Source organism: Podarcis melisellensis (genome assembly GCF_964234715.1).
Source record: "Podarcis melisellensis genome assembly, chromosome: 17".
Taxonomy (NCBI): Eukaryota; Metazoa; Chordata; class Lepidosauria; order Squamata; family Lacertidae; genus Podarcis; species Podarcis melisellensis.
In genome coordinates this window covers 37,836,484-37,894,049 of record NC_138534.1, presented here as the reverse complement: position 1 = coordinate 37,894,049, position 57,566 = coordinate 37,836,484, and the positions used below count along the sequence as shown (strand labels likewise).

At 47.0% G+C, this 57,566-nt stretch overlaps 1 protein-coding gene across 6 annotated transcripts; it reads left to right on the top strand.

The window, feature by feature from the left end:
• Positions 1-29,755: 29,755 nt before the first annotated feature.
• Positions 29,756-56,908, top strand: ZNF384 (zinc finger protein 384). Of its 6 annotated transcripts, XM_081894154.1 has the most exons (11): positions 29,757-30,129; positions 33,569-33,639; positions 33,729-33,969; positions 35,387-35,717; positions 39,211-39,333; positions 47,598-47,822; positions 48,405-48,587; positions 49,426-49,504; positions 52,533-52,691; positions 52,871-52,972; positions 53,009-56,908. In XM_081894154.1, the coding sequence occupies exons 1-11, from the start codon at positions 29,835-29,837 to the stop codon at positions 53,273-53,275; spliced, it is 2,076 nt and encodes a 691-aa protein (XP_081750280.1). In that variant the 5' UTR covers positions 29,757-29,834; the 3' UTR covers positions 53,276-56,908. The 6 variants fall into 6 exon arrangements, with proteins under 6 accessions (XP_081750282.1, XP_081750280.1, XP_081750279.1 ...); XM_081894153.1 differs by having other exon boundaries at positions 29,758-30,129; positions 52,871-56,908; XM_081894157.1 differs by lacking the exon at positions 29,757-30,129 and adding an exon at positions 31,590-33,072 and having other exon boundaries at positions 52,871-56,908.
• Positions 56,909-57,566: the final 658 nt, after the last annotated feature.

Sequence of the window (57,566 nt, the reverse complement as noted above, 5' to 3'; positions counted from 1 at the left end):
CTGAAGCGCCTGAAGCAGACTCCAGATGAATCCACTCTGGCTCTGGAGATGATTGAGGACCCATTGCCTACAGGTGCGCCTCTCCCAGCCCTGTCAGGGGAAGTTGAGCCTCCCCCTGGGTCCAGTAACCCTCCAGCCTCTCCTGAGCTGCAGAGGCTCAGGGCAGAGAGGCGGAGGGAACTGGGTTCTCTCAGGAGGAGTGCTCGCCTTAAGGCCAGGAGAGGCGGGTCACCTGTGGGCCAGGACCGCCCCTGGCCTCAGAGAAGATAAAGGCCAGTCAGCCCGGTCCCAGGTTGCGGGAGCAACATCGTTGGTAACCTGTTCCTGCCAGCACCCAAACCTGTTCTTCCAGAGTTCCCGACCTTGCCCGGCTACTCGCTTTGGACCCAACTTTGCCCTTGGTGGAAAGTCTACAGACCCTTGACCTAGGACCGGACTCTGACCACGCCTCATGGTAACCTCCCCCTGGGACCAGCACACATAATTTCTCTGCAGGTCTGGAAGTAAAATTGGAATTGGAGGAGCTGAAGGTTGACAGCATGCTGTAGGTGCCCTTTCTTCCACTTGTCACCTGTCTGCATGTCCAGTCGCAGAGCCATTTCCTCCCGAAGAGCACAATATTATGATTTTTTGTAAAGAAAAAGAAAGGGGAGGAGGTTGGGGCTGCTTGGTTGTCTGAATTGACCTATGATGGAATAATGTGACTTATTTTCCTTTAATGGAGCATGCACACTGATTCAGAACTGGTAAGTACACACATCAGTGCTCAAATGGTGGTGAGAAGTCCCTGCTTCAAAATGTCTGGAAATCTTGAGGGCTTGGAAGAAGGTAGAGCCTACTGGGCTATGTCCTGTGTGGATGCAAAACTTAGGAAGCTGTGCACACCCTGAAGTGCTAAACCCCTTGCAGCGGGGACTGCCAGTGCCAATTCTGCTTTTACCTTACAGCTAAAGGCCAATTGTTTGGTAGTGCTAGGAACACTCTAGCAGGAAGCAGCCATGTTCCAACATGCGGAACACTTCAGTTTGCCATATGGTAACAAGAACAATTAATCTGATGAAAATATAGATGGAGAAACACTGCCAAATTTATACTTCCCAGCTCATTCCTTCATACTACGTTTTGCATGGGCTCTAGCTACAAGGATAAATCTCAACAGAATACCTTGTTCCTATTTTATGCTGAGGATCTCATCACCTACCGAAATAGCCTTCAAAGCGTTTGCTGATTTGAACGTCTTCAGTGCACTTTTGTCAGGTGATCCCACACACAATCTTAGTGTTCATTAAGCAGCCATTGATTATCTTTTCAAACAGTGCCTGTTCAACGACAGCGCAATTTGGAACGTTAGAACGCCATTTGTTACTATTTGAAAGCATTACTTCTTCTGTCGGTGAACTGTGTCTGTGTGCCAACAAATGGGTCACCACGTGCAACAATTACATCTTCCCATTTTGCAAGATTGCACGTGGCTCTTTCTCACCATAGCTGTGAGAAATAGCTGGAAAAACCATATATAGTGGCACCTCGGGTTACATACGCTTCAGGTTGCATACGTTTCAGGTTACACACTCTGCTAACCCAGAAATAGTCCTTCAGGTTAAAAACTTTGCTTGAGGATAAGAACAGAAATCGGGTTCCAGCGGCGCGTCGGCAGTGGGAGGCCCCATTAGCTAAAGTGGTGCTTCAGGTTAAGAACAGTTTCAGGTTAAGAACGGACCTCCGGAATGAATTAAGTACTTAACCCAAGGTACCACTGTACATAGGATACCTAAAGCACAGTATGATGTGTTTCTTGATTGCTCCGCTGCAGAGAACCTGGAAGTGCCAAACATATTGAGAGCGAAGCTTGGAGTTCTTTTACTATCTGAGGTACAGATGGGGAAGCAATTTGATTTGGTTTGCATTTTAATGCAGACCAACCAAATTTGCGCTTCTCTGAATTTTGCAGTGCAGAACTCCAACCCAAAAACCATGCATAAAAAACTGTGGCTATTTGGGGAAAGTGTGCACAGAAATGCATATGTTTGTTAAATAGTATGCAAAACTGCATTGCATCAGGGAGGAGTGCTTAAGAATAGAAGACAGGAGGAGGAGACAAGGAGTTGGAGTAGTTCAGATCCTGACGGCCACAGGGGAAGTCACTGGCGGAGCGTGAAAGGCAACAGAAAGCAAACTTTTTGAGTTTCTAGTCCATGGTCTCTCCCAGCTTCAGAACCACTGCTACATCTCCTTACCAAGGGCGCAAGGGAGCCTAGGTATGCCTGTGGTTGGATCTAACCTTTTCTCTCCATGTTGGCAGTGCCAGGTGAGATAACATGTTCTTACGCAGTAGCCCTGTCTCTTGTCATCTCTGCCCTTAACCACACTCTCCATGCAGTAAGAGAAGCTCTGAGAAGGAAGCTTGCTGAAGATGTATAGACAGTCCCCATGAGCTGTAGCCCTGGGTTCAGCAGACTCCTCCCCCCCCACCCTGCACCTGCCTCCAAACTTTTCCCCCAAGTATGGGCAGGGTGTGGGCCAAAGCTGGCTGGGCATGTGACAGCGAAACAGGACTACCGGGTGCAATTCTGCCCCCACCCCCAGTCCCTCCACAAAGTTCAACTTGCGTGGAGAGACACAGCTGAACAGGGTCTTCAAAAGGAAAGCAAAAAGCCATTGAGACCAGTGTTAGTAAGGCTCAACTCCTTTCGAACAGCCCATGAAGAAAGCAGGTAGGCAAGAGATTGCAGGAATAATCATAATAATAATTAATAATAATTTATTATTTGTACCCCGCCCATCTGGCTGGGTTTCCCCAGCCACTTTGGGCGGCTTCCACAGAGACCAAAAATACACTAAAATGTCACACATTAAAAATTTCCCTTAAGATGTCTTCTGAATGTCAGGTAGTTGTTTATCACTTTGACTTCTGATGGGAGGGCGTTCCACAGGGCAGGCGCCACTACTGAGAAGGCCCTCTGCCTGGTTCCCTGTAGCTTTGCTTCTCGCAATGAGGGAACTGCCAGAAGGCCCTCGGCGCTGGACCTCAGCGTCCAGGCAGAACGATGGGGGTGGAGACGCTCCTTCAGGTATACTGGGCCGAGGCCGTTTAGGGCTTTAAAGGTCAGCACCAACACATTGAATTGTGCTCGGAAACGTACTGGGAGCCAATGTTGGTCTTTCAAGACCAGTGTTATGTGGTCTCGGCGGCCTCCCCCAGTCACTAGTCTAGCTGCCGCATTCTGGATTAGTTGTAGTTTCCGGGTCACCTTCAAAGGTAGCCCCATGTAGAGCGCATTGCAGTAGTCCAAGTGGGAGATAACAGGAAGATGTTCTGTGCACCTGGCAAAGGTGGAAGGGACATAGCAGAAGAAGGAGATTAAGGATTACGAGTCATGGTTAGAAGCCAATCCCTATTTGCCAGTTTTTAAAACAAATCTGTAAGATGCAATAAACATGGACATTGATGATGGCGTGGTACGAATGACATCATTCCAGTGTTAAGTTTGAGCATCCACCCCTTTGGGTATTTGTACCATTAGCATTGCACTGCCAAATATCCTGGGAAGAGGCTGATGAGGGCCTTGTGTTCTCTGCCGGCAATTTCCAACGGTGAGAAATTGCACGGTCCTTATAAGGCCTCGGCATGCGTTGGGGAACAAGCTTGGTGTTAAAGATGCTAAGCACAGCTGCATGTAAATGAAACACAATAAAACACAGCGAATATGGACGTGGTGAATAATTCAGACAACAAGCTAGCTATAGAAATCAATCTCATTATAAATTGCATCGGAGGGGGAATGGAAACACCGTCGTGCTTAAAGGATATGAAGGCGGTAAAGTTAAACACTCGAGTGTTAGAAACGGCAACAATTGAAGCGGCTTTTTCAACTTTCCTCCTGCCCTCTTTGGCACTTAGGAGGCACTTTAATTATTTTACCACGTTCCCTTTCTCCAAAGAACCTTCTCTCATTTAGAGCTCGAGATGAAGAGAGCTGAATGAATGGTTGGCTCCTCGATATTCTTTCTTCCGCTCGTCATTGTATACCTGGCCTCAGGCCTTATTTATCACACACCATGCAAGGCCTGCGCTGAATACAAAATTATCCTTTGCCTCCTTTTTAAAACAAAATTTGTTTTCATGTGCCAAGCCCTGTAGTGCCTGGGCACTTCACAGCATCTCCTTAGATCATGGCATCTGGAGAAGAAGGGAGCCCCTCATCATATCAGAATGCTTTTACTATGAGTCGAGTCCCATCGGTTTGCCATCAGCAGACACTGCAGGGAGAGTTTTGGTCATGTTTCTGGTGTCTCTCTGTGGGAATCTCTGAACCAGGAGCCTCTGAAGATTCATGAAACCACTGCCAGTACATTGTAGGAACTGGCAAGTTCCCCTGAATGTGGTTGTTGGGATTTTGACAAGACAAGCCTCTTCAATGTATATTGTGGTACAGTGGTATCTCTACTTACGGACGTGATCCGTTCCAGGGTGCCGCTCGAATCCCGAAAAGTTGATAAGTAGAGCACCACTTCTGCACATGCGCGTGACGCAATAGAGTGCTCCTGCGCATGCGTGAAGTGCGCAGAATGATTCTGCGTGTGCCCGCGTGGAGAAACCCGAAGTATACACTTCCAGGTTTGCCATGTTCGCAACCCGAAAATCTGCAACATGAACCTAACGCAACTAGAGGTATGACTGTATTTAGGTCCTTCAGGCAGGCAGAGCATCCATATTAACTGTTTGGATTTGTTCTTATATGCAGGGCCGGCACTACTATTGGACAGAGTCAGGTGGCAGCTCTTGGAAAGCAGTGGCAAGATGCTGGAAGACAGGGCAGTTTGTGCTACAAGCCCTTCCCTCACCCCCTAAATTAGTCTGCTGCCCCTCATGTACACACCCTCCAAGTGTCCTGATTTTCCAGGGACAGTCCTGAAATTATTGAAGCCATCCTGGCTTCTGATTTGATCCCAGAATGTCCCTGTTTTCCCCACCAGTGCTGGGTTCGGGGAGGAGGATCAGCTGGTGCTTGTCCTGGGCGATGGCGGTGGCAGCTGCAAGGGAACATCGCATTGCTTGCTCATGGCTGCTGCTGCTAGACTCCTCCCTTGGGCAGCTCGTGGCAAATGGTGGAGAGCCGGCAAGGAGGAAGAGGAGAAGCTGTGGCTGTTGAGGCCCAGCCCTGCATGATGCGCCAGCTCTGAGGGGGAGGCAGAGGGCAGGAAGAGATAGTGAGTGGAGTGGAGCACAAGGAGTACTGTACTGGTTTTAAAAATGCTTTGTGCGCCCACGTCTAATTTTGCCCCTTTCTAAAATTTATTTATTGGTGTGCGTGTTTCTTTTTGTAACTCTACAACAAAATAAATTGGAATTGGAATTAAGGGGTTTTCTCAAGACGGTGGAGGGCGATTGTGCTATGTCCCGTTGGTGAGGTGGGACTCGCCCTTCTCCTGATAGGAAATGGAGGGAGACAAAAAAAATGGAGTGGGTTGAGGAGGGTCAGTTGGAAGGGAGTGAGAAATGTCCCTATTTCCATCTGAGGAATGTTGCAGGGTGTGCAAGAAGAGCGGAAGATGCCAGTGCTGGAAGAAGAGGCAACTGCCAATCTGGCTGGCATTTGTGCACAGAGCGGGAAGCGCCATCTTGTCTGCCTCAGGCAGCAAAATATCTTGAGCCGGTCCTGTTTATATGCATCTGTCCTTGGCAAATGTAATGCCAGTGGGCAGACTGGCAGTAGAAACCAGGCCAGGCTGGATCTTACAAATCAGTCCAAAGAGACACTGGTATAGTCAAATCGAGTCCATAGCTACTGCTGAAAAACTGTATTAGAGGGCCAATTTAGAAAAGACTCATCTTCAACTACATGGCAAAAAGCATATTATATATTTATGATGACAGCAGTGCTCCAATGCCTCCTGTGAAATATGCCACAATTTGGAATTTTTCATAACTTCTCAGCTTTGTGAGAATATCATAAGGCCTCCAGGACAATATCTGGATACACTATCTATAAACAAGACAAATCTTTTAAAAAATTGTTGCTGACCCTCAAGACCAATAATGGTAATTGTTTTTTTCTAGCGGTTGTGAATGAAACGACCCAAATTTGTGTCTGTGAGTGTTAATTTTCATTCAACTGTATTATTATTTTCTTTATTTCTTAACTCTTGTATGTCACTGAAGTACATATTGTTGATTAAATAAATAATTTTAAAAGCATTTAGAAGACAGAGAGAAAGACACACTGTTAGAGCCTTTCCAAGTGTAACTGATGCACAGTCCATTTTTGCCATTTGGGGTCTATACCCTGGGTGTTGTCTTTGTCCATGGAGTTTTCTTGGCAGGGATACTGTAGTGGCTTGCCGGTTCCTGCTCCAGGTGGATCACGTTTGGTCAAAACTCTCCACTATGACCTGTCCATCTTGGGTGCCCTGCATGGCATAGCTCATAGCTTCTCTGAGTTATTCAAGCCCCTTCGCCAGATCCTGAAGCTGAGACTCCAATACTTTGGCCACCTCATGAGAAGAGAAGACTCCCTGGAAAAGACCCTGATGTTGGGAAAGATGGAGGGCGCAAGGAGAAGGGGACAACAGAGGACGAGATGGTGGGACAGCGTTGTCAAAGCTACCAGCATGAGTTTGACCAAGCTGCGGGAGGCAGTGGAAGACAGGAGTGTCTGGCGTTCTCTGGTCCAGGGGGTCATGAAGAGTCGGACACGACTAAACGACTAAACAACAACAACCCCGGGTGTATTGTTTCTTAATGTCCCTAGCTTGACCAGGTCGTTTTCCATAGGCTAGCCCAGGAATTCCTGTGCAGCTGGTATTCCTTCCTTCACATCCCAAATACTCAAAATCCCACCACTTATTAATTTCTAGGGTTTAGGGAGGAGACCCTCCCTTCTAAATCTAGAACAGTATTATGGGCTATACCAAAGCATCCTTTGGTACATTCAGTCCTTTTAAAAAAAAATCTGACCGTGCTGCATCTTTTGAACAGAAGGAACTGGGAACTAGGAGTCAACATCAACGTCATTGAAACCTCCAGGGGTACCAGTACACAGATCATGAGACTCCTGATTCAGATGTTGGCCTGTCCTGAGCTTGACAGTGATGGAGCCCAGAAGGCCTATTCTTCCGTCATTTCTTTCTGTTGCTTCCCTCCCTCCCTCCGGCTCTGAGGAGGCTCTGATGTGGCCCAAATAACTAGAGGGGAGAGATCAGGTCAGAAGCCCTGCTGTGGAAGGAACCGGAGCAGCCTGCCTGAGTCATCCTCTCTGTAGCAGCGGAAATCTCTGCTCAGCAACCTGCTCGGATCCTGCCCCCAACTTCTGCAGAGTCCTGATGCTGGAAAAGAAATGTCACCTCCAAGGTTGATCTATCAAGCACAGGAATAAATTACATTACATGAAGAGTGGGGGAAAGTGATGAGTATTCATGAATATTCAGGAGGCAATTCAAACAAGCCCAATTAATAAGGAAATTAATTACCGAAGTGATTGGGGCTGCCAGTTTCTTTTATTTAAATGCACCAACAATTGCCTCTGCATGATCCATCTCACTCGTGGGGTGGGGGTGGGGGTTGCTGCAGGAAAAACGAAGCCCCATAATCCCATTTCTGTTTGAGTTGTCAGAGGTAGGGCAGTGATGGGGCCTGGCAAGGTGAGGTCTCTTGCAACAAATTTGGGGGTACCATTAAAGGGAAGCAAAAATATTTGTGTGTGTGTTTTTTTGTTTTGCTTTTTAACACCACAGTGGCCACCTTTTGAAATTACTGCTTCAGGCCTTAAGATGTTTTGGTCCATGTCTGGGTTGTGACCCGATCTGTGAGCTATGTGAGGCTGTGCTTCCCTGCATCAGACTTGCTCCATCGAAGGTCTTATACAGGGAATGGAAGTGTGGGTGGGTGGGAGTGTAGAACCCTGTATCCTTCAGAGCACCTCTTTTTGCCAACTCTCTGGAGCAGATGAGAGGGACCTTTGCCCCAGCAAACATAAACAATGACTAGGGATGACTGGAGTTCTGGCTCAGCAACATCTGCGGACCAGAGCTTCCCCACACCTGCCCTGGAGCCTTTAAAAGAAATATTACAAGAAATAAGATGTCAATTGGAACAAGAGAGAGAAACACAAAACGGACAAACAGTAGATATGCAAACCTGGGTGGTAGGGGCATGAACATCCTTTATCCCATGCCTTGGTAGGCTTGAGCCGGCAGACAGAAATTAGGGTGAGGACTTCCGGGGTGGTGCCTTTTTATAGCTTTTCTTAAAAAAAAAAAAAACTCCCCTGCTTTTGAAAACTGTGCGAATGTTTAGGATAGTAAAGATAAAGGGACCCCTGACTGTTAGGTCCAGTCGCGGACGACTCTGGGGTTGCGGCGCTCATCTCGCTTTATTGACCGAGGGAGCCGGCGTACAGCTTCCGGGTCATGTGGCCAGCATGACTAAGCCGCTTCTGGTGAACCAGAGCAGCACACGGAAACGTCGTTTACCTTCCCGCCGAAGCAGTACCTATTTATCTACTTGCACTGGTGTGCTTTCAAACTGCTAGGTTGGCAGGAGCAGGGACCGAGCAACAGGAGCTCACCCCCTCGCAGGGATTCGAACCGCCGACCTTCTGATCAGCAAGCCTTAGGCTCTGTGGTTTAGATGCCACCCGCGTCCCCTGTTTAGGATAGTAGGAAAGGATATATTGAATAAGCATTATTCTTCCTTCACTCACACTAGTAAGTGATGTAGCAGAGCAGATTCCCCTCAATATAGCTGGAAGCTAGTTTGCAGATTCGTTTGAATCTCTTAGTTAAGATTATTTCCTGGTGTCCCCTTTAATCCCTCTTAAAAGAATAAAGACACAAAAAGCTTACTCACATTTTAGTTCACAATTTGGTCCCTGAAAGGCAGGCTTTACTCAGTAGTTACACAAAGAAACTGTGAGTTCATCTCATATGGAGACTGACCTCATGTGCTGCTGGCTGAGAGCCAGCAGACAGCAGAATTACATTAATAGAACAAAATGGCAGCAGGAGAACAGTAGGCAAGAGAGCAAGCGAAGCAAGACAACAGACTGAGAAAATGGCTGCATGATGGCTCTTTTATGGAGTCAGCCACACCCATCTCCCAGGTCACATGCAGGGAGAAGATGCTCCAGACCAGTGGAACAGGAAGTTACACTGACTGGGTGTGTCCCTGCCTGGGCCCACTCTGGGGAAATAAGGAATGTTGCATTTGACTGTACCAATGGATTACATCCCACAAAAACAAGGGGAGTTGAAAAGGAATCAGGCACATGACTCAATATCGCCCTAGCCTGGCACATGTCAGGGGACCAGAACAGTTCAAGACTGTCTTCAGCATAGATAGTTCCATTTTGGTTACATAAGGATTGGTCTCCGATGAAGCATCTGTGACAAAGACCCCAGAGGTGATGTGCTTCTGAATGCTGGTTGCTGGGTGTGCGTGTCAGACACAGCAAGGGAGAGCTGCTTCCTTCTTGACCTGCTTTTGGACTTCCCAGAGCATCTGACAGTCTATTGGGAACAGGATGCTGCACTATTTGGGCCCTTGGTCTAATCCACTTGGGCGTCATGGATGGGTTGGACGCAGAAGAATGGTGGGAGTAACCTGCTGGGGAACCCTCAAGGGAAGAAGGCTCGGAGCCTAGAGATTGGTGGTGGGACAATGGTGAGTGGTCACAAGGGAGAAGAGGGAGAAGACTGGGAGGAGGAGGTGTCAGAAACTGAAGAGGTAACAAGGCTTAGTGAGCTGGGGGGAGTCTGGGGCAGAGAGCAGTCCAGAATCAGAGGCAGAAGCTGAAGCAGGATAATGGGATGAGGGAGGCCAAGAGCCAGAGATAAGGGAGGCTGGCAAAGAGTCACAGGTGTCTCCCCCTCCTGCCGCAACAATCGCCCCTTTCAGTGTGAGCCAGTGTGGTGTAGTGGTTAAGAGCAGTGAACCCGTAATCTGGTGAACCAGGTTCACGTCTCCGCTCCTCCACATGCAGCTGCTGGGTGACCTTAGGCCAGTCACACTTCTCTGAAGTCTCTCAGCCCCACTCACCTCACAGAGTGTTTGTTGTGGGGGAGGAAGGGAAAGGAGAATGTGAGCCGCTTTGAGACTCCTTCGGGTAGTGATAAAGCAGGATATCAAATCCAAACTCTTCTTCTTCCCTTTGTCCCAGAACCAGAAGAGGCATGAAAAAGGCAGAGGAGAGGTTGATAGCAGGCAGGTGCAGTCTCCAACTGCTTGGGAAAAACCTGGAGAGGAGGGGGCTGTGAGGAGGTGGGGACTCTCAGTCCCGGCAACTGATTTTCATGGGGGAATGAGACCACTGGGGATGAGATGTTCTGCTCATTAGGCCTGACACTCAGTCACATCTGTGAAGATTGTGTTTTTGCTAATAAAAAGTTAACTCCATATTTGAACTGTGTGATTACCAACCGGCATGCTCCTGTAGCACTGGGATCTTTTTTTGTTGGGCTCAAACATGGCTCTACACAGCTGCTCTGATTGCAATGGCAGTTCCTCTACCTCAGTGTTTCCCAACCTTGGGCCTCCAGATGTTTTTGGCCTACAACTCCCATCATCCCTAGCTAGCAAGACCAGTGGTCAGGGATGATGGGAATTGTAGTTCAAAAACAGCTGGAGGCACAAGGTTGGGAAACACTGCTCTACCTATCCTGTGTGACCATGTCTGTGACAAAAGGATGACTATTTGCCTGCTGATGATGATGATCATGTCTGGACTGGCAAGGGATTCACACTCTTGTCTGAGGAGGGGGCCAGAGGTCATGCAGTAGGTATTGGTTGCTGCTTGTGATGGCCTGGGACTCGGGGTCAGACTTGGAACCAGAGGAGACTCAGTCTGCACCGGATCCTCTGCCTCAGGCATCATCTGAACCAAGTCTGGGGCCTGATCCTGAAGAGTCCCAGTCTACACAGGTTCCCCTGCAACAAGCACCAGCTGGGCCGAGTCAGGGGCCTGAGCCTGCCCTGGCTCCAGATGTGGGGATGACCTCGTTGCCTCCAGCTGGGCCATCACTTACAGCTGCTCCACTACCAGTTTGGTCAGGGGAGGCTGAGGCGGCCCCTGGGTCTAGTAACCAACCGACGTCTCCCGAGCTGCAGAGACTAAGGTCTGAGAGAAGGAGAGACCTGAGTACTCGCAGGAGGAGTGCTCGCCTTTGGGCAAGACAGGGAGGTGAGTGACCGGGGGATCAGGACCAGCCGTTACCCCAACAAAGATAAAAGGCTGTCAGACTAGCAGTGCTACAAACCACTTCATAACCCAGGTTGCTGGAGCAACATTGCTGTATGCTAGATCCTGCCTGAGATCCTGTACCTGTCCTTGCCTCGTGTCCTGCCTTGGCCCTGTCGGACTGCCTCCCAGTGGAACCTTCGGATTCTGGACCAGCGTTTCATGGGTTACCCCCAGGCCCAGCACACTGCTCTCCAGGTGATTGTGGGCATTCCCATCCAGCTAGCTAACCTTGTGGACTGTGAGTGGAGTCTAGGCCTATACTGGATCGCATGGCATAAGTGTGGCACTCTCATTGCCATTGCACCTTGACCGGGACCTCCTTTGCATGGGGTCATCCTTGGTGCACAACATTTCATGGAGGCACTTCCAAGGATGCTGTGGAAGTGGGAGCTGACGTTGCTACACTGGGGTTTGTTTCCTCAGTTATTGTTTTGCTTTCTCCTTTGATGCTGAGAGTGCACAGGATTGTAAATGCATGGTGCCAGCACTAGCTCTGGCATAGCGACTACTGGCGCAGCCAAACATAGGACCAGCCTGTCTCTTATAGATAAGGAAGGCTGTGTTGAAGGCAAGGAAGTAGGAGGAAAGCTGCGGTTTGATTCTTATTATCATACAGAAAAAATATGGATAGCTTGAAGTTTTTCTTCTCTAGAAGATACAGGGCTGTTAAGCAGGGTGAGGAGACTGCCTCGGGAGACGTATTTTGGGGTGTCATTAAAAGGCAGTAAATGGTCGACCATTTACTTTATTGCATTTTTACCACCCTTGGAGGTCTCTCCTGCATCTTCTCACTCAAGAACAAGAATGTCAAGGACTGTCTGTGATTTCATGTTTGGAACATCAATCTTTTCCCTATTTTAGTGGGGAAAGAAAGCGAAACCAAAAACCAGCTACCTCTTAGAAGAAGGCTTTTATCCACATGAAGCTTTCCATGAAGCATGGTCTTTCCTTCAGAAATGTAGAATTGTAGAGTTGGAAGGGAGCCAATGCTCATCTAGTCCACCCCCTCTGCAATGCAGGAATCTCGGCTAAAGCATCCGTGACAGATGGCCATCCAACCTCTGCTTGAAAACTTCCATGGAAGGAGAGTCCACAACCTCCCGAGGGAGTCTTTTCTACTGTTGAACAGTCAGAAAGTTCTTCCTGATGTTTAGTCAGAATCACCTTTCATGTTACTTGAAGCTAATGGTTTGAGTCCTTCGCTCCAGACCAGGAAAAACAAGCTTGCTCCATCTTCCATGTGACAGCCCTTAAGATATTTGAAGATGGCTATCATATCTCCTCTCAGTCTTCTCTTTTCCAGGCTAAACATACCCAGCTCCTTCAACCATTCCTCATATGGTTTGGTTTAGAGACCTTTGATCACATTGGTTGCCCTCTTCTGCACATGTTCCAGCTTGTCAACATCCTTCTTAAATTGTGATGCCCACAATTTGTGGTGTCGTATACTGTATACCTAATGATCACTTTTCCTTATTTACAACTGATATCCTTCAGAACGTATATACATGCCATGGGAAATCATTCTAAAACAATAAGACCGTTCATTTGCGAAATATTTGTCCAATGGGTAATTATAGTCATCCAGTGAAAATCATTTAAAAATAAGAATATGAGTTCATCCACAGTCTTCTCTGAAATCCAGCCTCCGTAGTTCCTAGCACTAATTAGGTTTAATTGGTGCTAGGAAATATGCAGAAAATGTCTAGTGTTGCTTTACAATGGTTCGATGAGAACAACCTTAATCTTAAAACTAACATGTACTCTTGTTATATTATTCCTCCCAAAGCCTTGAATTAATTGTTTGTTTCTTTTTTCAGACTTTTTACTGGAGACAAAACTTAAGATTGCTAATTTAACATACATTCATGCATGTCAAGGACGACATAGAATCGACTGGAGGCAGGCAGTTTTTAAGGCCATGCCTAGGCCATTGTTTCCCAACCGGTGTTCCGCGGCACACTAGTGTGCCGCCGGACGTTGCCTAGTGTGCCGTGGGAGGGAGGCGGGCGAGTCGGGCTAATCCTCCGACGAGCTCCACCTCCAGACCCATTGCTCAAATCCTTTAACCCAGGAGGGCGGGGAGGGGGGGAGAAAGAGAAAAAAGAAAGGGTGGGAAAAAAGAAGGGGAAGAGAAAATATTTTTTTAAAAAAAGGAAAGAGAGGGAAAAAAGCGAGGGATGGAGGAAGGGGAATAAACAGAAGGGGAGGACAATGAAGAGGGGCGGGGCTTGGCAGGCAGCAGATAACTGGGGAGGGGGGCGCGGCTGGCGGCGGCTCAAGGCAGGAAGGGAGGAGCTGCCTCGCGGAGAGTCTTGGGCTGCAGAGATTTCCCGATCAGGAGCGCGGGAGGCCACGCCGTGGATGGGAATCTCCTCCTCCTCTTCCTCCTCCTCCTCCAGGAGAGAGGGTGATCCGCCCCACCGAGTCGGGCGTGCTCAAGCGTGGGAGCCTATAGTTAGAGCTCAGCTCCTTTTCTTGCCTTCCCCGCCCCCCCACGGAGCACATTTTCCTCGCCCCCCCAACCCCCGCATGTAGAATAGAAGCCCTCCAGCCTCCACGGTGCACAAACTCTCCCCTCTGCAACGAAGCGCTTTGTTGCATATCTTTGGTGAGGTTTTTAGGCAGTCTTGGTGCACCTTAAATCAGCGCTAATTGCGCCTGGACGCAGTATTTACTTCCGAGTAGGCCCCCTTCTCCCCCCCCCCCGGTAGCACCTGACGTTGCTATTCGTATCATCAGGTTTGTTTGTTGATAATTTAATTGTTTTAAAAGCATCATGCTAAAGAGCTCTCTCCCACCCCCAGACCCTTGGGCAAAACAGAAACACACACATACACAAACACAGAGATTGAGCCCTGCAGGTTTTATGAAATGAATGGATTCTGAATGCCTGTTTCAGTGGCTTGTCCGCCTTAGGCTGCTGGGCCAGACCCCTGTTACACGGTGCAGTCCGTAAGCTGTGAGCGCTGCTACCTGCCGCCGAGACCACGTAACGACAGTCTTGAAAGACCTACATTGGCTCCCAGTACCTTTCCGAGCACAATTCAAAGTGTTGGTGCTGACCTTTAAAGCCCTAAGCGGTTTCGGTCCAGTATACCTGAAGTAGCGTCTCCGCCACCATCGTTCAGCCCAGACACTGAGATCCAGTGCCAAGGGCCTTCTGGCAATTCCCTCACTGTGAAAAGTGAGGTTACAGGGAACCAGGCAGAGGGCCTTCTCAGTAGTGGCGCCCGCCCTGTGGAATGCCCTCCCATCAGACATCAAAGAGATAACCATTACCTTCTATGCTGTTACTATTTTTTTATTTTTTTTTACATAAGTAAAAAGTGACCTTTCCCCATCTGGCATGGTGGTGTGCCTCGAGATTTTTTTCATGAAACAAGTGTGCCTTTGCCCAAAAAAGGTTGGGAAACACTGGCCTAGGCTACCATCTTAAAACTGTTTTAAACTTTGTGAAATATTCTGTTGAGGGAACTAAGGATCTTTAGCACAGCGTACTCGGCACACTTGCCAAACTACGCTTTCCAGGTTTACTTAAAGGTTAGGCACAGCAGCTGAATAGGTATAAAACCAAAACATTTATAGCATAAGACAGCTAAAATTGGTTGAAGAAAGGCGTCATTTCCTATGTTGTACCACTATATTCCCCCAACCTTGTGGTCTCCAAATGTTCGGGACTGCAACACCCATCTTCTCCGATCTGTAGGTTTTTCAAAATAATTTTAAAAGAGCTCCAAAACCACTATGGGGACAAAAGAAGGTGGATTTGTAATGGCACAGGCACAAGCCAATCGGCGCTGAGCATAGCCAACTGATTGGTTCTGCAGAAAAATACAGGCTTTTCTCCCGCTCCTCCCAAGACTTTTGTGGGAGGGGTTCAAGAGACTCCCATAAGGGGTCTCAGGGTCTGTTTTAGGGCCTCCACTCTAGCTTGCGGAGGCAGGCTCTGTGCCACATACCCCAGTTACCAACTGGTCCTGTGCCATTGTGAAGCAACTGCTACGTGGTCGACTTCAACAGGCGCACTGGGGGGGATGTCAGCCAGAAGGTGCGCTGTCCAATAAACAGATCCTTGCCCTGAGCCATGCAAACCACTGACACACAGTAGCCAATAAAGTTGTGGCTCCTGTTACACCCATACACTGACTTTTTGTGCTATTTCCTTGCATCCCCACAGTGAGAGATTTAACTGCATGTGGCACAAAAAGAGAAACCTGTGTTATAGGAAAAACTGCTCCCTTACCCATATTTTTAAAATGTATTTTTATTAAAGATTTTCTTGATTTACAGAAGTATGTGTAATGTCTCTCTCTCGTATTTTTTCCATGTAACATTTTTACAAATCAGTTTCATTTGTTGAGATATTAGGAAGAAGAGGGGGAGGGGGGAGATGTTTCTATTTTACTTAATATATGTAGGATTTGGTGTCAGCGTTGCTTGTGCAGGTTCTCTGCTGTTCACTTGTGTTCCTTTGGTGGTGAGAGAGGTTGGGGTTGGCCTCGGGTGTGGTTGTTTGTTTGTGGTTGGCTGTGGTGGTCTTTGTTTTCATGTGTGAGTGGGGTGGGTGGGTGTTTTGGATCAGGTTAGCCATATTGATTCGTATGCTGTTGGTGGATTCTTCTTGTTGTCTTGTTAGGCTGTGTATGTGATACAGGGGAGCCTTCTTGGGGTGAAGGTGTCTTCTTCTATTTGTCCCCGTGTCAGTTTCAGTTTATTGGTTAATTTTTCTAGTAAGGCTGTTTCCCATACTATTTGGTACTATTGGTCCATGCTTACTCCTGACAGGTCTCTCCAGTGTCTGGTTATGGTGTTTCTGGCTGCTGAAAGTAGGTGGGTTATGAGTTCTTTGTGGTGTAAATGGGTATTATTGTCTTGGAAGATATTTAGTAGGGCCAATTCTTGGGTGATTTCTCATACTTGCTTAGTTATTTTACATATTTTCTCATATGGCTGTTATCCAGAATAGTTGGATTTTGGGGCACTCACTCCCTTACCCTTATGGTGTATTCCAGAGCCCATATAGAGTCCTTAAGGAGAAAAATAACAGAGGCCAACCAGAGTATATTGAGAAGCAAAGCCTGATCTTTATTAAAGGAAAAGTAGATAAATAGGTACCACTCCGGCGGGAAGGTAAACGGTGTTTCCGTGCGCTGCTCTGGTTTGCCAGAAGCGGCTTAGTTATGCTGGCCAAATGACCCGGAAGCTGTACACCGGCTCCCTCGGCCAATGAAGCGAGATGAGCGCCACAACCCCAGAATCGTTTGCGACTGGACCTAACGGCCAGGGGTCCCTTTACATTTTAAACTGTTGCAACAGGGTACCCACTCACCACACGCAGAAGGGAGGAGAACCCCGAACAATGGTGTGCAAGCCCCTATATAGACTTTTGAAATTGCTCACCCTGTAGCCCAAGACCACCACCTCAAAACATCATACATACATCACAGAAAGAGGCGGTCTCCAGCAGAAATTTGAGTGTTGCTTCTCTCCTGTCTGCCAGGATACCTGATAATGCTTTACTTGATTGCATTTTCTGGGTAGCCTGGCCATTCCTTGGAGATGGTAAATACTGAGTTCCTGAATCTCTTACACATATTGATAGTGTGCTCAGCTTAACAGATACTTGCCAGACTGCATTTGAAAAGGGAGGTGTAAGCCCCTATAGTCAAAAGACAATTGGAAAGCTTTTCCCATTTCCTTCCTCCTTGCAGAGAAATATTTGAGGTCAATTTGGGAGAGTCAAAATGGCTTCAGGATTGTTCTCCTGTACTATTTCATTTTTATTTATTTTTAAAGATTTTTATTAAAGTTTCAAAAATTATATAAAAACAAAACAAAACAATAATACAAACAGACAAAAGTAAAAACAAGTATAATTTCAATCCCTTATTTACTTATAATTTACTTCCCCGACTTCCTCATACCTCCCCTTTCTGTATTCCAATTTCTAATTTATTAATTCAGCAAATCCTTTCCCTTAATTTTCATTTAATTTTTGGCCTTTCTTTTCTTTTTACTTATCCATTACAGCTGGAAACCACGTAATTTCTAAACCAACGTCATTCTAACATTCATTAATTTTGCAATATTTCTTAAGATAGTCCTTAAATTTCTTCCACTCTTCTTCCGCTGTCTCTCTCCCCTGGTCTCTGTTCTCCTGTACTATTTCAGACCCATGGTTTATATACAGTACTTATGTGTTTGCCTTGTACATTTATGAACGCTTATTTTATATTTGAGAATTAGAATTCTTATAACACCGGTGAGGAACATGGCAGCCATTGTGGACTTTCCTGATATGAAGTGGTTTGTAGCACTGCTAGTGTGAGAGAGAAAGTGGGTGTCAGAGGAGGAGCAGACACGAGCTGAGAGTCTTAAGGTTCTAAGAAGGACAGCAAGACAATTGGTGCCAGTAAGACAGCTTGCAAGTCTAATCCAAGGGCAAACCAGCACCACAGATTGAGGCAGGTTTATTTTCTCCCCTGTGAGAACTGTGGTTCTAGAGCAGAGGAGCTAGGAAACTGGAACTGGCGCAGAAACTCTTCAGCAGCCTCCCCAAGCAACAACCCCTAGGTTTCTTTTGGGTGTAGCTGTGATGGTGGGATAAAGTGTGATAGGAATTTCGAGGTCTTAGATATATGGCAATGTTCATAACCACATGTACATAGATCAGCACAGGAAGACCGACCTGAAGCCTTTTTGATTCCTAAACTGAGCAAATGTTTTCTCTGCAAGGTCAAAGTGGAAAAGCCTCCCCATTGTCTTTTCCTTCACAAATCCTGTCTTAAGGGTATGTCTGTGTTTGAATAGGGTGTGAGCCTGTGACCTGGCCCAGGAACTAAGCATTTATCATTACAAAAGACTGGCCAGGCTCCCCAGGCAATCCAATCAAGTAACCTGCCAGACAGGAGATAAACAAGGACAGGAGAAAAACAACATTCAAATTTCTGTTTTAGACCGCCTTTTCTGTGATGTAGGTGTGATGTATCTGAGGGGTGGTCTTAGGTTACACCCCTTCTGTGATGTATGTATGATGTTTCTGGGGGTGGTCTTGATCTACAGAGTGGCAATTTCAAAAGTCTTTATAAGGCCTTGCGCACCATTTTTCTGGGTTCCTCCTCTCTCCTGCGGGTCAGGGGAGCACCCTGTTGCCACAGATCAATAAAGATCAAGCTTACTAGCTGCTTTGCTTCTCAATATTCTCTGGTTGGCCTCTGTTATTCTCTCCTACCAATAGGGAACCTACGTAAGGACTCTATATGGGCTCTTGGATACCCCATAAGGGAAAAGGGCAATTTTTGTTTACAACAAAAGCCAACACAAATTTGTAGTGTAGATATGCCCCCAAGTGGACTTTTTCAGAAAAGTGATGTGATGACGAGGCAGCATCTTCGCTTACAGATCTTTCTGGCGAGGGGGTTGGGGAGAAGACAGCACACAGTTTGGTAGCGTATAGTGCATTCTTTCACGAGACAGACAGCCACGGGGATTAAATATTAACATTCGCTGGCCCTATGATGTAGGAAATGAGCAATAGAAGGTAGAGCTTGCCCTATGTAGATGCTACTGTTAATGTTTATGTCAGAGAACTGCCATCAGAGCCAGAGGGAGAGGGAGGGCTCCAGAGGGATTCCGGAGAGCGTCCCGGGAGGGAGAGAAGCAGCCCATCTTCTGGGGAAGGAAATCAGCGTAGCACCAGTGGAGAAGGGGGGCAGATGGGGGAATTGGCGAGGTGGCTCCATGACTCCTCGCCGGGGACCAGCGGGGAGAGCACGGGTCCTCCGCTGCCCACACCCTCCCTGCGCAGAAGGCTTCTGCGCAGGGAGAGTAGGCGGAGACTAGGCGTCAAAGAGCTTCTTTGCTGGAAGAAGTTCAAGAAACACCCACCGACGGATTCTGCCAGCGATTGAGACAGCCACGGGCGAGTGGCTGTCCGGACAGAAAGGGTTCACTCAGGCAACCCAGCCAGGTGTGGCGCCTATTTACGCATGAGCAACTCCTAGAACCATTACAGTTTAGCTCGGGCTTCAGGCAGAAAAATGCAAAATGCAGCATGCTCTCAAAATGGAGAGGTGCCAGCCACTGCTACACCGGTAGGACATCCGCCTTATCCAGTGCATCATTAGCCCTAGAGGGGAGGACAAGACCACACAACCAAAAAATAGTTATGAGTTTGGGAAGCAGGTTGTACGCTGAAGACCCTCCTAACCCCCGGATCTCGCAAGTGTTAAAATATAAGCCAGGTTCGCTTCTTGGTAAGGCGATCACCCAGGTGATGAGCCATTAAGGGGAACAAAGGAAAGGGGCTCTGGGCGAGATGGCAAATGGGTGGGGGGTCCTCCCCCAACTTGTAGGCAGTTAAGAGCGAGAGTTGAATTTGCTTGGAGTGACGTTAGCTAGAAGAAAAGCAGCAAGCTGGGAACAGAGAGAGAGAGAGAGAGAGAGAGAGAGAGAGAGAGAGAGAGAGTCATGACTGAGTTCTGCGGCTATGGTCACTGCCACATGCCTCCAGGGAGTGTCATTCTATACGGATGATATCACTGCCCCAGGCAGCCCAGAGTATACCTGGCAATGACAGAAACAGATCACCCCCATGCTTGCATCAAGCACGCAATTTGTGGGGTGTCAGCATGACATGTCAGAATGCCCCAAGGCAGGCTGACATCATGTGTGTATTCTGTGGGGCATGTATGCATGGTGTGCTGATGTCATATGTCCACGGCCCCCTCAATCGCGAGAGCATGAATGGAGTGAGGCTTCCACTGAATAATTGCGACTCAGCCAGGATCACTCAGATCTAGTAAAAAGAGAAAGGTACCCCTGACCGTTAGGTCCAGTCGGGGACGACTCTGGGGTTGCGATGCTCATCTTGCTCTATAGGCCGAGGGAGCTGGCGTTTGTCTGCAGACAGCTTCCGGGTCATGTGGCCAGCTTGACTAAGCCGCTTCTGGTGCTACCAGAGCAGCACATGGAAACGCCATTTACCTTCCTGCCGGAGCGGTACCTATTTATCTACTTGCACTTGGACGTGCTTTCGAACTGCTAGGTGGGCAGGAGCAGGGACCGAGCAATGGGAGCTCACCCCGTCGCAGGGATTCGAACCACTGACCTTCTGATCGGCAAGCCCTAGGCTCAGTGGTTTAGATGACAGCACTATCCACGTCTTAAATAAAACTCTCTTTTTTTGCCTCAAAACTTTTTTTTACAAAAGAGTTAGAAACCTCTGCAATATCTTTTGTGACAGGTTCAAGATGATGTGCTTCAGTTATGTAATATGTAGCTTAGCTACAAAGGGATTGATAAATATCCACACTTTCCCCCCTTCTTGGTTAAACACTGCAGGCAGTCAATGTCATTACTTATTTGTCTGCAAATCTGAAAACAAAATACAAAACATTAATCATCTGGCTGCTTTTGAGCAGAGGTTTTGCAGTAATAGTCTGGTAATAAATTAAACTGCAGATTTATATATATAGATATATAGCTAGACGTATTAATAGTCAATATATAAAGGGGCTACATGCTAACTTTCTGTAGTTAAAATATATCAGCTCTTTGCTTTTAATCTAAAATTTATGCATTTTCTTCCTCTTCCTTTATCATCTCTTTTGCATTTATTATGGTGAAAGGCAACAGCTTTAAAATATTGATTATGACAGCTAAGGAAATAAGCCCATGGGAAGGTTCCTTCTAATATCCATCATTTTCTGGCTTATGCTTGAAAAGAAAGCTATTTCCTTTGCAGTTCCCCGATTGTTGATATGATCAAAATTCATTCATCTTCATCATCTTCATCTTCTTCTTCTTCGCTTGTGACCTGGGGTTTGCCTCACTTCTCACAAGATAAACTTGCATTTTATTAAAAAGCATTTGCTTCTACCACTTCCCCCTTTTGATGTTGGTGAATTCATACATAGAGACTGATTATAAAACAAAAGCAAGTAAAAAGCTGCTCAGTTCTGTTTATAACATTGTTTTATATAATTGTTATTCTGTAATTTATTAGCTATAGATATATAATTTATATAATTGTTTTATATAAATCAGGTCATCATTTTCATTTCACTTTTAATTTGTATACTGCCATTCTATATTGCAATAAGCAAGGCGGTTCAAAAGCTGAAGAAACAACAAAATAGCAAAGATCACACCTGTAAGAACCTGATCCAATACAAAAAATAACTTTAAAATAGACAACGTATCAAAGCAAGCAATATTCAATAATCCATTAGAATATACTGTATTTTTTGCTCTATAAGGCGCACCAGACCACAAGACGCACCTAGTTTTTGGAGGAGGAAAACAAGAAAAAAAATATTCTGAATATCAGAAGCCAGAACAGCAAGAGGGATCGCTGCGCAGTGAAAGCAGCAATCCCTCTTGCTGTTCTGGCTTCTGGGATAGCTGCGCAGCCTGCATTCACTCCATAAGACGCACACACATTTCCCCTTACTTTTTAAGAGGGAAAAAGTGAGTCTTATAGAGCAAAAAAATACGGTAATAGTAAACAGCAAAATCAAAGATCAGCAAATAGTAATTAAACATTTATTCATGTTGTCACGGCCACCCAGGACGGGTCCCAGCTCACAAGAGACCTCACTCCGTTGCAGTTTATTTACAGGAAAAGTTTATTGAAGATTTCTGCTTCTCGTACAGTTCAGCATCGTGGCCGTACGTCTGTCACGTTAGACCGCTGAAGTCCCCTCTGACTCCTCCCCTCTTCCACACCAACTTAATAGCCTGGCTCTAGACCACCTCTTCCTCTCCTTTCTTTTCCGCAGGGTCTTCCTGCCCCCCTGGGTTCCCTCTCTCCGTGACTCGCCTGAGGCTGAATCCTCTGCCGCCTCTTCCCCCCTCCTTCTGGCTTTAGGGCCGGGCTCCTCCCCTGAGCTCTCTCCACTTCCGCGCGCCTCTACGTTTGAACTTGGCGCGCGTACGTTGCTGCTGACCTTTCTTTCGACCGCTACACCACCCCTTGTTCTGCTCTCCACCCTTTCCGGCTGAACACCTTGCTCCAACCCCCTTTCTCTGTTCTCTCCTAATCCTGCTCCCTCCGAGAGGCTGACGACTCCACCCCCTTTTCTCCGTTCCGGCTGAGACGCCTCTTGCTGCGTCTGTCTTCCACTGGGCTCCTCTCCGCTTCTCCCTTCTCCTCCCTTTTGCTTGATTAAGGTAACCCCCTTTTGAGAATCCTCTGACTCGCTGCTCAGACTCGTGGATTCCCTCAGAATTCCGTCATCTTCTTCCTCATCCTTCTGCCCCTCCTCCCACTCGCTCTCCGTCTCCTCTGTCATCTCCTCCTCTCTCCCAGAAACCCTGACACATGTGACCCTTTTCTTTTGTGTCATAAAATTTGTTCCCGCCAGCCTGCCATGATCCCTGTATCTCCTTCAAAAGGTAAGTGACAAGTGCAAGCAATTGTTGGAGGAAATTGTCATGAGCCGTTACGCTGTCCAGACATCCTCAAAGAACATCTCACTGTTCATTGGATAGGCTGTGTTTGCAAAAGACACTTGCTCTCTTCCTGGTCAGGTGAAATCAGCTCAATGCCCCCTTGCAGGCTGTAGCCCACTAGGATTGGACGATACCTGTGTCCTGTTGCTGTTGGCAAGCAGAGGGGAACTCTGGTCTTTGAGGTTCCATCTTTGTGTCATGGGTAACAGCCAGTTTTTAAGAACGGGAGAAAGACAAATGTGACCTATGGGCAGCACATTTGAAGTCATCCTCTGTGGCAAGTCCTGGTGGTGCCTGAAACAGAATTTAAAATGCTATCCCCATTTCTACTGTTTACATAATTCATGCATAGGCTTCACTGAAATGCACAAGTTATGTAGCCCAAATTCGTTTCACTGAGACTTGTGCAAGAAAATTTCCCAGGGATTTGTGTCCCATGTTAAATAGTGGGATGTGAATTCTGTTTCAGGTAGCAAAATGACTTGGGATGTCTAATAACATTTGCTGTATCCCATCTTCTAGGCTGGTACAATTCGGTTCCCTGCAGACATCATTTGCACTTTTATTCATATTAAAATGTACAAGCTGTGTTTTGGCTTTAAGGGGCTCTAAAGCAATGCACGACGATCATAAAATGAATACACAAATTTTGAAAGCAAGAAATGTGCTAAAACGTTCAGCAGCAAAAAAAGCAAAAGGAGCGCTCATTCAGCGAGCGGAGCAAAAGAGTGAAACTGTGAGTAGGTGTGTGAATCAGAGCTTATGTCTATGGTTTATCTCTGAAGCTCATAGTAGAAGTATATAGATTGATTTGACGTAAATAGGACATGAGATTCTGCATCGTGAACCTTGCTTGATCTTGGTAGAAGTCAGATACCAGCCTCAACTCCAAACACATCCTGAAGGCATTCAGGCATATCCTGAGTTCCTCACACTTTGCATAAAGGTCAATGCATGTAAATAAAGTTGCCAAATATGCTGTATTCAGACTCGCAAATGGAGAGGCAGACAACAGGCAAAAGGTAGCCAGTTCCGGTCACTAGGATGACTTTCACTCAAAACACTGAACTTGCAAGATGGGCGAAGCAGGCAAGAAATTCTGGGATAAATTCAAAAGCACAATAAAACCAGCCGTTCATTTCAAGGCCCCCTCCCCTCTCTAGTGGCATGCCTTGACCAGAAGGGTATAAAGCAGGGGTGCCCAAACTTTTTTCAAAGAGGGCCAGATTTGATGAAGTGAACATGCATGAGGGCCAACCAAAGTTGTTGAACTTTTTTAGGATTGAAGTTGCCTTTTGGGGGATTTTACTCCAGGAAATAAACTGCCACAGGGGCCGGATTAAACCATCCAGCGGGCTGGATTAGGTCCCCGAAACGGACTTTGGATAGGCCTGGAAGAAATCCTAAAATTTGTAATCAGTGGCTCTCCTAGTTCCAACGATTCAGAGTTCACAAGAACACACATATGCTTAGAAACAGGTATACTCTCCTTCCCTCCACCTCCATTTCTTAAATTAGTGCTCACTTCTGTAGAATTTTGAGAACGAGTAGGGATTATTCCACCCTTTAGATCAAGGTGTGTGTGTGTATGGTAGGATTTGCTGCCATCTTAAATTGTAATTTCACTGTCTGAAACAAACTTTCTTAGTCAATGTGTCAATATACAGCTGTTTGCTTGCCTCTGAAAATTACTGGGTCACCAGTCTGGCATTTAAGAGGTCTTTAGGATTACCAGTCCAGAATAAACTACCGGATATCAGGTGTTTTATTTAGGCAAACACATAGCCACAAATGGGTGCACGTTATAACTCCAGCAAAAGACCTCAAACCTCTCATTGGGTGTGTGAATACATGTCTGTGCTGGACATGCATGTTGGTTCCAGATAACCTGCTGTAACAAGACTAATCAGAGGGAGCAAATCAACCCACTATTGGAAGGCCTAGTGAAACAACACTTTCTTCACCATCTTCTTAAAGGTTTGCAGGAAAAGGGCTAGACAAGTCTCCCAAGTTTCAGAGTTGGTATGCTCACTGGGGGTGGGCAAGCAATATCACGTGGGAGGAGAATCTGTTGGGCGTAGTTTATTTTTTCATTTAGATATACTATAGTGGGTAACTTTCCATCGCGTTGTAGATGAAAACCAGCAACTGTGTAAACAATACACCTCTCCACTAGTTCTTGCCTCCAGCATTACCTCATTGCCAAAGTAGCATGTAACACCACTGTTAAACCAATGAGTGATATTGAATGTTAGTCATACTCAAAGTAGACCCACTGAAACCAATGGGTCTACACTATGGCTAATACTGGCAATCGCTCAATAAAGACTCTGGGTGTGGGGAGTCACACATCCATTTTTAATATCCATTTAGTAGTAAGCCCAACAGAATTCAATGGCAAGCACATTAATTATGGCCTATTTTCATGGGACAACACAGCACTAGGAAACATGCATGCCTCCTGTACCTGCTTAGAAGGGACAAAATGTAAGAAATAATGGACTGGAACTCACTTCCTCAGATACATGGATACAATCTAGATGGTTTACCTTACTCTGAAAAAGCAGAGAAACAACAATTAGAGGCATTTCAAATCTATTATAGAATCATAGAATCGAATCATAGAATCATAGAGTTGGAAGAGACGACAAGGGCCATGGAGTCCAACCCCCTGCCAAGCAGGAAACACCATCAGAGCACTCCTGACATATGGTTGTCAAGCCTCTGCTTAAAGACCTCCAAAGAAGGAGACTCCACCATACTCCTTGGCAGCAAATTCCACTGTCGAACAGCTCTTACTGTCAGGAAGTTCTTCCTAATGTTTAGGTGGAATCTTCTTTCTTGTAGTTTGGATCCATTACTCCGTGTCCGCTTCTCTGGAGCAGCAGAAAACAACCTTTCTCCCTCCTCTATATGACATCCTTTTATATATTTGAACATGGCTATCATATCACCCCTTAACCTCCTCTTCTCCAGGCTAAACATGCCCAGCTCCCTTAGCCGTTCCTCATAAGGCATCGTTTCCAGGCCTTTGACCATTTTGGTTGCCCTCCTCTGGACACGTTCCAGTTTGTCAGTGTCCTTCTTGAACTGTGGTGCCCAGAACTGGACACAGTACTTCAGGTGAGGTCTGACCAGAGCAGAAAACAGTGGCACTATTACTTCCCTTGATCTAGATGCTATACTCCTATTGATGCAGCCCAGAATTGCATTGGCTTTTTTAGCTGCCGCGTCACACTGTTGGCTCATGTCAAGTTTGTGGTCAACAAAGACTCCTAGATCCTTTTCACATGTACTGCTCTCAAGCCAGGTGTCACCCATCTTGTATTTGTGCCTCTCATTTTTTTTCATTTTTTTTTTGCCCAAGTGCAATACTTTACATTTCTCCCTGTTAAAATTCATCTTGTTTTGGCCCAGTTCTCTAATCTGTCAAGGTCGTTTTGAAGTGTGATCCTGTCCTCTGGGGTGTTAGCCACCCCTCCCAGTTGGGTGTCATCTGCAAATTTGATCAGGATGCCCTTGAGTCCATCATCCAAGTCGTTGATAAAGATGTTGAATAAGACCGGGCCCAAGACAGAGCCCTGTGGCACCCCACTAGTCACTCTTCTCCAGGATGAAGAGGAACCATTGATGAGCACCCTTTGGGTTCGGTCAGTCAGCCAGTTACAAATCCACTGAGTGGTAGCATAGTCAAGACCGCATTTTACCAGCTTCTTTACAAGAATATCATGGGGCACCTTGTCAAATGCCTTGCTGAAATCAAGGTAGGCTACATCCACTGCGTTCCCTTCATCTACCAGGGTTGTTATTAAGCCCTATTTCAAATCATCACCTTGCAGTGATGTTGCAATGCTGTTCTGAAATGAACTGATGGGAAGTTGTTCTTACCATGTTGTGTATTTATACTTGTTCCCTATCCCTACCGTAGAGGATGAATGGTGGAGGAAAGAACTACAAATTGTCCTGCAGCCCAGGTAAGGAGATATCCTGTTCTCTAGGTAGCAAAACATATGGTGCAACCTGGCCCTGGTTCCTAGGCGGCACATCTGGCAGGGGACTTTTCTGTATTTTTATAAAAACTTCAAAGATAGCTGTTGGAAGAGCTACAGCAGCATCTAAGGCATTTTGCATCTTTGTATTTTTAGTTCACTGTCCCCTTTCAAAATAGAATGTTTGTTTAATACATATTTACTCTCATTTGTTGATTACCACCTTAGTTTCCCCCCCCCCCATAACAATTTATTAGTTTTCCAACAGGCAGAAAAATAAGACATTAAGCACTTTTAGTGTGCATTGCTTTGCTTCAGAAATATTCTGGTGATTCCAGAAGACCTATTTGAAGCAACTGCATTGAAGTCAGACCATTTGGCGTCTTGTGACAGACCCGTAGCCACAAATGGAGGGAAGGGTCAGAGACAAAGAATATGCAACTGGTGCTGGATCCATTGCAGAACAGTTGGACTCTAGATACAAGGGAAATGATTTACTTCACTGTATTAAGATATATTTATTCTTTGGTTTATACACCCCTCTTCATCCTAAGATCACATGGCAGTTTAAAATACAAGAGCTGAAAAACACACACCTTATTAGCAGGTACAGACTTTAGTCTTTCAAATTTTAGCAGCGCCCTGTGCAAGACCTGAATTCAGTGCCTCCCCCACAACTCTCATTTTGTTCTGCACGATGCTCTGCTCAACTCAGCACCCAGTACCCTAAATCTGCTTCTGTATATTAGTAACATATTTTAAAAGTAAACAAGACATAGGCACCCCAGTGTTTGCCTGCCATTCCAATGCGTTTGTATTTATTAGGCAATAATAATACAGGTGCTGACCATTTTCCGCACATCTAAACGACAAGTGATTGCCAAAGTACAAGTCCTTTTGGACCTGGAAGAGGGCGGAAGGGGCTTATACGTGCTCCACTGACACACACAGGGGCCAGGAACTGAACCCCCATGCAAAATGTTTGCCTCTCTGTAATAACAAACACCCTACAGGACAGGAGTAGAGACTGCTTCTTCCTGGCCCGTGAGGAAGAAATGCCTTTCCTGCTTTTATTCTGAGTAACCTCAGAGAGATAAAAGGTTAGCGTTTGCTTTAAATGTGCAGCCGTTTAGTTGTGTCCGAGTCTTCGTGACTCCCTGGACCAGAGCACGCCAGGCACTCCTGTCTTCCACTGCCTCCCACAGTTTGGTCAAACTCATGTTAGTAGCTTCGAGAACACTGTCCAACCATATCATCCTCTGTTGTCCCCTTCTCCTTGTGCCCTCCATCTTTCCCAACATCAGGGTCTTTTCCAGGGAGTCTTCTCTTCTCATGAGGTGGCCAAAGTCTGGGAGCCTCAGCTTCAGGATCTGTCCTTCCAGTGAGCACTCAGGGCTGGTTTCCTTCAGAATGGAGAGGTTTGATCTTCTTGCAGTCCATGGGACTCTCAAGAGTCTCCTCCAACACCATAATTCAAAAGCATCAATTCTTCGGTGATCAGCCTTCTTTATGGTCCAGCTCTCACTTCCATACATCACTACTCGGAAAACCATAGCTTTAACGTGGGCAGCTATTACTATTTATTTACTTACTAAATCTGTATACAGTGGCTTCGGGTTAAGAACTTAATTTGTTCCGGAGGTCCGTTCTTAACCTGAAAAACCACTTTAGCTAATGGGGCCTCCCGCTGCCGCCGCCACACAATTTCTGTTCACATCTTGAAGCAAAGTTATTAACCTGAGGTACTATTTCTGGGTTAGTGGAGTCTGTAACCTGAGGTACCACTGTACTCTCCTTTTCCTACTCATATTGAAATGCTGCCCCTCAATGAGGCCAAACTTAGATGCACAAAACGTTTGGGGGTATGCATCCCCCAGCGTCCCCACAGAAAAAAAATACTGGATAATTCCCAAAATACAACACCATGTATTGCAGCAGCAAATACAGTGGTACCTCAGGTTACAGACGCTTCTGGTTACAGACTCCGCTAACCCAGAAATAGTACCTCGGATTAAGAACTTTGCTTCAGGATGAGAACAGAAATCGTGCTCCAGCGGCGAGGCAGCAGCAGCAGGAGGCCCCATTAGCTAAAGTGGTGCTTCAGGTTAAGAAAGGACCTCTGGAACGAATTAAGTTCTTAACCCAAGGTACCACTGTACTGACAAACCTAGACAGCATCTTAAAAAGTAGAGACATCACCTTGCCAACAAAGGTCCGTATAGTAAAAGCTATGGTTTTCCCAGTCGTGATGTATGGAAATGAGAGCTGGACCATAAAGAAGGCTGATTGCCGAAGAATTGATGTTTTTGAATTCTGGTGCTGAAGGAGACTCTTGAGAGTCCCATGGACTGCAAGAAGATCAAACCTCTCCATTCTGAAGGAAATCAGCCCTGAGTGCTCACTGGAAGGACAGATCCTGAAGCTGAGGCTCCCAGACTTTGGCCACCTCATGAGAAGAGAAGACTCCCTGGAAAAGACCCTGATGTTGGGAAAGATGGAGGGCACAAGGAGAAGGGGACGACAGAGGACAAGATGGTGGGACAGTGTTCTTGAAGCTACCAGCATGAGTTTGACCAAACTGCGGGAGGCAGTGGAAGACAGGAGTGCCTGGCGTGCTCTGGTCCAGGGGGTCACGAAGAGGCGGACACGACTAAACGACTAAACAACAACAGCACCACTGTACTGCACCGCCCTTAATCCGTAGATCTCGGGGCGCTTCAGCACATAAAAAACACAAGCCAAAACAACAACATTCATAACAGAAGCAAGAACGAAGCAAAGCAGCGGCCTCCAAAGAGCCGGGGAAGCCAGGCCTCAAGCCCGTAGCTGAGGGAAGCGGCCCCGCCAGACCCGCTCCCTACGGCTGCCGTCGTCGCGCCCGCCGCCCTCCGTTTTGGAACTCCGGCTTTCGGCCACCGTCCGCGTCACTTCCGGCGCGCGAGAGGGGGGAATCGGGAGGGGGCCCTCTGTCCAGCCGTGTTCTCTCCGGGCGCCCCGGAAGTTTTAGCGTCCAGGCCCCGCCCCCTGGCCCCGGAAGTGATTGGCGGCCCCCTTTTCCGGTGAGGAGGAGGAGGAGGCTGCTGTTGCCGCCACTTGGGCCAGAGCCGGGGCGCTGCCTCCGGGGGCCGGGCCGGGCGGGAGGAGCCGGGCGATGGGCAGCGGGCGGGAAAGCATGAGCGGCTTCCCTCGGCAAGGCGCCCTCTCGGGGCTGGGTCACCCGGAAACGGAAGACAAGGGCTGCCTGCTGTCCGCCTGGCTGTCCGCCGGAGCGTCGGTGGCGGCGGCGGCGGCGGCGGGAGGAGGAGGCGGCGGCGGCATCGTCGGCGGAGGCTCCGGGGCTGCCCCACCTCAGCTCGCGGCCCGTGCGCCGCTGGACTCCGCGTCGGCCCGGCCGCTGTTCCCTGCCTCGGCCCGGGCAGGGCGGAGAGCGAGGGGCCGCGGGCGGGGTCAGTGCCAGCGAAGGGGGCTGCTCTGGTGGGGGTCGGGGGTTGGCTGCTCGGGGGCGACCACGGCTCCCCTCCCCGCCGCCTTGGCGGTTCTCTGAGGCGGCGGGGCGGGTTGCTGAACGGCTGGGGGACGGGGAGAAGGGAGCCGCTTCTGGCATCGCGGTTTGGAGGGCTTGAAAAGGGGGGCGGGGTTCAGTCAGGTAAGAGGAGGGTGAGGTGGTCGGTGCCCCTGTGGACCCTCCGTGGTCAGGCAGCGTCCTTCTGAACGCCAGAAGCTGGGGACAGACAGCATAGTGGGTAGGCGTGTGTGTGTGTGTGCCCTCATGCCCAGCTAGTGGTGCTCTCTACAGTGGTACCTCGGGTTACGTACTTAATTCGTTCCGGAGGTCCTGAAACTGTTCTTAACCTGAAGCCCCACTTTAGCTAATGGGGCCTCCTGCTGCCGCTGTTCCACCGCCGCACGATTTCTGTTCTCATCCTGAAGCAAAGTTCTTAACCCAAGGTACTATTTTTGAGTTAGCGGAGTCTGTAACCTGAACCATACGTAACCTGAGGTACCACTGTATAGGCATTTGGCCCATAGCCTGATCTGATGGAGTTTTCCTTATGGGCTTAATGGGTTCCTCCTTTTGCTTTCCCCCCCAGGGCCAAGGGCTGTATATGCTTCCCCACCAAATTATCCTCTTATTTCAGTGTACAGCTTTTAAGTGCATTGCACTTCTCCTGTGAGCCCAACTCCCGAATGCTGATAAAAAAACCTTCCCCACGCCAATTCTAAAATGTGACTTCTTGAACTGCTGTGGTTTTGTGCAGGGAGGGCATTTGGGTTACCTGGAAGCAGGTGGCAAAACAGTTGCAGAAAGGAGAGGTCTTGTAGTAGGTGGATCTTGCCCACTGGATAAGTTGCTGCTTTGTTTTTATATTTTCTTGTATGTTCTGGGGTGGGGGTCCTAATGTTTTTATAGTTGACATTGGATAAACATAGTTTAGCATTGCAATATACGAGTTCTTGCTCCCCCACAATCTGAATTGTAAGCAGGTTGTTTGTATCTGCAACTTTCTGTTTCTTTTTTCTTTGCTGGAGTCTGCCCTTAAAAGCACCTCATCTTGCTCTCTAGGCCTTTCAGGGGCACAGGTCCTAGTTTGCAATCTATTGATGTATCAGATGTTAGTAGCTAGGCCCCTGAAATATGGCACTTGAGTACGCTTATTTCTGTATAAGGTACTATCCCTTCTCTGTAGCTTGTTTAATTGTCCATAGTACGTTATGGTCCAGCCTGAGTCATTAGGGCATGTCATTTTAGGAGATGAAACTTAATTTTTGCAAATTTCTTTAGTGAGGAGTCTTAAAAATAAGTTTTTGGGTGCAAGGAATTTAAATCTATTATTTTTGTGATTGGACAACATTTAAATTACTTTTTGAAAAACTTATCTTCTGAAAATGTCAAGTAATATAACTGCAAGTGCTTGACAATCATTTTTAATGATTTCTATACAATTTTACACACCTACTACTTTCCAAGCAAAACTAAAATATATTAATTTAACCAAAATATATTTTGAGTTCCCAAGTCCTTGCAGCTTTTTAGCACCCCTCAGTTTTTGAATTTGAATGTTGAAAAATTAAACACGCCCTCCTGAGGCATGCCCAATAAGTTTGGTTTGCTTTGAACAGTCAGTGATATCAAGAATAATGTTTCTTAATAGCTTTATTGCTCCATACTTAATCTTTGATGGAAACCCTTGGGAACTCTGTAATTATAAGCTGGAGGTGAATGAAATTTGAATATGTGACAGTATGTTAGTAATTAATGTGGTCTTTCTGCAGATTGTTCTTAAATTATCTGTTTTGTCAGTAAATACAAACTTTGGTTGGAAAGTTTGTTGTGCTTTAAAGTTGCACTGGTAACCCTTGATGGGTGACCGGAGGTGAGAAAAAAGTTTATTTGGCTTATCTTTGACAACAGAAATAACTTTCCCATATAATCCCATTCTAAAGTTACCACCAAGGAAGTGTGCATAGGATTGCAACCATTAGAGGTCATTGGGAGGCCCGTGTTGCATGTTTTGTATTAGAAAATATGTAGGCATTATCATATTAAGTAAACTTTCCATTGTGGAAGTTGTGCTGTGGTGTAAAACTCACATTTGCTCCATGTTTATTTTGGAAGATTCTGTAAAACTGTCTTTCCTTAGCTGTTGTTCCTACTTAAATTAAGGCTCAGCTAACATGACTTCTTGGCAACACTCTACTGGCATGCATTTCAGCTGTATAATCATGAATGATTGTGGGTGGCTCTGGACATGGCTTTGAAAAAATAAAAATAAAGCAACATTTTCCTGGCAGGTCTGTCATACAATGTAAAGGGTGTATGATGAGGTGGAACACCCAGAACATACCTAAGGATGCCAGTTGTGTTTTATAAAAAATCACCATTGCATGTTCTGTTTGGGATATTCTTTTAATACTCTAGCTCTTGCGGTGAGGCTTTTTCAAAGGCCTCCAGACTGAAGGAAAAATTAAGATTGGATGGCACTATCCTATTTTGGAGAGTTGTGTACTAGCAGCATGGGAGTGACTACAAATAGGAAGTCCGGACCCAGGACTTTGGCGTTCTGTTGACACATCTGGGAGAGGGGAAAGGGTTTTTTTTATGTCCTGTTGATCTCAGAGGATTCAGAGCTAAGAGACGTATCCTTTGGCTGAGCAAAGTCAGCAAAACATTTGGGCCATGTGGCCCCACCTCATTGCATCCCAATGGGCTGAAGCGAATGAGACCTCTTTCGAACTTCCAGTATTCAGCAATCATTAATAGACTTCAGAATGATGAAATGCAGGCTTCTTTATCTGCTGCCTGTGTCCTCGGTTGTTAGGGATTGTTCTGCAGTTCTGTCATCCAAAGTTCTGCACCAAGGAAGGTGTCCGTTTTGTTTAAGATTTTGGTAAGATTGCAACCATGCGCATTTGTTCAACTTCTCCCTTTCTGTATTTTCTTTGACATCTAGGTAAAGTTTCAGGAGAAAAGCGAGAGAAACATGAAGGTCCCTCCCTCTCCCCCCCCCCCCCAGTGCCTGCCATGTTGGTCTGAGTAGCACAAAATTCTCATCTTCCTATGAAGCCCATGGGTGGGATTCAACTAACAACTTCTATTAGCTTAAGAGAGCTTCACCCTCCTTCCTTATCCTCCAAAATTGTCTCAGGCGGATGTTGGGAGAACCCCAAAAGCAGTGCACTGGAAGGAAGAGTGAAAATTTTGGGTAATTTGGACTGTGGAATATCAGAGCATATTAGCAGCCCCCAATTTGCTTAGCCAGGTCATGAAGTGTCAGGAGTAGAGTTGGGGCTGTCTTGAAATAAGAAAGTCACTGTATCTCAGTAGTAACATAGAAAAGGTTCCCCGGTTTAACATCAACCCTTCTCTTTTTTTATCTCCCCCAGCTAGAATGGAAGAATCTCACTTCAACTCCTCCCCATATTTTTGGCCAGCAGTGCCCACAGTCTCAGGACAGGTAAGGAGTAACCAAGTAGCAACACGCTTCATGCAGTGTTTACCCCGTAGCTATTCTAAACTCTTCCCCTTTCCTCCTTCCCGCTGTAGATTGACAACAGTATGTTCATTAACAAGATGAAGGAGCAGCTCTTGCCCTCAGAGAAGGGCTGCGGTCTGGCTCCTGCCCACTATCCCACCCTACTGACTGTACCCACCTCCGTGGCCCTTCCCACCAACATTTCTATGGATTCTGACACCAAGCCAGAACAGCTTACTCCACACAGTCAGGCTTCTGTGACGCAGAACATCACTGTGGTGCCTGTGCAGTCTGCTGGGCTCATGACAACAGGTGAGAGGACTGGGAGGGTGCAGGAGCAGTGGTGGGGTGCAGCTCAAAGAAACGGTGTTTGGGCCGTTCTTGGTCAAAGAGCAAGGCTAATCCTTGTCTCAGGTGGTAAAAAAAGAAGAGCCTGCTGTCCGAAGGCACAGTATGGCCTGAATGCTTCTGTCCCATAAAATACCTAACTATCTACTTGTTGCCTAGATGAATGTCTCGGTTTCAGTCCTGTACAGTCGTACCTCTGAAGTCGAATGGAATCTATTACAGAAGTCCTTTCAACTTCCTAAACTTTCAAAAACCAAGGCGCGGCTTCTGATTGGCTGCAAGAAGCTCCTGCAGCCAATTGGAAGCCACAGAAGTAGCATTGGATGTTCAGGTTCCAAATAACGTTCTCAAACCGGAACACTCACTTCCGGGTTTGTGGCGTTTGGGAGCCAAAACATTCGACTCAAGGCATTCGGGATCCAAGGTACGTCTGTATTGTTTGTGTCTTTATTACACCCTTCCTCTGAGAAATACAAATTATCATACACAAAGAGGTCTACCAAAGTTGTATTCACCAGCTCCCATGCATCTTGTCTACTTGGCTGGGGATGGAGGGGGGAGTTTGCATTTCAGTTCTGAAGGTCAGCCCAGCTGTTCTCAGGCAGCAATGTCAAGTTCTCCTTATACAGTTTTCCTGCCCAGAAGCAGGAAAAGCCTGGAAAAGGAGGTCCCAGGTAGGCCATGGGTTGCCCAGGCTCTTTGGGTTCTTTTGGCATGCAGCTGTCAACAATCCACAGCCTTCCTCAGCTTTGGAGCTGAGCAGGGTTGGAAGGTCACCAGCAAACGATCTCCACCAACCATTGCAGCTTCACAATTGAGAGTAGGGCTGGACAATAATCTACTTTTCAACATTGTGATATATCACCAGCTAAACATCGCAATATACTGATATATCAGTGTCTGAAATACAGTAAGAATGGAGCAATGTAGAGGCATTGGCTGGCTGCACGGTTTCCCCCACATTGTGATTTTTGCATCACACACACAACACACACAGATTCACAATATATTGCCAGGTCCAAAATAATGAAACCAGTATCATGATAGGGACTTGAAACTGGTTTTGGACGAGGTTTGGGGTAATATATCAATAGATCACTCAGCCCTAATCAAGATAAATGCTGGCCATTTCTCATGCTTGCCAAAAAGAGCCCCACAGTCATTGTGGTGGTGAGATTTGTTGAAACCCAACATTCAGTGCTCTTCCTCTCCCCACCCCCCCTTTATCCTCGCAGCAACCCAAGTCCTAGTCCGACTCTTAATTACTGCAGCATATGGAATGCCTTATGTGACAAAACTGTTAAATGTTCAAGTCTTCCTTTCCTTGGACATCTTGAAAGATGGAGTTGGAATCTGACCCTTCCCTTTTCCCCCATTGCAGGTCCTGGCCTGGTGATCACTTCTCCCTCTGGGTCTCTGGTGACCACAGCCTCTTCCGTGCAAACTTTTCCCATCTCTGCACCAATGATTGTCTCAGCGCTTCCCCCTGGCTCCCAGGCAACTCTCCAAGTCGTACCTGACCTTTCCAAGAAGGGGGCCACAGCTCTTTCAGAGGGTGGGGCAGCCGGTGGTGCTGGAGGTATAACCCCCAAAGCTCCTCGTGGTCGAAAAAAGAAGCGGCTACAGGAATCTGGCCTGCCAGAGATGAGTGACCCTTTTGTGTTATCAAATGAGGATGATGAAGACCAGCACAAAGATGGCAAGACATACAGGTGTGGTTATGGGACACAAAGTTGCATATGGGCAGCTAGTGTGCTCTTTGAATTTTAGACTTCATTGGTTCAGGTTTAATCATGGTCTTGGCAGAAGGGAAATAAAAGAGTTGCGGTAGTGTTAGATGAGGGACACCAGAGAAATGCTTACCTGTCTGGTCTTGAGGAACGCATGTTTGGCTCGTGAACCAAAAGTCATAGCATGGCTCAAGGGCCATTCTGGAATTAGCAATAAGATGAGCAACCAATCCTGGAATAATTGAATAAATGGTTAATTACAGAATTAAAAGATTAGTTACAGAAGCAGCATTCAGATAGGACCAGCAACTATTTGAGTCGATCTCTAGAGGATCAGGACATATAGAATGAGAAGAAGCAATGTGTTGGTGCCATGGTAATTGTGGAAAGGGGACAGCGATAGATGCAAGAAATACATTGCATCCCTTATAAGGCTTTTATAGGGGATGCCATGGGGTGGCGGTTGTTTTTTGCATCTGTCACTAAAAGGTAGATATGCTTCAGGAGAAAAAGACAGAAGAATTGGAAAGGGAAAAGAACCTAAGGCACAGGTGCTGCCTATTCCAAGATGGTGGGAGATGCTAAGAATCAGGAGGTTATCCTCTGGTCTAAGGCTTCTTGGGCTTTCCTTTGCTGCAAGTTTGTGATAGGAGAACTGGGGTGAAACAAAGCTTTTGTAGATCACTTTAACATCCCCTTAACTGGAGAAAGAACATGAGGCCATGCATTCCATTAGAAACCAAAACACAACAAAAGTTATAAAACAGAGATGTAGGAGGAAAAACTGGAGGGGGAGTGGAGAAAGAGAATTGGGGGCTGGGGAGGCAAAGCTACCAATTTCTGGACTGACCTCAATCGGATGAGCTAAAACAGGACTTTAAACCCCACTTTACTTCTCATACATTTTGTACTTCAATGAGGGGTTTGCCCAGATCAGTGGGGGCGGAGGGTACCTAGAGAGCTAGTAATATCTTAAGTTTTTCTGCCACAGATGCTGAGTGCAAAGGTTTGTGTAGTGCAAAATGAGTTTTGTCTCTACATCATGAGTAGAGGTTCCTAGCTTTGATGGATCCTAATGCATGCTGACGTGTTGACTGGTGGTTGTTGTGTCTGAGATACGGAGTTTTCCTTTGCCAGAACTCTAAGCAGGCTTGTTAGTGGTTACACCCTAGGTTGGTTGATTGTGTTAGGGACCAGACCAGGAGGAAAGTATCTGCAGATTTTGGAGTTCTCGTACCTCTTTGCATAACTGGTAAAAGAGTCTCTTGGAAGTGAGTGTGCTAAAGAAGGAAATCATGGGGCTGCTTCCTTATTGTCTTAGCCTAAGCTTAACATCTCAGCCTAAATGGAGATTTGAAGTCAAATGTGACCACGGAAAAAGATTGGGAAGTTGATTTCCTTGATAGCAATGGTTGTGTCCCTCTAATGCTTGATTGGTCTGTTTGAAACAAGTTGCCCTCAGTTCCCAGGATTATATTCCATTGTTAAAATTTAGCAAGTATTGGACTCTCAAGAGGCGAGTGCAAACTGCCTGGGGCTATAATTTTATGCTGAGAGCATCTTTAATTCCACCTGCTGCTAGTCTTGTGCAAATATGAGATACTGAATAGTCCTAGGGTGGATTCTGAATATTTGATACTTGTAGTTTCAGTATATTGGCATAGCTGAACTATTGCTCTGACTGTTCTGTATTTCTGAGGAATTTGTCTCTCAAATAGCAATTCCAGTTGTCGCTTGTGCCGAGCTCTTGTAACATGTGGTGTGGCTGAACAGGTTGTGCTTTTGTGGGGGTGTTTGCTGTCTGTACTACAGGGTTCTCTTCCATTTAAGTAAGACGGTCTTGCATACTATATTTATTTTTACTAAGTAGCATGAAATAGTTTGCTGGAATCCAGGATCATTACGCTGCATTGGTACAGGCCAGCTCATTTTGTCTTGAACTTGTTCTGAGGAGTGTTCTTAGTTTTGTTTTACCGTGTCCTGTTAGTTTTGCAACTGAATTCAAAGCAGGATTTGTTCTGCTGGCACTCTATCCTTTTACTTCCATTGTTGACTTCTGTAGCTGGTGAGGGCTGCTGTCCTAGTTTGCTTATTAGCGTCTCTCAAGTGTTTCCAAATGATAATGGCTTGGCTTGTCCTCTGTGGCCATAATGCAGCAAAACTATATGACTACATTGGGGCAAGGCGGCAACTTGTAGTTTCTTAATGTGCTTATAGTAGTTTATTAGGACTGTTGAAGAAGCAAATTGCTTTTCAGAATGAAATGGATTGTTTCTTCCGTATTTGTCATTTCTACCAAAGAAACTTCTTACTCCTTGCTCCAATGCAGCACGAAATATGGAGCCTCTGACATTGATCAGATGATCAGGTGTGATTGCACAGCACATTCTCATTGACAACGTTCCGGCTACTCAAGGAGCAAAAGCATTAGAATGTTTTCAGCCCAACTTTGGCTAAAAAGGGGGAATGTTGCCAATTCTGCTGGGTTAAAAACTTGAAAGCCCTTGAGGGACAGGCTGAAGAATGGTGAAAGGGGTCAAGGGAGAGGAAGCCCAGAAGCAAAGTGGCTGATGGAAGAGTGCAGAGTTGGTGATGGATTGAGAAATTAGAGGCTGAGGGAAGAGCAGGTAAGGGAGGAATGGCCTAGTGAGTAAAGGAGTTGCTGGAAGAAAGGGCTACTGAAAAATAGAGATATCTCAGCATCAAGGGGGAGTATGTGGCATAGGGAAGGAAGGCGGGAGTGGTTAGAGCAGCGTTTCCCAAACTTGGGTCTCCAGCTGGTTTTGGACTACAATTCCCACCATCCTTTGCCACTGGTCTTGCTAGCTAGGGATGATGGGAGTTGTAGTCCAAAAACAGCTGGAGACCCAAGTTCGGGAAAAACCTGTGTTAGAGCAAACAGAACAAAGAAGCAAGTGGGCTAGAAAGTTGCAACTCAAGGAAGCAATTATTATTGGTTGGGTATAATAAAATGGGGCAGCAGGGAAGAACCAAGGACAAAGTAAGATGTAGGGGATAAGGAAGCAGATGCGCAATTGAGCTTTCAGAGCCTGGGGCAATGGGATTGCTAGACCCTGATAGGCCTGCCTGCACCTTTTAAGAATCGCTTAGGAGGTGAGTTCTGTCATTTGTGACTTACTATCGCTGCAGCATTTCACATGACCCTACTAAGGGGACAAGGAGAGACTAGAAGTAGTGGTGGCAGATTGGAGCTGCTGTCCTGTAGAAGGGAAGCTTAAAAGGGTTGGCATTGCTGTAACAGGATAACTGCTGCCTACGCAGGTTGGTTGGATCTTTTCTCTTAATCTGTACCAATTGGACCCAATCTCTGGCAGCAAGTACTTCAGCCCAATTTATAAGCTCATATTCTGTGGTGGGTGTGAGATCTCCACCACAAAGTGTAACTGATTTTTCTCCCAACTATATCCCCCTCCACTAAACTTTGATTATGAAAATCTTCCTCTCTGTTGACCAGGATCCCTGGGGAGCCTAGAACTTCATGGTTTGCAGGATGTGCTGGCTGCGTTAATACTTGGTATAGTTGTCAGAGCTTGGACTTCCCAGCTTCTGGTTTCGTTCATGGAAAAGATCACTTCAAGTTAGTACTGATATTCAAAACTGTGGTTGTTTCTGAGTGTTTGTTCAAGCAAAAATAGGCGCTGATGTTTTGGGATTGTCAGATCTTGAGAAGGTGCTGCAGAATACAGTTATAGTAGCAATAGCCTTTGGGTGGTGGTGGTGGGGAACTTTCAGTTACCTACAGCAGCTTAGGCAGCAAAATGCGATGCCCAGTGTTCTTTGTGTGCCTAAAGGGCAACAGCGTGAAGCTATTTAATTCAGTAAACAGTAGAACTTTTAACAAGATCTCATGTTCAGAAGTGTTTCCACCCAGGCTGATAGTGCATTCATAGAAGGGTCCCTTGAAAATATTCCAGTAGACCTAGCCTCTTACTGGCCACTTCCTCTTTGATCCCATTCAAGGGGACTTTGGATGTTGGGACATCTTGCCCACTTGACCATGACACAGAGCCTTGGCTTTAGTCTCTGGTGTATCAGTGACCAGTTCTGAGACCTCGTCATTGCTGGGCAGGCGTGTACAGTTGAGGTTGCAATGGCCTAGGCAAAGTCCCAACTGGACCTGATAACTTTTGTGGTCCTTTGAGGTCTGAGGATGGGGAGAAGACAAAAGGCTTGGGATTAAGTCACTGTGTAGCTGAAGAATACTTTGCAGCCAGGGAACCCTTTCATTTACAGATCGAGCAGCTCATCACATGGTAAAACAGCAAGAGTTCTAGTTGTAGAAGCTCCAGATACCCTCTGTGCCATGTAACTACCACCCATCGCATCCTCTAGGCTAGGTTTGGTTTTTCTCATTTATACAGTCCTTACGATGAGGCAGGGTGGAATAGTTTTGTTGCCAGACATACATGGCTATTTTCCCAGAGCCCTCTCGTCACTGCCTCCTCCTCCTCCTAATAATAATAATAATAATAATAATAATAATTTATTTGTACCCCGCCCATCTGGCTGGGTTTCACTCTGGGCGGCTTCCATAGAAACCAAAAATACAGTAAAATATCACAGATTAAAAACTTCCCTGAACAGGGCTGCCTTAAGATGTCTTCTGAATGTCAGGTAGTTATTTATCACTTTGACATCTGGTGGGAGGGCTTTCCACAGGGCAGGCACCACCACCGAGAAGGCCCTCTGCCTGGTTCCCTGTAGCTTTGCTTCTCGCAGTGAGGGAACTGCCAGAAGGCCCTCGGCGCTGAACCTCGGCGTCCGGGCAGAACAATGGGGGTGGAGACGCTCCTTCAGGTATACTGGGCCGAGGCCGTTTAGGGCTTTAAAGGTCAACACCAGCACTTTGAATTGTGCTCGGAAATGTACTTGGAGCCAATGTAGGTCTTTCAAGACCGGTGTTATGTGGTCTCGGCGGCTGCCCCCAGTCACCAGTCTAGCTGCCGCATTCTGGATTAGTTGTAGTTTCCAAGTCACCTTCAAAGGTAGCCCCACGTAGAGCGCATTGCAGTAGTCCAAGCGGGAGATAACTAGAGCATGCACCACTCTGGCGAGACAGTCCGCGGGCAGGTAGGGTCTCAGCCTGCGTACCAGATGGAGTTGGTGGAGTTGGGACATGGTTACGTTATATTCAACCATTCCCAACTTTGGGCCAAAGCTGTGGGTATCAAGTGTAGGCAGATGCTCCACTCTGTTGGAAATGAGTCCAGTTTGTGAGTGTGTCAAAGTCCGTCCCGTTGAAACACTTTTACGAAAGATGGTTCTGAGCATCCACAGTTAAAATGGGAGCAGACTGCTGCTGCAGCTAAGGCTTATAATGAATGTTAAGTCGTGAATCAGGTTGTTGTAGCAGCATACAGAGGAAGGGGTTGAGCAGGCAGAGGCTCAAAATGGCGCCAAGAAATCATTCTTTATCCAATAATCATTTCTGTAAAACACTGCAAAGCTAGGCAAGAACTATATTTGATAAAGATTGATTTCTTGGCACTGCTGTGAGGCTGTGTCTTATCCTTTGCAGTTTTGGTACAGCCTTTTTTATTATCCTTTTTCGCTTTAGAGCATCATGGGGCCATATGGTATTGCATTGCTGTTGGGTCTTTCCCAGTTCTTGAGCATCTCCAGCTTGAGGGCTGCCTTCGCATAGTGAAGTGTGGATGCCTGTCTGAGAGGAGAAGGTGCATGCATGATGGTGGTGCTGAAGTGAACATAAGAGCTCTTTTGGATCAGACCAAAGTCCTGTCTAGTCCAGCGTCTTGTGGGAAGTCTAGCAGTGAGGCATCGGTGCTATATCCCTCTCATGCTGCCTGCATATACATTTTGTATAGACTGGCACAAACGCATTACTAGGGCTGCCATTAGCCGGATTTAAAAGGCGGGATTGACTTCAGGGTTGGTGGGTTCTCCGAAAGGCGGCACTTTGTCCTGGATCTCAGGCAAGTCAATCGAAAAATCACAACCCTAGCCTTACAATATCGGCAATTTTATTTTTGATTCCTTTCCTAATGATCCCTGACATGGAATGTCATTTTCAACACTGTTGTACCCTCAGTTGTCTTTTTCATTGATTTATCCAACCCAATCCTAAATCGCTTTCCTAGTCAATCACCCCACCTGCTAACATTGACTGAACATTTCTCATTTCTCTCAACCTCTTTATTTTTATTACCCTGCACAATTTAGTGTTCTCAGCAAATTTGACTACATCACTGCTTGCTGCTAGCTTCAGATGAATGAGCTTAAAATCACAGGCCCCAATGCAGGTCCTTTGGGGACCCCACTGATTAAATTTCTCTGTTCTGAAAACAGAGTCTACTTATTCCACTCTCTGCTTCCTGTTCTTTATCCTATGGCTGCTAAGTTTCCTCTAGAGCCTTTGCTGAGGAATTTCTAACAGGGCATAATCCAGTGTGAGTTACTCTGTTGATTTGACATTGACTCCCTGCTCCTCTTCACATGGCTGTGTTCACCAGCTGGAAGGAGGGAATAGTGTTAAGAGCACCTAATACTCCTTTCATTGGAGCCTCAGGGCCTGCTTCCAGTCATCAGTGCATGCTTGTGTGTGATATCTGTGGGTTCCAATGCTACTAACTGCAGGAGATTTAGGCTTCCATTACCATTTTGATAGGGACGCGGGTGGCACTGTGGGTTAAACCACAGAGCCTAGCACTTGCCGCTCAGAAGGTCGGCGGTTCGTATCCCCGCAACGGGGTGAGCTCCCGTTGCTCAGTCTCTGCTCCTGCCAGCCTAGCAGTTCAAAAGCACGTCAAAGTGCAAGTAGATAAATAGGTACCGCTCCGGCGGGAAGGTAAACAGCATTTCCGTGCGTTGCTCTGGTTCGCCAGAAGCGGCTCAGTCATGCTGGCTACATGACCCGGAAGCTGTACGCCGGCTCCCTCGGCCTATAGAGCAAAGTGAGCGCCGCAACCCCAGAGTCGGCCCTTGACCTTTTTACCATTTTCATACTTCTTTTATAGTGCACTCACCCAACTCTTCTCAGCATTTGTTGAAGGGGTGTTGTGTGTTTGGGCTGTCTGAGCCTTTCCCCACTCCACCCAGTATGGTTCCCCAAGTTAAGGCACTTCTCCTTGAACCCTCTTGCAGCTTGATTCCTGGTGCTAGTGGGCATGTGCCTCGCAGCGTTCAAAATTTGCCAGGCATATTTTGCACCTAGCTATCCGCCACTTACGACCAAGTGAGGATGCCAGGAGGGCGTCTGACGTCTCCACCATCTGGAGCTGCATGCCTGGGGGTCCTTGGATCTTGCCTGTTTTCGCACAGTGGCAACACATCCTTTGGAATTCTATTAGCGGTGTTTTATCAGCACAATTGAAACAAATTTCAGGAACCAAAATGTCGTGTTGAAAAATGCGACTTTTGTGCCGTCTGGCCTCCAAATGGCAACTAGATATTCCGTTTTGGTGACAGTTTGGTTTAAGGAGCCATTGGGCGCTGAGTTTCTAATACTGGTGCCTGGATATTTGACACCACTGGTTTGAAGGTGGTACTGCCGGACAACCAAATGGTTTTAGCTTTGTTTGCCAGATCAGCTTGTATAGGCATGCATGTGAATGAGAGAATGTATTCAGAGTACAACCCCCAGCTTCTGCATTTACGGGGGGGGGGGGCAAACAAGAAACCCGCAGCACTTGGGAATTGATGGTGTGGTGTAATGTTTGGTTTTGGCAACTATTTGCATTCTGTGGTTGGCTTGGAAAGATGGATTCAGTCAAGAGCAAAGAAGAGCTCAGTGCTTAAAAAGAGTTGCCGATTCCCAAGTATGCGCTGAGCGTTTAGTTTGATGTAGGGCTGGTTTGGCACGAGTTTTGAGTCAGTAAATCCCCAGGTCGGATTTCAGTAAGCTCCATTTTCTAGCCTCTTCTCTGAAATACGGAGGACATGGAACCATTGTAAGGATGATCTATGCGGCTGCTTTGCGCATTAGATTTTGAAAAGGATGCCACCTTTCCACAGTGCAGCACTAATGTTCCTTCTCCGGCTTGTATGGGTTAATAACTACTATGACAGCTGTGGGTGTATATGCTTTCTCTCAGTCCCAGCATACAGATCCATAAATCCTGAAACAGGTCCTAGTTGAGTACTGCTTATTCTGGCATTGACTCGCCGAGGTCTCAAGCTGTGTCTTCCTCAGCCTTGCTGTGGAGTTGGACTTGGGGACCCTTTGCATGTAAGGCATGTATTCCCTCGCTGAGCTAGGGAGGGACTATCCCAGAAGGAGGTGTTCCTGTGAGCTTTTCAGCCCAAGTGAAGTGTATCCAGGCTTACCTTTTTTGATATTGTTCATATGCTTCTAGAGGGGAGAACCAGTTAAGTGTAGGTACATTTTTCTGAAAGTCAGAGAGCTGGAGAAACGTCTTCATGGTCCCTGGGTGAGCTGCAAAGGAGTGCGTGTTGGTTTTGACTTCATGCTCATGGCTTGCCTTACTCCTTACTCTCAAAAGCACTTCCTTGTGGCTGACCCAGGTCATTCCTGCATGTTGAATTGTTTGCAGGTGGCTTTGCAGAAGATTTGGGTGAGTTCGCAAGCAGAGGTCCCTGCGCTGAGAAATAGGGAAGCACAGCATGTAGAAATATCTACGTTGGGGTCATTGTTCCCTGTTTCAGATCTGAAGTGCCTCACTTTGTTCTTAAAAACAAAATGTGTACGTGTAATAGCGCATTCTTTTCCATCTGCGGGATTAGAAATGCCCTGCTTTCCTATGGTGATTTCCTATCACCGTTTTATACGTGGAAAACTTTGCCATGATATTCTGATATTCCCTCTATTGATCTTCATTCTTCTAGCGGTGTGTGGTTGGGATCTCGCACAGCGATCCTGCCTGCTTTAAGAGGCTGAGATGGTTACGGCAACCTTTTAGAAAGCTGTTTTGAGAACCTCACAGAGCTTTCTGAATACTGAGGAAGGAAAATTGGGGAGTTTTTAAGGCCAGCTTTTTATGTAACAGCTAACAAAAATTGGGAAGGAAAGTTGAGGCTGAAAACCCTCTTCTTTCTCTCAAAGCAGCTACTTCTGTCCTTCCCTTGTTCTCCTCAGAGGAATGCTCATGCAAACTTTCCTAGAGGCCAGCTCCATTTCAGCTGGGTTGCTGAAGACTGTTATGCTGGGGAAAATGAGTTAACAGCTTAGCTATGACAAGAATTTTCTATCTATAGGAAATCCAGTTGTGAGATCTTTACACTCAAACCTGCAGAGAGTGGCATTTCATGTGAGGCTCCCATTTCTAAAAGGTTTTGCATAATCAAAACCATCTGTTGAATTTTGCTAGACACCAGACATTTTTGTTTGTTTTTTTAAAAAAAGAAGTTAATCCTAGAAATTCAGACCAAAGCCTTGTGTTATGGGCGGCTATTTTGGGAGGGGGTGTTGGAGCTATAGCCAGACTGGGAAAACCCTGCCTTAATTGCATGGAAAGGGGAGCGTGCCAGTTCATACATAAACTATTTAAAAATCTATCCGAAAAGGCAAGCAATAGATACTGTTGGCAGAGTGAAAAACAGAAAGCGTTGCTTCATTAATGCCATGTGCTCATGGCCATGCAGTACCATTCTGCTTTCACAAACGGTCTGAAAAAGTACTACGTAAAGACATGTAATCTATTATTGTCATTTATTATTATTTATTAAATTTGTATACCGCCCTATACCCACAAGTCTCAGGGCAATTCACAGGATAAAATCGCAAAATACATAATAAAAACAAAAGCAACCCTACCCCCCACCCTCCAACACATTTTTAAAGGGCATTGGATGGTAATTAGCCCAAGGCCTGGTTAAAAAGGAACGTTTTTGCCTGGTGCCTAAAGGGTTAGGGCCAGCGAACTTCCCTGGGGAGAGCATTTCGCAAACAGGGAGCCACTGCAGAGAAGGCCCGTTCTCCTGTTGCCTTCCTCTGGACCTCTCGGGGAGGAGGCATGCATAGATAGGCCTCAGAAGATGATCTCAGGGTCCAGCAGGTTCATATGGAAACCTGTATATGAACTCTGAATTCTGTGTTGTTATAAAATTGTCTCTGCCATATGAGAAGACAGTTAGGGATTTAAAATGAGAGTTGTTGTTTTGGTTTGTTACTGTGTCCTTTTATCATGTATTTCATAAAATAAACAAAATTTTAATACATAAAAACATATTTATTGAAATAAAACGTTTAATTAAATAAATAAAAAGCAGAATGAGACAATGAAAAGGCGGCCTGTATATCATGGAGCAACAGTTCCCTTCCCACCAGTCAAAGCAGAATGAGAAGGAACGTCTGAGTTATGGTCACATGACTTTGCTGAACATGTGATCAACCTTGTGAATAATGTGCTCCTACCTATAAAGCATATCTGAGCCCTTGCATGGTGAAGGTGGGGCTATGAATCAGGAAATCCTTCGTTTAAATCTTGTCTCTGCCTTCCCTCAACTCATTAGGTAGCCATAGTCCAGGCATAGGCAAACTTCGGCCCTCCAGATGTTTTGGCCTAGAACTCCCATGATCCCTAGCTCACAGGACCAGTGGTCGGAGATGATGGGAATTGTAGTCCCAAACTTCTGGAGGGCCGAAGTCTGCCTATGCCTGCCATAGTCACTCCCATCGGCAATATGGGGCTGATACTGACCAACTTTACCCTGCCGTATCTTACAAATAACCTGCAATGTGTGAAGTTCTTTCAGAATATGTGCATTATCTAAATGTTAGGTTGTTATTGATGATGATGGCATTTAAAAAAAGATATGTTCTGTTGTTAATGAAATGTAAGTAAGCAACATTTACCATCCAGTAGTAGGGGATATCCCAGGTGCTAAGATGATTTGCAGAGGTCTCCCAATCAATCAGCTGTAGAAAAGGAGCAATTTGTGTGCCATCCTTTTCATAAGTGAACTGCAGCCCCTCTAGTCCTGCGATTGTGGCTATTTCCTCCTGAAAAGAGGGGGTGTCTGATAATTTTTAATGCTTACCTAGGCTTGGGAATAGCTTAGAGATTAGCTCTTTGGGTTGGGAAAGGCAAGTGTCTGTTCTAACACTATTATGTCGTGGATTCAGATTGCATTGTTGAGTAAAATCAGCACTCAGTTCTACAGAGCAGAAAGCAATGGCTTGTATCATGGCATCTCAGTTTGCATCCATTGTGGGTCTCTGTGTCGTGGTTTCTTTAGCTCCACATCCTAGGGCACTGGGGAGGAGAGGGGGGAGCCGGGAGCCCAGGGCCAAATGCAGCCTTCATGTCCTCTGCCCACCGCTTGGACCTCTGCCCAGGCCATGCCCAGTCTCTGACACTTCTCAGTGACCTTGCTCTGAGCTAATGTCAAAGCATTTGACTTTTCTGAGTAGTTTGCACAGAGTTTAATGTGCAGAGTTGATTACCCGAGGTAGATTCACCCCAGTCATTGCATGTGCGAAACGAGGCCCACTCATGCAATAGGACTTCCTGCCTCTCTTCCCCGTGTGCCCCCTAAATCTGCTCTGGAAGGCTGGGGATGGGGGCTCCCAGAACAAGTTTGTGGGGGGCACACTTGGGGAGGAGAGAGTGGGAAAGTCTCGTTGTGTGAGCGGACCTTTCTCATGTAGTGCTATGTTGAATTCCACCCATTGGATGTTCCCTTAGTTTTGCCTGGGGGCCCCACCCAGAACGTCCCCCATGATGGAATATTCCCACCCCTTCCCTAGTTGAAGTGTAGCTTATTCTAGATCCGCTTCACCAAAACTGAATTAGGAAAAAAACAGAATTTGGGGGTGGAGGAGGTAGCCCTTGGAGGTAGCAGCAACCTTCTAGCAAGCAGTGGATAGGTATCCTCACGCACGGGTGTGTGATCCTGTCTCTTTTGCCCTCGTCCTGGTCTCAGGTGCCGGATGTGTTCCCTGACCTTCTACTCCAAGTCGGAGATGCAGATCCACTCCAAAACCCACACCGAGGCAAAGCCGCACAAGTGCCCTCACTGCTCCAAGAGCTTCGCCAACAGCTCCTACCTGGCCCAGCACATACGCATCCACTCGGGCGCCAAGCCCTACACCTGCAGCTACTGCCAGAAGGCCTTCCGCCAGCTCTCCCACCTACAGCAGCACACACGGTAAGGGCCGCGAGGGCGGGGGAGCCTTCCGCGCTGCATGTGCTGGCGGCATCTTCGCATGAGGCAGGTGCCCATTTGGGGAAGACTGCTCAGGGCAGCGTTGACATTGACTGCCAGTGGTTCCCCCGTTAGTGCATTGAGCAAAAGGTACTCCTCCGTGTGTGCTCTCTAGCCCTCTTCTAAAGATCCGCCTGGGGTGAGTTGAGGGGGGCTGTTTAGCCGTCAAAGACAGGCATTCCTCTGTGATCCGTGGGAGACTGAAAGCTGTAGGTCAGGACTGGCAGCCTCCCCAAATGGCACTTCCTGAGCAGCTGCCCCTACCCCCCAAGCCCACCCCAGCCCCTGGGCATCCCAAGCGCCCATTTCTGCCAGCCCGGTTCTCCTCTCTCTGACCTCCTGGTGCAGCTAGCGCTCTCGGCCTTTCGTTCTTTCTTTGCTGGGGGCAAGAGCGCTCCTTGGTTTCCCCTCCCCTGTCGCCAGGCAGCATGGCGCCGTCCCTCCTGTTGTCCTTGCTAGCCAGCTGGCGGTCATATCCCAACTGCTGCCCCTGCTCCTCCTCCTCCTCCTCCTCCTCTTCGGCAGGATCCACTCCAAGCTCCACACGGCGATTGTCAAGCCGCACAAGTGCCCTCACTGCTCCAAGAGCTTCGCCAACACGTCCTACCTGGCCCAGCACCTCCGCATCCACTCGGGGGTCAAGCCCTACACGTGCCGTTACTGCCAGAAGGCGTTCCGCCAGCTCTCCCACCTACAGCAGCACACACGGTAAGGGCCAAGGAGGCTGGGGGCCCAGCCTGGCCCCCCGTGCCGTCAGCATGCACCTTTTTGGAGCACGCACGCCAAGCATGCAGAGTTGGGGGGCGCGGGGGGGGAGGCGGACCGGCCCCGTCAATCGCAAGGGAGTGGCCCACCAGAGAGGATGGAGTGAGGGCTGCAGAACAGACAACTGACCATTCCAGGGCAGGGATGGGCAGGGGCCTGCCCTGGGGAAGTCTCCCTTCCCCTCCCCCCACTTTCCCCCCAGGGGGTCACAGAGAGAGAGAGCGGGAGGCAGACACGGGTCACTAGGGGTCCCAACCTAGGGGAAGAGGGAGGGAGGACAGGAATGGGAGCAAGGGGGTGGGGAAGCTTCCACTGGATAGAAAGGGGAGCCACTTCCTTTAGCAATTTTGGGCTGGCATTGGGGTTGGTCCTTTTGGAAGGCCCATGAGTGGATCTGTGGGCCTGTCCTTGGGCGCTGTGGAGGGCAGAAGGAAGTTCCCCTCAGGCCTCCGCCTGAGCAGAGACCTTGCTCTCCAGTCCCTTGCCTTGGCACGGCCGCGGGTGACTGTGAGACCGGTGAGCTTGCCTTTTGCCCAGGAGCTGCTTGTCCCTCCTCTTTTGTTCTTGCACGATCTTGCATGCTTCCCCCTGCCCTTAGCTAGCTCAAGTCGAAGGAGGAAGGGTTTGCGACACGGGGCTCACACAAGAGAAGTGAACGACTAAGCCTGGTGGAGGGGAGTTCACCTCTTGCTTAGCTCAACTGTAGGGCTTGCTGGGAGCAGGGTTCTGTTTCAGTGTTTCTCTGCTCATCTTCCCTTTGCGCTTTTCCTTTCCGCGGCAGGATTCATACTGGAGACCGGCCCTACAAATGTGCTCACCCTGGGTGCGAAAAGGCTTTCACGCAGCTCTCCAACCTGCAGGTAAGGTGGTGAAATTGCTTCTTTCTCCCTTTTGAAGTATGGCACTATATGGTCCTTCGTCTCTCCAAACCGGAGCAGAAAGGAGTTGTGACTGGAGAGTGTTAGAAAAGAAGGCATCTCTATATCTGTTCATTCCTCGAGTGCAGGATCTGTGGGTGTGACTAGGGTTGTGTTGAGAGCCTAGAATGAGCAGAAAGTTGTTTACTGGGTGAGGCTTTCATCAGAATTTAAAAGAATTGTGAAAATATTGAAATCCCTGGAGTTATTTTTGGAGGGTGGGTTGGGGATAAGACAGCTCCCATTGATCTCAGTGGGCCCTAAGTTCAAACCAGTTTAGTTTGCTTTTATGGATAGCTCAGTTGCTTAGAGTGTGGTGCTGATAATGCCAAGGTTCAGTCCCCACATGGGATAGATGCACTGCAGGGGATCGGACTAGAGGTTCCTTGGGGTCCCTTCTGACCACTACAATTCTATGATTCTCTGATCCCAATATTAGTAGTTTTAGTACCAATATTGCATAAAATTAATGAAGTGTTCACTAGACATTGTGCAATAAATGGAACACACCAGTCTTATCCTACTACAGGCTTGCAATTCTGAATCAAAATAAGCAGCCTGAAGAAATGTGTGTGTGTGTGTGTGTGAGAGAGAGAGAGAGAGAGAGAGAGCGAGAGAGAGCTGGAAGTCTGAGTATCTGTTAAAGGACAAGGCAAGGATGTTCACCTGTGGCTTTTTTCAATTACTGTGGTGCAGTCTGATTTGGTTGCTTAAGTAATCGTGGGAAGATCAGTGGTTGTTGCCCGTCACAGTAGGTAGATAGCTAGATCTGTAAAAATTAAGATGTTCCTATCGGTATGAATGGTGACAAATCTGAATGCTGAATTCAGAACAGCTGCCATTGCTTCCTGTGAACCGTGTGTGTGTGTGTGTGTGTGTGTGTGTGTGTGTGTAAGGAATATGCTTGTTAACTTGACTACATATGAATTTTAATGGCTTGGGGGGACGGGGGAAGCATGCATTGCAGAATACAAATTCTAAAAATTAAAGGCTTTGCTTGAGGATTTTGGAAAGGATAGCTTAGGGTGTGCTTGCGTCCTTTTTATGCTGAACAAACCTGAAATGTGGTATGAGTTTGGAGCAGAGAAACAAAGAAGGATGGGATAAGGGAGAAGGAACATTGGGAGGGATGGAGAAAGAAATGGGTAGCTGGAGAACCTCGTGAAGTGTCCAGGTTTGAACTCTGGACATAGCAATTTAAGCAAGGTTTAATTACCCTGTCTTCATAGGGGAAGGGCCTGGAGCCCGGGAAACAAAACTGGATGCTAAATCCCAACACACTGGCCGCTTTCTTGGTTACTGCATATTTAACCTGATAAGTTAAATATTTCTCAAAGTCGTTTTCAGAATATTTTAAATGAGGGCTGGTGGTTCAGTTAGCAGCCTCTTAATGAAATACCATATATAACTAATCCCAACTTTGCCAATGCTAGCGTCAAGAAGAAAAGGAGACGGCTCTCCTCTCTTTGCCGTCTGGTGCGTTTAGGTCCACTTTACCCCCTTGCAATGCCCCACACCTTTTGTGGGACAGATTCTACACCGCTTGCCCATGATGGCAGCAGGGAGAAGAGGAGGAAGAACAAGTCAACTCGCACAACTTTAAATATTGCTCAACGTCTGCTAAGCGACAGCTGATCCCTCCTAAGTGGAAGTGTGGGGCAAAGTAAGGAGATGAGGATCAGCAAGACTCTGAAGCCACTATTACTTACCTTGGCCTCTGAGAAATGGAATAGAGACGGTAGGGAAAGGGCAAATGGGTCTTTTAACATGGCACCACAATAAGAAGCTAGGTTTTATCATTACAGCTTCTGCCGTGTGGGCATATGTGGATAGAGAGAGCCAGTGTGGCGTAGTGGTTAGAGTTGCAGACTAGGACCATGAAGACCTGGGTTCAAGTCCCTGCTCAGCCTGCCAAAGAGATCACTTATGATCTTTGTCCAGTCACTTATTCTTACTTCTTCTGTCTCACAGCCCTGAGCTTCAAGGGCTTGATAAATGAAAGTAATGGTGGGTGGGTTGGGGGTACCATGTTTGCAGCCTTGACCTCGGAGGAGGGTGGAATATAAATGAAGCAAATAGCATGCTTATGTCTTAAGTATAAATGAAACCCTCATTGGTTTCATATCACTTTGGGTTCCTTAAGTGCAAAGGCAATTAACCGAGAGGCCAGTTCGCATATGTACGGCTGTCCAAAGCAAGCGTAAATCTCTGGCTGTAGAATATGTTGCAGGTTCAGTATGTCAGGTCAAGAGCAAGCTTGAAGTCTCAGATTCATAGAGATTTGAAGGACCTCTATGGAATCAAGACTTGGAGCACTTGTTCTTGAGCTTGGAATTCTGGGGTGACTACCAGCTAACTTGGCCTTTCTCAACCTTGGGCCCTCAGATGTTGTTGGGCTACAATACCCATCATTCCTTGCTGCTAGGACCAGGGGTTAGGGATGATGGGAGTTGTAGTCCTACATCCTATATGAAGAATCATGTTCCTCCCTACAGAGAAGCAACTTATCACAGTAAGCATCAACGTTTGCATCTGGGGACATGGGCGTAGCCGGGGGGGGCAGAGGGGCAGCTGCCCCCCTCCAGTCAAGTGAAATAATGACAACACCTAGCTAACTGACCAGTCATGTTGGTTCTGCCCCCCCCCCCAAAAAAGAAATCTTGGCTACGCTGATGTCTGGGGACCCTTAAATAATCCAATAGCAGAATGGGCAGGGGGTCCATGTTCTGCAATTACTCCTGCGGCATCATCTATGAACCTCCTCAAGAAGATTCCCCCAACCCTCCAGACCGGATTTTGGGGTTGCACAGAGAGGGGGGGGTGATCAAAAATGGCCTCCTCTTCTTGTTCCACTTACAGATTCCTTCCAGACTGTTATTATTGGGCTCCACCCTCGTTTCTGACTCATCAGTAGTGGGGCTGAAGTCTAACTTTAATCCACTCCCCTTCTCTCTCCTCTCACGCTCTGCAGTCCCACAGACGGCAGCACAACAAAGACAAACCATTCAAGTGCCACAACTGCCACCGTGCATACACAGACGGCACCTCTCTCGAGGTCCACCTGGCCACCCACACGGTCAAGCATGCCAAGATCTACAACTGCTCCATGTGCAATCGGGCTTACACCTCAGTAAGTACCATCCTGTGTTGGCTGGGGGGTGTGTGTGTGGAAACCAGGTGGCAACTGATAGGTCTTGGCAGTGCTTCGGAAAGAGATTCCCCATGGCTTCTCTGTTAGTATGAAGGAGATAGTTGTCCCGTCTGTCTGTCTGTGTCTGGTTTTTATTTTCCATCTCTCTTCTATTACAGGAGACATACCTGATGAAGCATATGCGGAAACACAATATCCCTGATGCCCAGCAACAGGTGGCTGTGGTCCAAGCCCAGGTGCAGGCCCAGGTCCAGGCCCAAGTTCAAGCCCAGGTCCAGGCCCAAGTTCAAGCCCAGGTCCAGGCCCAAGTTCAAGCCCAGGTCCAGGCCCAAGCTCAGGCTCAAGCTCAAGCTCAAGCTCAGGCATCGCAACAGCAGCAGCAGCAGCACTTCCAGTCACAAGGGGGCGGGGCAGCCGGGGGCCCGTCTGGAGACAACCCTCCCAACCCGCCACCCCAGTGTTCCTTTGACCTTTCCCCTTACAAGACTTCGGAACATCACAAAGACATCTGTCTCACGGTTAGCACCAGCGCCATCCAGGTGGAACATCTTTCCAGCTCCTAGAGACCTTGCTAGAGGGGAACGGGGAAAAAACTCCTTGCTCGTAATCTGTGCCTGAGGGCATTTCTGGTGTGGCGGCCTCCCCTCGTGCAGCAGCCTCTAGCCTCCTCTTCTACAGCTTCCCTTTGGGTGGGCGGGGGGAATGGGAAACGGAGGCTGTGTCCCCGTAGCGGCTGCCCCTTGGCTCAACCATTCGTGCTTCGAGGCGCAACCACGGCACGTCCTAGACGGGAGGGGAAAGAGCCTGCTACTCGTGAGAGGGGGTCCTCGGCTTCAGGAAGCATCTTTGGTTTGTCCAGGGAAAGCCCCCGTTTCTGTCACTTTACGAGACGAAAGGAGAACGCCCTTTGGTTGCCTAAGTGAGGTGAAGCTGTTTGAAGGAAGGGGCTGCAGCAGCAGTTGGCCGATGGCGGATGAACGAGGGCAAGGGAGCCTCTGGAAGCTTACCCTTGGGTGGGGAGCGGAGAGCGCTTGCTCTTTTCGTCTCCCCTCCTTACAAAGGGGAGGAAGAATGGCTGCTCCAGTTCTAGGTACCAAATGTGCCCACCTTGCAGACATGTAGGCAAAAAGGGGGTGTTGCAGAGGGTTTGATCTCTACCAGCCGAATCACACGCCGTAGGTGGTTGGCGTTGAGGTTGCAAGCCTTGCTTTCCAACCAGATGCAGAAGTAATTGGGGGGGGGGGAGTCTCAGCCCCCATTGCAACAATAAGCCTGCTGCAGATAATAAGATGAAAGTCTGAACCAAAACAAAATAAGCAGCTGGTGGTGACAGTGCCAAAATGAAGCCCGGTCCCTTCCCTCCGAGAGGAGGGGAGGTTGGGGGCTGGCGAGGCCATCCTTCTGACTTCTTCCCCCCCAGGGATCACGGGCCACACCCCCAAAAGGGAGACCTTTCTGAGGGGCCAAGGGGAAAAGGAACTGCTGAGCTGCTCCTTGCTGCAACATCATCCAATTGCTTCCTTTGCTCTCTCGATCGCCAAGAAAAAACCGGAAGGAGGTGGCTGCGGTGGTGGCAGCAGCACAGACAGCAAAGCAGCGACTGGCAGAGGGTGGACAGTGGAGAGGAGGGGAGACGATGGAAACAGCCGCTCACACAGAGAGAGAGACCAATGAAAAAAGGGGGGGGAACCCCAAGCATAGACTCAAACTCCCATTGAATTTAAATATATCTATATATATATAAATATATATATACAGATAGATAGATATATCTATTCACACCCCAGCCCCATTTGGCCTGCTCTGTCCTTGCTGTAACTGTTTCTATCTGTGTTTATAAAACGCATTATCCTTGCGCACTTTTTATTTTTCAATCCTTGATTTATGCCCTTCCTTGCTCTCACCATCTTCCAAGTTACTTCCCCCGTTTTCTCTTCTTCTGCTCTCGCCATCTTCCAAGTTATTCCCCCCGTTTTCTCTTCTTCTGCCCCTGCCCCAATCTCTCTCTCTCTCTCTCTCATCTCGTGGTTTCCTATGCCATCATTTCAATTTTCCTAGTTATCACTTGAATCACAGAAGAAGGGAAGGAAGTGGGGGGGGCAGATTGGAATTTGAGCAACAACAAGGAAAAGATCCCCTACGGGCATGTGAATACCGCAAGGGGGAGATTGGGGAGGGGGGGTTGTAAGGACTGTGCTTTTTTTATATAAAAATAATAATACTGGTGCATAAAATAGGAATTGGTTCAGATGCTTTTCTATGCGAATGAAGGTACTGGGAATCGTTGGCAGTAGCTGCATGCCCAAGGCCAAGAGTATGGGGATTGCATGTTCTCCTCTCATCCATGAGAGATCCGGCCAAGCAGGAACATTGCAAGCCACCTTCTATGCAAACTGCTCTTGCTTCCCTGAGTGCAGAAAGCAGCTTCTGCTTGAACACAAATCCATAAGTGACCTGATAATTCTTGGGGTGGACCAGGACTGGAAAATAACCTTCCCCTCCCCACCCACCTCCAACGGGCCCCATGAAGCCCCACTGAAACTAAAAGGTGCATTGACATTTCAAAACTGAGGTTGGGCTCCAGGGACTGTGATGAATTTGAAAGTGTGTGTGTGTGTTGTTTCTCTCATCAGACGTGGTTGCCAATATCCTAACAAAAGTGTCATGCGCGTACGCTCTGTGTGTGTGTGTGTGTGTGTGTGTGTGTGTGTGGCTGAATCCTACACTTCCTTCTCATTGGAGTGTGAATTACCTGGGCCTGATAATATATGTCTTGGTTGATCATGGTTGCTAACATTGTTGGAGCTGCAGGAATGGTGTATCCTCTTTTATTTCTGTGTACCAGCTTCCACATGTCAGCCATAACCCTGAGTTAGTAACTAAAGTTGTTGTATGTGAATACCCACGCAGTGTTTCAGCATAAGAGTAATTCCAATTCCTCCCAGAAGCATTGGGGCAGATCAACACTTTCGTGAGCCACAAATGAGGCATTGTTGGCATTTCCACAACACAGCAGAGTAAGGCTGTGTACAGACCATAACTGAAGCATATGAGAACACTGTCCGAGCCAGTGGCACCTATATTCATGTCTCCCCGCTCCCCAATTATGCTCAAAAGGTTTGTAATTGGCAAAACTTGTTTGACCACAGAGGGGCAGCGTATGAATGTGTGTACCATGGGCAAGAGTGGTACACTCTTGTATGCTGATGTCAGATCTTCGAGAAAAATATCTGTGCACTGCTTTCAGCACTTAAGGAGTCAGATAATGTGCCATGAAGATGGAGACGAATTCATCTTGTACATGAGAACGCAAACTCTTTCATGCTCCGACTTCCGGGGCTTGTTTAAACTGACCTTTTGACTCATTCACCAGGTTGAAGCAGCTATCTCAGTCTCCTCCGTGAGGAAGTGACTATGGGGTGTACGTTGAGAATCCTGTTTTCCAAGCGTAGAAACAGCCAGTGTCCTTAATCTGATGTGGACCATTGAGATAAAGAATTAGATAGGGCTGAGAGTTGCTCATGGTTCCAGATATTGAAGCCTTTGGGGGCGGGGGGAGTTGCAAAAATTTAACCTACCTGTTGGTCCTGGAAATTTAACAGGACGTGAGTTGGGGTAAAAGCACCACAGTCCATTTGGCAATCATAAAGCACCTTGCGTATGTGGGCATCTTCCCAGACTGGCACCCCTTCTCTGCACTCCCCTACCTTGGCTGTAGTCAGCATCCCCACCTCCTGAGCTGCACCAGAGAGGGGAGAGATCTGGGGGGAAAGGGTAGTGGGAGCCAAGAACACAGCGTTGCTTATGGTGAATAGAAAAGCCCTTCTCCGCAGACACAGTGTCAAAAGCAGCCAATGAAAACACATCGAGTCCAGAAATGCCAAATGTTCCCAGTGCTGGGCAGTGTTCATGCTTTTTCCGTCTTCGGTCAAGAAAGAGTACCAGTGGAATTCGGGTCACTGAATATTAAGGCAACCATTTCCTGTTTTTGCTCGTACCTCGTTAAATCGCAGCATCAGTTCAGTGTAATTTTTCACTTCTTTCAAAAGACCTTCCGAGTTGCATTTCCCAGAGGGAGAGGGGTATTTTAAATTTCAAACTTTTAATATTGCATTAGATCTTTTTGTATTTAATTTCATTACTTTTTTTTTTAAAGAATAAACTCCGAAAGCCCTCTTAACCTTCATGAGACCAAATTTGTGTGTGGTTGAATTTTTAGCGATTGACCTGGCTGGAAGGGGTGCTGTAATCAAACCATCCTCTAAACTGAACGTGTTTAAAAAAAAGAAAAGGCTTCAGAAATTGTGTTGTTCGTGCCCCTCTTTGTTCCTAAACATTAGAATGTTCACACATATTCCCAAACATTTTGTTTGTCTTCATACTGCTTTCATTATTATTTTTCATACTGCTTTTAAGTGCCCATAAATGCCAAAGAAGCTAGATGAGATGGCTGTATCATTTGTTGTCACTGTCAGCATGTGTATATATGTGTTTATTTGCATCCCACTCATTTTCAACATAAATTTATGTTCCCCTGGGAGCTTTAAACAAAAGGCAGGTAGGAAACCGGTAAGTACAATAAAACTAGCATACTGTTATAATAATCCAGCCAAATGGACAGTGAAACAAAAACTGCCTAAATTAAAAATGGTAGCATTAGAAGTTGTTAAAAGTCTGTGAAGATAGAAATGTGCTTGCTTGTGCCTAAATCAGGATTTGCCAGCCTAGCTCCCATGAAGATTTCCAGCAGTGCCCCAGACTCTGATCTTTCTTTCTTTTTTTAAGTAATTCTCTTGCCCTCCTAGCAAGAAAATTGTGAGGCAAAATGTGTGGGTATCTTCTAAGCCAGTGTTT

What these genes read in the sequence shown, in the direction of transcription:
- ZNF384 (XM_081894153.1), top strand. Translation starts at nt 29,835, where the DNA reads ATGGGCAGCGGGCGGGAAAGCATGAGCGGCTTCCCTCGGCAAGGCGCC. An exon ending in TGCCCACAGTCTCAGGACAG is followed by an intron (nt 33,640 to 33,728) that starts GTAAGGAGTAAC and finishes TTCCCGCTGTAG; the next exon opens with ATTGACAACAGTATGTTCAT. An exon ending in TGCTGGGCTCATGACAACAG is followed by an intron (nt 33,970 to 35,386) that starts GTGAGAGGACTG and finishes CCCCCATTGCAG; the next exon opens with GTCCTGGCCTGGTGATCACT.